The sequence below is a fragment of the Sorghum bicolor genome, chromosome 3 (genome assembly GCF_000003195.3).
Source record: "Sorghum bicolor cultivar BTx623 chromosome 3, Sorghum_bicolor_NCBIv3, whole genome shotgun sequence".
Classification (NCBI taxonomy): domain Eukaryota; kingdom Viridiplantae; phylum Streptophyta; class Magnoliopsida; order Poales; family Poaceae; genus Sorghum; species Sorghum bicolor.
In genome coordinates this window covers 71533221-71602891 of record NC_012872.2, presented here as the reverse complement: position 1 = coordinate 71602891, position 69671 = coordinate 71533221, and the positions used below count along the sequence as shown (strand labels likewise).

The window sequence follows — 69671 nt, the reverse complement described above, 5'->3', positions numbered from 1 at the left end:
CGTATTCCACCACGTTCGGATCGGTGTTTGTAGGACCGTAGTCAGACCTTCCTAGCCCCCTTCTCATCTCTTTCTGTGGTTAGTGCTCTGATGTCCCGATATAGATAATCTTGAAGTAATTCTTGATTCTTAGATCAACTAGAGAACTCTCAGGAAACTTCCTCTCTTCCCACCAAAAACAATTATATAGTTATCCTTGGGCGATTTTGGATCTTAATTAGTACACTCACGTTCCCTGTGGAAAATCGATACTCTGGAATACTCCCGGGTGAAGGCTACATCGGTATCCGTGCGCTTGCGGATTTTTCTGTTTGCGTTTAAAATACCCAACAAGCTTTCTGGCGCCGTTGCCGGGGAACGGTAGCTGTGCTAGTTTCGAACCAAGTCGTCCGTGTATCCTTTTTCTTTTCCTTTTTTACCACACTCACCTTATCATTTTCACCATACCACATGGATTTCACTCTAAGCATTAATGAGCATGGAATTTATTTCATAGCCACTTCATTTACTCCATGCTCATATGCAACATCTTCACAATCCATTGGTCTCTCCAATATCACCACATTCGAGATCTCCAACCCTCTCTTCCTTTCTATTTATAAAAACTTTAAAAGGGCGGTTGTCGATGCATATGTCTATAATAAATTTTGCAGATCTCGTTGAGTTGATCTTGATATAAGTCAGCGTTGGAGGGGAAACCACTTCACTGACATAAATTGATGGTTTCCCAAGGACAAGCTTAGTGTCCTAAAACAAGCACTGATCAGATTGTAACATGAGCTTTTAATTATTTGCAACATTAACTTGTGTATTGAGCATATAAGGATAATTGTAAAAATATTCCTTCGGGTATTCTTGTCACTAATCTTTCCAGGATTGGAGCAAGAAGATCGGATGAATGACAAGCACAAGGTATGTACAACCAATCATCATACAACATTGAATTAAATTCATCCAAACTTGAATTTTGCAAAATTCAAGCTTGGGGGAGTACTTTATATAAAAACATCCTTTGCCATGTTGCTATGTTGGTTGTCCCTACCTTTGAGACATGCTCAATTAAATACTAATCACACTACTTCATCTCCACTTGAGTAGATCTCTATAAATGCTCTCATGCTACCTTTATTTGCTTTAGTATATGACTAGGTTTGGAGTAGTTTTATTTATCTCTTAATTAAGCATGGTGCTTAGTTTAGGAATGATGATCTTACTTCCAAGGAAGTTTAAATTAAGCATGATGCTTAGGTTAAAGTGTCCTCCTAAATCAAATTAGACATGGTGTCTAGGTTGATTTTTGAGCCAATAGTATGCTATAGTAGATATTGGATATTTTGTTGGACTAACCCCTGCAGGAAAACTTTCAATATCAATCTGGGAAGTCTTGAGATAAACTCACATTGGAGACAAAGAGAGAGACACATGAAGTTTAACAATTTACACAAGGAAGGCATAGCTCACAAGAGATGATCCATGGAGGGTGCCACAAACACAATGCACAACCGCTAAGAGAGGAAAGCTTCCACAAGGTGATATTGTACCATCACTCTTCAAGTAAGGTAACATCTTAAGGCACTTGACTATCACTTCTATAAGCTTCTCCTTGATTCTGGCGTTCACATGAATAAAAGAGACAAACATGTATGATTTACAACTCTAGATTAACCAACCCAATCGATTCAACATGTTTAGTCCTTTCATCTTTGTGATCCCACACTCCTAATCATATGAACTAAAATGTTGCACACTTAATCTTTGGAAAATGATAGTCATGTAAAGAAAAAATATTTACTTAGATAGATTATCTTTCCATAAGGTTGAGTGATCTGATCTGACAAATGTTTTAAATGTTACACTCATGGTCTTATTATCCATCAACTTTGTCTTTCTCACTATGCTTAATGTTAGAGAGAACAAATACACTTTTGGTTCTGTTGGTGTTTTCCACCAACAGGGCCCATGCACTTGATCTCTGCCTTGTCTCTATGAGCAGGTACACTTTAAGCAAACTATGAAGGACTTTTACAACTCCCAGACTACACCAAGTGAAGAACCTAGATCTACGAGTACAAACACAATGGAGATACTGCACACTCAGGCAATCACTGCCTTGAGATGCTTGAGGACGTAACTATGAGAGTAACCCCGTTGTGGAAGTAATTACTGACTTTCTTCTGGTTAAGAGAGGCGATCCAGGACGCACCGTCATCCCGATCTCCATCGGCATGGTGGACTTCCTAGAAGCACTCTACAACTTTGGCTCCAGCGTCAACATTATGCCCAAGGGAATATTGAAGAACCTCTACGTCCGAGTTGGTACCTTGGAGGCCATTCCTAAACACTTCGGGAGCTGTCATCTACGCTAGTGCTACCAAGATCAGTTTCTACATCAAGGGGAAGAAGGAGACGTTTTCCTTCAAGAAACAAGACTACACAAAATCCCAGAGCAATCCCGACATGAACCAAGGAAGAGGACCAACAGGAGGAATAGGAACAAGCAAATGTGTACCGAGTCAGCTAAGATGGTCACTGCAGCTCAAGGAGGTCAAGATCGTCAACTTAAGTCACCTTTCTTGATCAAGAAGGACGACCCTGGTGTTCCAAGCATCGAGTGCACAATCAACGGATATTCTTTTCAGAAGACACTCTACAACACCGGATCTAACGTCAACATAATGGCCGCAGTCACTTATCAGCTCCTGCATGGAACCATGTCCCTACAACCAACATACATTCAGCTCCAGATGGCAGATCAGACATTCTGAAAGATTGAAGATTATTGACATGGGAGAAGACGAGTACGATCCACCCATCATCCTTGGAAGACCATTCCTTAGCACCGTTAAAGCAATCATCTATATTGGAACCGGCGGAGTCCACATGCATTTCCCCTCTAAGAAGGTACGCCGCTATTTTACTGACTCTAACTATATAGTTAAAGATTCTAAGCAGGTCAGGACAAGAAGAAGACGATGGAACCGCAACCAGAGGAGGCAAATCATCAAGGACGGATGGGTAGACTATGAAGGAGAAGTTGTAAGGTCAGAAGACATACAACTTGAACAGAACTGTCCTGAGGAGACCGTAGCACCGAGTCAGGTGTGGAAAGAGAAGATAGTTATACATGAAGAGGAGGCACTGCCGGAACCACCGACTACGCCATCCAGCGAATCCCAGGACAACTGAGAGTCCCGTTCGGAGGACTTGAAAACGCCGAACGCCTTGCCAAGAGGTAAACTTGGTAGTTATCTTTCTTTTTCCCTTTCAATTATTTAAAATAGTTTGCTTAGTTAATCAGGTTCATATCATCTTAAAAAGAAAATAAAAATGTTTAAAATAGTAAGCCCTATGTGAGTATGCTCATGGCATAAAACCCATAAGTACATTCACTGTGGTGGCATAAAAATAAAATAAATATATTTCTGTCCTATAAAAATAAAAATATAAAAATAAATTTATGATCCTACTAAAGAGAGTAATATTTATTGAGGAGGCTCAACATGATAAAGGCTAGATTTTATGCTAACACTTAACCAGTTCCACAAAGCTTTGTTGTCTATTTGAGCTCCACAGAATTCAAGGATGAAAGAAGACTAGCAGACGGAGGACATCCTAATCGCTATCAGAGTGCTGCTGACATTCAAATACACCTCCACCACTTGCTAGCTACATCAGAAGGAATTATGTCAAAATCCAGCTTGAGGGAGAGCACCCCCATTTATCCAGCTAAGTGTTCTACTCATGTTTATATTTCACTCAAATAATAAAAAGATGCATAATCATAAAAACCAAATAAAGATTTTGTGCTTATATATATATATATATATATATATATATATATATATATATATATCTTTGCTTAGTTTGCTAAATAAATAAATAAATAAAGTTTGCCATGAACCCTCATGATAAGCTCTCATATGGAAATGATGAATAGTTGCTCTGCCAATGACTAGTTCTAATTGTAATCTCTCTCAAGTTTAGGCATGACTGGTATTAATTAAGATTTGCTCAAAACCTGAACTTGTGGGGAGAGTACTTGATCTAAAGTCTAAGTCGTTAACAGATATGATATGGGAAGGTTGAGCTACTGTTTATCTATTCCTAGAGATGCTAGAATTCTGGAGAATTTTATCTTTGTAAATCTTTAAAATATCACATGATGAGTTCCTGTATGATGAGAGTTTAAATTCCTACCACAGCCATATATACATGCTTGCTAGACTATGAGCCACACATTTACTTTTTACTGCTTATGAGCATTGAGTGTGGTCAAGCTGTGTAGACCCTTAGGAGCTTGTCATGTGGTTAAGTCAAGATTCACTTGCACGTTCACTCATACATGCTACTTCTACTCTGGAAGTACCATCCACATATACCCATTTCCATCTCCAGAACCACCCAAAAATATAGATAATCTTGAAGTAATTCTTGATTCTTAGATCAACTAGAGAACTCTCAGGAAACTTCCTCTCTTCCCACCAAAAACAATTATATAGTTATCCTTGGGCGATTTTGGATCTTAATTAGTACACTCACGTTCCCTGTGGAAAATCGATACTCTGGAATACTCCCGGGTGAAGGCTACATCGGTATCCGTGCGCTTGCGGATTTTTCTGTTTGCGTTTAAAATACCTAACAGAAGCATGTCGGCGGCCATGTGCAAATCTGGTCGACGTGCGGGGATCACGGTCGGTGCTCTGATGGAGGACCACGCTCCAATGGAGAAGCCGGCATAAGAAGCGACTATGGCGATGCTCGACAGTCATGCCTATATGTTTTATAGTATGTCTATGTCGACTCATGTATGTTGATATGTATTTTTGATCTGCTAATAACTATCTCTTTCGGATCAAAATAGATGTAGCTAATAAAGTAGCTAATTGTTAGCTGCATTTTTAGATATAATTATCTCACTAGTTGAACCAAATCGGATAATAGTAGCTAATGCTTATCTTAGTAGCATTTTTTCATTAGTTGTGTATCCAAATACTCTCCAACCAATATAGGTAGCTAGTAGTTAGCTAGTTATAATTAGATATGAACTACTCCATTATCATTTGTTAGGCGCGAAGGCCAGTATTACAGATACTAAGGAAACTTAAGCATCAAGGATAAGCAGTAGTAATACAATCAGTCTAGGTCTAGGCGCGTGTGTTACACATAAGTAGTAATATTTCAATTAGCTGGTGAAACAAACCATTGAAAAAAAACAAGTCTACTCAGTAAATGCTCACATGCAAAAAAACATGCTTTGGTTTCCTTAAGTACTGAGGCCTTGTTTAGTTTATCCTAAAAACTAAAAACTTTTCAAAATTTTTTGTCACATCGAATATTGAGGCACATGCATAGAGAATTAAATATAGTACAAAACAAAAACTAGTTGTACAGTTTGTCTGTAAATTATGAGATGAATCTTTTGAGTCTAGTTAATTCATAATTAGATAATAATTGCTAAATAAAAATAAAAGTTCTACAGTAACCGAAACCAAAAAAAAGTTTTAGAACTAAACAAGCCCTGAGTAAATGCCGCGGCCGCTCTCCACTTCTCACTTCGAAGGAAACCCACACCTAAGAAATGATCAAAAACGAAAAATCGTTGTACACCCTATAAATGATAATTGAGCGAGTAGCACATAATGAATCCAAATAGGACTTGAATCAAGTTTAAGACAGATTAACTTTAATGTGATGAAGAATTGTGTGTGTGTGTGTTTTGAACGGAGGTCGAAGCAATGAGTAGTTTTGATGGAGAGGGTGAATTTCCGCTTGTGACGGTTTGATTGAGATTCCAGTTCGCGGTGAGCTGGTTGCAGGTTGGTCAGGATCAGTGATGTGTTTTGGCATCTCCCGTCAATAGTCTTTGCTCGTGTTTGTGGGAGGAGGGCCGAGTCTTCCGGGACACTTGAGTTTGAGCAGACCGCTCGATTGGACTGCTAGCTATGGCGTCCTCGGGCCCGTGCGGGATGTGCCATGAAACTTGGTCTCCAAAATTTATGGTCCTAAAATTTATTAAGTGTCTTAAGTATATATTTAGCAATTATAGCCTTATTTTAATTAGTAAATCAATCATAGTCTCAATAAACATGGTCTGCTATCTTTTTTAGAAGACAAACACCACACATTGAGTCTACGATCGTGAGTTAGAAAAGTCCGTGACCGGCAAGTGAGTTTGTGGCTTTATCTCTTAGACTTGTTTCTCCGTTACCATTGTTTGTCGCTCCAGAGTCGAGATCTAATCACAATTCTAATCGGCTAGACCCAAATTGGAATGCCAAATGAAGATCATTGTCTAGTATAAATTTTATACCCAACACCTATTTTATTTAGTTAATATTTTAGAAATTATCTTTATATTATATTGATATTTGTTATTATTATTTGTACTTTGACAACAGATATTAGGTCTTTGTTTGTTGTTTTAAAATGGGCCTCATTTTTTTTAGATGCGCCTGCTAGCTAGTGCTCCATCCAAGATTCCTGATTGGCTGCTGCTGATGACTGCAGTGTGGGATGATTCGCCGGAGATATTTCTGACTGTTAGCGGTGGTCGTGGATGGACTGGTTGGTGGTGGCGGCGGTGCGGACGTCCGCGTCGCCTGTTTGACGTCTGATTTGATGGCACGGATGGAAAACTCTAACGGATAAGGGCCTGTTTAGATTGGTAACGAAAATTTTTTGGGTGTCACATCGGATGTGTTGGAAGGATGTCGGGAGAGGTTTTTAAAAACTAATAAAAAAACAAATCGTCAGGAAACTGCAAGACAAATTTATTAAGCATAATTAATCTGTTATTAGCATATGTGGGTTACTGTAGCACTTAAGGCTAATCATGGAGTAACTAGGCTTAAAAGATTCGTCTCGCGATTGTAATTAGTTTATTTTTTTATCTACATTTAATATTCCATGCATGTGTCTAAAGATTCGATGGGATGGATGAAAAAATTTTGGGTGGGGAACTAAACAGGGCCTAAGGCCTTGTTTTTAGTTTGAATTTTTATTTGTAAAATATACATTGTAGCAACTTTTATTTATAATTTCGTCCAATCATAAACTAACTAGATAAAAAAAATATCTCGCAAATTATAGATAAACCATACAACTATGTGTTTTTAATTTATATTTAATACGTCATGTATGTTTCATAAGATTCGATATGACGAAACATTTTTTAAAAAATTACAATTTTTTTTAACTAAATAAGGCCTAAATACGGCGCGAGGCTAGAAGCTAGCCCTCCCAAGGATGAGAAATCCAGCCGGACCCTCCCCGGCTGGCTGGCCTTGTTTAGTTTGTGAAAATTTTTGGATTTCGTTACTGTAGCACATTCGTTTGTTTGTGGCAAATATTATCCAATCATAGACTAACTAGGATCAAAAGATTCGTCTCGCGATTTATAGGTACACTGTGTAATTAGTTTTTGTTTTCGTCTATATTTAATGCTTCATACGTGCCGCAAGATTCGATGTGACTCACCCGACAGCCGCGAATTCGGAACTGACAGCGGGAAAAACGCCGATTGTCTGATTGGGTGTGACAAGTGTACGTGCGCAGGAGTAAACAGTAGCCTAGTAGTACTCGTACTAGTACGACTACGCAACAGCAATGCAAGGGCGTGGTTGCCTTCATGCCTTGCCACATGAGCTGGGACAAGAGGGCATCCAAGTCAAGTCACCGGTTTGGTAGGCGGGCGCGCGCCCGTGCTGGCTGCCGGCTACCTCGCTCGGACCCACTAAATTACGAACGTTCACTCATAACAAAACAAACGGTTAATTTCAGACATACCTTATTTAGAAAAAAAATCTCACTCATTTCTCTTTTTGGTAACCGGTCAGCAAAGCTCACTGTGCATGCACAACGCTTCTTCCCCACAGCGCCTCTATATTCGACGTCATTAAAAAAGAGAAATATTTATTTCAAAATACTATAACTTCTGAACGGTGTATCTTTTTTTAATTTCGTCTGCACTGATGTGTTCTACGCGACGAGACGAACAAAACTAGATCCCACTTGCACATGTTTCAAAGATTTATTTTTCCTGCTACCAATTTATGTATATTAACTTACATCATATAACTTATGCCATGAAAGTTATAAATTATAACTTATGCGAAAAACTTAAAATCTTAAGAGCTATAAAACACCTTTTATGTATAAAAGTTATTAAACACAAAGAAACGAATTAACTAACTTGTGCCAAAACTACAAACACAAAAGTCATTAACAGACAAATGAATAAACCAAAATTTAGAAATACAAAAATTATAAAACACAACTTATGTAAAGTTAGACATATAGGTTATATTTAAAACTTATAAGTTATATAACTTAATGAATGGTTTAGATGTAAAGTTAGGTGTATAAGTTATATTCAAAACTTAAATATACAAATTAGTAGAAATATGCTAAGTTATATGTTATAAGTTATTCTTATAAGTTATAGCCTATAAATTATATATTATTCTATGATATAGATAAATTACTAATAAAATAAAATTTTTCGAAACATATGTAAGTGGGGTCTAGTTTTGTTCGTCTCGTCACATAGAACACAGTGATGAAGACGAAAATAAAAATAGATATACTATTCAGAAGTTATAACATTTTGAAATAAATGTTTTGCTTTTTTCAACCTGACATCATCAATGACTTCAACGCACGGGAGGGGGTTAAGCCTTATCGTTTGTTGTTAGATCGTTCGCTCGGAATGAATGTGCTGAACGACCGTATAAGTGGATTTGGGCTCTATACTGCCGTGTACCGTGCACTTGTCGTTGCTGCAATCTACTTCCGCTACTGATCCATATATATATCTCATCAATCAACCGCTGCTTATCATCACATGCATGCATATCAACATAGATTCCCGCCAAACTAAACTTGCATTGTCGGGGACTCCTATGCACCCCGTGACTACTCATCTATTCCCAAGCGATAGATATTACATGACATACTAGTAAGAATATATTGCAAACCAGAACATAAAACCTCCATCAAAACTGACCTAAGTATAATATAATATCGTATCATGCATTATATGCAAGTATTATTGTTGATAAATAAATAAGTAAATTAAATAAAGGGATAACGACGACGATCGACACGGCATCTTACCGTACCTAATTAAAGCTCATCCACAGTTCGGTGTGGGCTGAGCTAGCTGATCGATACGGTGAAAGGACGCCGTGCGTTGCATGTTGGCATGTTGCCTCAGGTACGTACGTAGTTGATGTTTTCGATTTCGCTACCACTAGCTGATGCATCAGGTATATATAGTACGTATATGGCCACCTAATTCTCTGCTAGGGTTTTTGGTTCCACGCAACACAACACCGTCCCGATCCTTTGGGTGGATGGGAACTTATCAACGGAGGAACAGGAATCAATAAAGCTGCGCACTTAAGCTTGTCTCCCAAATGCGCGATAGACGATCATCATCACAAACACTCAATTGCCTCGTGGTCGACACGGCCCATCAATTTGCTTCTTGCGACGATTGCGATTGCGATTGTCATAAGTGACACTTGTACATGCTGCATATCAGATTGTTGCACGTTTTTGCATGCGTTGTATAGCTATAAGCTAAACCTAGCTAACCTAGCACACAGTTATTCTCTGATCCTCCTGTGTTTAATTTCCTTCTGTCCATCCAGATTTAGGCTGCATGGAGCGAGAACATGCGTGTACACAACCGGTCAACGGTGTCTGCTGGCCTGGTCACGCACCAAGGAAATATAGATGCATGATTGGAGCGGCGGACATGCATGCCGGCCGTGATGGGTTCAGTGTCACACATGTAGGTACATGACTTTGACTTCTAATTAATTCGTAGAACATTATCCGCTTACCCAAAGACCCAGTCATCCTCAGGCCTGATTCAGTTCGAGAAATTTTTTAGATTTCGCTACTGTAGCACTTTCGTTTGTTTGTAGCAAATATTATTTAATTATAGACTAACTAGTATCAAAGGATTCGTCTCACGATTTACAGTCAAACTGTGTAATTAGTTTTTTTTTTGTCTATATTTAATACTTCATGCATATGCCGTAAGATTCGATATGACATGAAATCTTAAAAAATTTTGGAAACTAAATAAGGCCTCATTCCTCATCCATATGTTACGTACACGGCATGTATACTGTACGTCCTTGTCTTTGTCGAGGGTATATAACGTGTGCGGATTTAGGGGAATGAACGTACATGTTATCCCCTTGAATAATTGCCATTGTCTGGTTTGTCTTCTCCAACTTTGAAACCACACATCTTATTCTTCCCGACTCTCAAAACCATTTAAAGTACCTCCCTGCTCAGATTAGAAAAGGTTTTGAAGATGATTTCATTATTTTAAATTCATTTTAAAAAATAATAAATACCTAATGAATTTTTTAAACCATGAAAAATGACTCTAAGATTATAAAATTATGAGAAAAATCATGGGATCTGTGGACCTAAGAGCTCATAAAAATATCTCTAGAGGTCAATAAAATGGGAAATTATATAAAAATAATTATGAAAAATTTCAAAAAACATTCTAATTAATTATGTTATAATGTTACTAGAAAATATCAGATGCAACCAACAAGAATGCTACACACATATTTAGCGTCAAACACATTCTTGCCGGTTTGTTACATCTGATGTTTGTTATGCAAAGTTTTTAAAACTTGTTTTGACATCAATTATAATGTTTTGGGAAGTTCCTAGAATTTTCAAGCTATCCCCCCCCCGTCTTCCTATATCTAATCTCTAGAATTTAATAAGGAGAAAAATATTATCATCCATGAGGTAATAGGACTTTTTTTTTTAAAAAAAAACTACCTAAGTGCGCGAAAATTACATGGAACCCTTCTAGCAAGCCCAAAGACAGCCGGCCCATCTAGCGACAATACGTGTCAGCCGGTCAGCCCAATTTCGAACCGCGTTCCTTCCTTCTTTCTCTTGCTGCGCTGCAGACGCGACGCGTCCGAACGCACGGCCCAGGCCAACCCACTCATCTAAACCCTAGCCCCCCACCGCTCTTCCTTGGTCGGCACAGCCACCACCTCCTCTCCAATACTCTCTCTCTTTCTCCCTCGCCGCCGGCCTCCTCCGCTTCCCGCCACGCGCCACTTCCGCGACAAAACCATCAGAGAAGAGAGAGGACTCGCTCATCTCATCCGATGGAGGAGGACTCGCTCACGGGGATGATCTCCGCCATATCCTGGGTGCCCAGGGGCGCCGCCAAGAGCATGCCCGTCGTCGCCGACCCGCCCACGCAGGAGGAGATCGCCGAGGCCATGAAGACCTTCGCCCTGAGCGGAGGGTGAGCACCGCCTTCCTCCCCCCCTACCTCTCTCTCTCTCCTTGCATCGCCCGCTCTACTTCCAGCAATAGTGTCGATTTTTTGTTTTATATGTAACCTGTTTGTCTCCAGCATTGCGCGCCCTGACTTGGTTTCATTTTTCTTGCCGTGTAACTTGTCTCCAGCTCCGGGAGCGACGCTGACGAGGACGATGATGCTGGCACCATGGAACTCGACGGTGCGGCAGAGGTGGAGGAGGTGGATGAGGCTGCCCGGGCCAAGGCCGTAGCCAAGGCGCTTGGCAAGGGCTCCAGTAAGGTGGACGATGTTGCTGATGGGCTCCGCGAGCTCAACATGGATGCTTACGATGATGAGGACGAAGGTGGGCGTCTTCTCTTCCATTCATCCTCCTGCTTATTAATTCAGTCAGACCAGGTGAGCTGAGGCGATGGATGAATTCTTAACCTATGATTATGTTAGAGATTGATGTTATCGGCTCCGGTTTGGGGGACTTGTACTATCCGGACAACGGAATGGACCCCTATCTCAAGAAGAACAATGTGAGTTCACTAACTCTGCTGTTTTACTTTCGTTGTTTGTGTACTGATGATAGAAACAAATGAATGCAAATTGATACATTTTCCGTACCTTATTAGGAGGAGGAGGAGGATGACGACGACGACGATGATTCGGACATTGAAGATAAGATGATCATGCCTACCGATTTTGTTATTGTCTGCGCACACAGTGAGGATGATATCTTCTCTCTTCAGGCAAGCACAGTTAGCATATTTTCTGATTTTGCTAAAAAAACAGCCATGTTTTTTCTTGTAAGAGTTGGCCTGTTTGGATCCCCTAGAGCTAACAATTAACTGCTAAAAATTAATTTAGGTCCCGTTTGGATCCCCAGCTAATAGTCTGGCTAGTGTCTTGCCTACCACCTAGCTAACAAAAGCTGATTCCCTCCAGCTAACACTTACACTGCTAATAGTTACTCCCTCCATACCCGAAATTCCTGATGTTCTGGGCAACGTTGCCGTTTTTACAAAGGTTGACGTTCTGGGCCGCAGAGAAGGAAACTTGACGCAATTGCCCCTGGCCAAAACTAAGCGCTGGATGAAAAAAGGGCGTCCGCGAGGTATCGAACCAACGACCTCAGGGCCAACACCCCCACGCACTAGCCATCTGAACTGCGAAACTTTGTTGCCTTTTTTACAAAGGTTGATTTTCTGGGCCATGGAGAAGGAAACTTGACGCAATTGCCCCTGGCCAAAACTAAGTGCTGCACGAAAAAAGGGCGTCTGCGAGGTATCGAACCGACGACCTCAGGGCCAACACCCCCGCGCACTAGCCATCTGGACTGCGAAACTTTCTTGGAAAGAATGCACCCGCAGACCTATTTAAGGGCAAAGGAGGAAAAATACCCCCAAATTAATCACTCCTTGGTTACCACAATCATGTCCTAAACGTCAAGAGTTTCGGGTATGGATGGAGTATCTCAGAGGATCCAAACAGGGTCTTAAGTATTTTCCTGTAGTAATAGAACATGGTTTGTTAGTTTGTTACTAAAATCTCTTCTAGGTGCCCACTGATGTAGCAATACTGGTTGTAGTTAGTAAATTTGTGTTTGGAAATTGATCCCAGCACGTGCTCTTAGTGTCTGTCCATGTAAAAATACAGTCAGGTCACATTACTTTCCATTTCTTGCCCTGCCTGAATGACTTGCCAGACTGTCTTATGCTATTAGTTTTTGTACTTGTTAAATTATTTGGATGACAGGTCAACATTCTTGAAGAAACAGATGATGGTGAACAAAATATCTTTGTGCATCATGATGTTCCTCTTGCTGATTTTCCGCTCTGCACTGCTTGGATGGATTTTAATCTCAAAGGTGGCGAAAAAGGTAAAACTGCGTGTTAAAATAAGGGGTACCAATTTATTTCTTTGGAGGAAGGAACTTATCTGATTCTGTGATTCTGTTGCTTTCTCTGCACGTCAATATCACAGGGAATTTTGTAGCTGTTGGAACCATGGATCCTGCCATTGAAATATGGGACTTAGATATGGTATGGCTAGGGCTATAACCATGAGGTGCCTCATTGCGAAACAGTTGCTATGTTATTTGATGGACCTTTGATATTTGTCAACAGGTTGATGAATTGCAGCCGCACATGGTGCTAGGAGGACTTTCAAAAAAGAAGAAGGCAAAGGGCAAAAAGGTTTGCACCTATCTCTAATCTTGAATGAGATTTGGGCTATCATACTTCTGTAGGTTATTTTTCTGGATGTTATGCTAAACATCTTGCTCTCCTGACTTACAGCTTTACCAAACTCCCAAAGTAACACTGGCAGTTTATCTCATTACTCTGTTGATTTTTGTTGATGACACTATTTACTATTAATTTTTTCTGTTGTGAAATGTGTTTAGCTTACCATGTGGTGCTGGTGCATTATCTTTCTGGTTAATTGTCTGCTAAACTTTTGGCCAGATTCACGAATATTTTTTACTATGGTCTTTCCTTAGATGCAAGCGACATCACTGGGGGTTCTTCTTAGGTTCAGTTTGCTTGCGTATCAGAGTGATTAATGCAGCTAATGGTTCTCATGTGAATGCCTAACAGCATGATGCTGATTGGATGAATGTACTTACCCAGAACAAAGATTGTTAGCACATTTTTCTTTCATGATAGTATGATGTGCATTTCAATCTATGCAAGTGAACATTCATTTATATTTTTTCTCCAGTCTTTGTGAGCTACACTTTTCTCTCTTGCAGGGGAAAAAGTATAAGAAAGGAAGTCACAGAAGTTCTGTGCTTGGTCTTGCATGGAACAAGGAAGTGAGGTGAGTTTTCATTTCAACCCAAGTGATGGTGTGTCTCTTCACTTATTAAGCACCTGATGTTTGATTTATTTTACGAACTCCAGGAATGTTCTAGCTAGTGCAAGTGCTGACACAACTGTGAAAATCTGGGACGTAGCTGTTGGTAAATGTGCAGTCACACTAGAACACCATGATGACAAGGCAAGGATTGATAACTATCTTTTTTTTGTCATTTTGGACTGATTCTGATAAATGATGTTGATGTACAATTTTTATTTCCTTTATTTACTGGACTTGCAGGTTCAAGCAGTTGCATGGAGCCCACAGTCACCTGAAGTTCTTCTTAGCGGATCCTTTGACAAAACAGTTGCCGTGGTAATGCATCTACCAGTTATCATGTTTATTACCTATTGAATTATTCTTTATTGATATAGGCCCAACATTTTAATTTACAGAATGATATGAAAGATGGTGGACAGAGTTGCCATAAATGGTCTGTTGAAGCAGATGTGGAAAGTTTAGCTTGGAATCCACACAATGAACACTCATTTGTGGTGAGTAAATGAAACTTACAGTTGTTTTCTGCATATCTAAACTCTTTTATCTGTGTAGTCTAAAGAATGTGAGAAGTTGCTGAAAAACAAGAACCAGTTGAAATCTAGATGGATATAGTTAGTGACTCCCTCTTTGAAGGCAAACGACATGAGTATTGTGTGGGAAAAAGTTTATGATGTTAGTTGGTGGACCATGTTCAACCACCATGATTTAGTGAAAATTTGTTCAGATTCATCTCCAGTGCTTGCAATACACGACACTCTTTTTTTCTTTTGGACCCTAGACATGAAGTAGTTGGTTAGACTGATCTGCAGTTTTCTTATTATGTATATCTCTTTGATGTTATGACATGCAACAGTGTACTTGTATTTTCTGAATGTTCTGTATGATCTCCCAGGTCAGTCTTGAAAATGGGATGGTTCAAGCCTTCGATAAGCGAACAGCTTCATCAAGTTCTTCTGGCCAGCCTATGTATACCCTTCATGCACACGATAAGGCTGTGTCTTCCATCTCCTTCAACCCGTCTGCCCCCAACGTATGTTTTTCTTTTTGGTATATAGTTCTGTGCTAAACAGGGAGAGAAATGCATCCACAAGTCCAGATTACTGATGCTAGTTTCTTTTCTTGCAGTTTCTTGCAACAGGCTCGGTTGATAAAATGGTAAGGACATTACAATAGTTTGGTTGCATATAGATATGGTTAAACATGTTTGCTAACATATCTGCAAATGTAGGTGAAACTATGGGATCTATCAAACGACAAACCATCATGCATTGCCTCCCAAAATCCAAAGCTTGTATGTTTTCAAATGAACTAGATGTTTACTTTTGAAAGAATTTGTTTTATTTGTATCGCTTATACACTTGATTTTTCCAGGGAGCTATTTTTTCGGTATCATTTTCAAATGACAGCCCCTTCCTATTAGCATGTGGAGGTTCAAAAGGCAAACTAAAAGTAATCACCTCGCTCATCTCTGTATGGTGTTGAAGCAATGCCTTTGTTGTACGACTTATCTTTGATGGACATTGTTTTGCATCTTTGACAGGTTTGGGACACGCTAAGGGAGCCTGCCGTAGCACACAAGTTCAGCAAATAGATCTGCCGCTACAAGTTATTTCCGGCATACACATGTTTGGGTAGATTGTTGAAGAGTTGTAGTGTAAGTCTTGCCCTTGTGAGTTTCGAGAGCCCAGTTGTATAATGAATCCAAGCATATGTATTAGTGGTTTGTACAACAAAAAATTACACTGGGCCAAGGTTTTGGAGTGGAGTTATCAAGTTATGACACTGCGTGTTATGGGCTGTGAACCCGTGGCTGCATTTCCGATTTTGTGAAAGAAAGTTAGCAGTCTAAACAGCAGAGCACTTTAACTCGAATCTAGTTTGAAGCTTTGGACTCAATAGTTACACATGGAACAGCTCCATTTCGTATAGGTAAAGAAAGGCCTCATGTCGTCGTGTAAAAACATTGTTCTTGCCGATTCTTGGACACAAATGTAAATGAGATTTGAGTTCACTGGAAGATAAGCTGCTACAACTAACTCTGTTCAAGTAAAAAACAACTACCTCTCATGTTACTAACTACTATTGTCACTTTAGAAATTCCAAATGTTACTTTTCCCCCTGAAAATACTGGTGCACGTTTACTTTCTAGTTTCTACCTTTTGATTTTTTTTTTGCGCAATGCGAATAATTTCCACGGTTGTAAAGAAGTCAACTTGAATTATTCTATGAGCGTACAGTACAGCAATCCGATCATCTCACCGTGGCCATGCATCCGTGCAGACCCTTTTTTGCCACCTTTTTTTTTTTCTCTCTCCTTATTTTTTTTCTCTCCTTTTCGCATCAGCTGCGGTGCTCGTACTCCTAGTATAGTGCGCCTTTTCCGTGTCATGTCGTGTGTGCGTGTGGTGCGGCTCAGATAAGAATATGTGATCTCATCTCGAAACGGCATGCATGCAACCCTGACGCCGATCCGATTCAGCAGCCGCAAAAGCTAGCCGAGGCCGGGCAGCACAACACAAGTGGCTCCGGATAATCCATCCTTTCGGTTAGTTTATGTCGTGATTAAACTAAATTAAATTTGATCTGCAGTACGTATCATTTCTAAAATATTGGTGTGGGTGTATAAGTGTTTGTGCTTGTATGATATCGTTGGACAAGTCTGAATAAGCACGGCGTATGCATCTGTTGCCTTTTTTCTTTCCGTGCCTGAACATTCAGCATTGCGTGTGTAAGCCCCTATTTTATTTGATCCAACACATGCGCCGTTTTTCAGCATATATGCGAACGTAACGTACCTCTGCACAGGTGCGTTGGCAGTTGAGCAAAAGCATATTTTTTTATAAGAAAATGGTCCATATACGAGAAATCTTACTCCTATGAGTATACACACGTACCGGTTCTGAGCACTATAAACTCAATAAGCATCTGCGAGAGATAATTTATGCCGATAGATCTTGAAATTGATGAGGTTATGATAGGCACCTCATTATTAATCACGCATTGTTATTTTACCACTAAAAATGTAATGCCAGATGGATAGGTTCCACTATGACATTGCTATGCTCAGTTCGCGAGAGCCTGTTCGCTGAAAAGTCATGGCTGAAAATACCGTTCGCTGATTTATTATGAGAGAAAAAACTGATGACTGGTAAAAAAAAAGTACGACTGCCTGGCCTCATCGGTAAGTGTGCAATATAATTTAATGGTAATTTAGAGATTGAAAATATAATTTTGAGTGAACTATGACATGGGTTTTTTAAACTTTCCCCATATTTTCATTTGAGTTCAAAAATTCTCAAAGTGATAATCTAGATTCCATAACTTTTCAAGTAGTTTGGATGAACCGTTTGAAAAGTTGAAGGATCCATAATTAATCAGGGAGTTTATTGACCTAATTAAATGAGAATGCAAAAAAAGTTTAAGGGCCCACAGTGCATGTCACCAATTTTTTTATAGGAAACACTCGACTTAGTTTGTTTTACTAGGGCTCAAAAGGTTTTTGTAGCTCCGATCCACCACTGATTTCAGGATTTAACATTTACAGTTTCTCTTGGGTTACTGAAACAAGTGTAAATTTTGAATAAGTCACCGCTTCAAATAACTATTAGTCAGTCCTCACTGTTATTGTTCAAAAAAAAGTCAGTCCTCACTGTTAGTCTGAGAGTTCATGAACCTAGATGAGAATGCAAAAAAAATAAAAATAAAAATAAGGACCTATTTTTTTAAGGACTAGTTTCACTATAATTTTTATAGGAAACACTCGGACTTAGTTTGTTTTACCAGCTGCAAAACTTTTCTGCCACTGATTTCAGGAGTTAGTTTTTATAATCTCTCTTGGGTTACTGAAACAAGTGTCAATTTAGAATCTCTCTTGGGTTCGTCAGTCCTCACTGTTATCCCGACAACTTTGTAGCATCAGGTTGAGAGTACAGGATCTCTTTGTTCCCCAGTACACAAGTGCTATCATCATCATCATGGTTTCATGCCAATTGAGCTTTGACATAAAGCAAGATAAGAAACACACCATGCATCACCTTTCTTCCTTTTTTTTTTACCCTTTTTCAGAGATCACACACATCCATTGCCTCCTTTTTCCTAATATACTCTACTTGCCATGGCTCCACCTCAGTTACACTGCAATTCCTACAGTGGAATGGGTTCATCTCCAGATCTCCTCCTCGTTTTACCTCTGACATTTTAACCTAACAAGTGATAGAATCAAGGATAGCTAGCAGCACAAAGCATTACAGATCCTTTTTAGGGCGAGCGAATCTTGCAGCAATTTGCACCTGCCATATCATAGTCGTCATCGATCGACATCGAAGAAGCTCTTGAGCTCCAGCTTCCTTTGCTTCTTGACCCTTGCAATGAAGTCCTCCACTCTCTTGTGCAGCTCCTCCTCTTCTCCTTCCTCTTCCTTCACCTCCATCACCTCCTCCTCCACTACGGCGGCTCCGACGAAGGCGCTGTGGTCAGCCGCCACCACCGCCACTGCTGCTGCGGTAGTCTCCTTTGTGGCCATCGCTGTGTTCTTCTTCACGTGCTCCTCGTGTATCTCGTTCACCAAGGAAGGCTGCTGGTGGTCGTCGTCCCTCTTCGGAGCCAGCCTAGACTCCCCGACGAGGAAGGCGACGATGAGGTTGCCGACGACGAAGAGGCACTTGGGGCTGAGCAAGAAGGCTTTGACCATGTCAGGGAGGGTGGTGAGGAAGAAAAAGCCAAGGGCCGAGCACAGCCTAGGGAACCAGGCAGGGCTAGTGAGCAGCAGGCAGAGGACAAAGGTGGCAGCCATGTAGACTGAGAGAGTAGGAAGCTGCAGCTGCCTCCTGCTCTTGTTGTACTTGTTCATGGCCCTGATCTTCTCCATGCTAATGGGATCCATTTGGACTGAGAGAGAGAGAGAGTAGGAACGGCAGTAGCTGCTGGGATCTTTACAAGAGTGTGTGTATGTACAGGGAAAGACCTTGAGGGGGCTCAGCTGGAGGCCACAAAACAATGCATGAGATGGGATGGAGGGGGTGAGAGGGTTTTATATGTGGAGGAGGGGATGGTAGGCCATGGAAAGTCAGGAGAGGAAGAAGAAGAAGACGAGGTGTGAGTGTGAGGGGTCATATGCAAGAGCGGTCAGTGAAAGGAACAAGACATGGATCTGCTAATGCTATTGGTGGTAGACAAGAGATGCAATGCAGACACATGCTGCTTTTTGCAAGGGGGCATCTGGGATTTGATAATGCTGTGTGTGTTGTGTTGTGGGTGGGGGCAGCTGGTTGTCAGAAAAGATACAGTGGTTGGCTGCTTTTTACCTCAAAAAAAAAAAAAACCTTTGTTGCTTTGGGTCCCTCTGCTCTTATTATGAACCTGATCCTTGACCTGACGCATGGTCTCCATTTTGGAATTTGGATGACAGTAGCCAATTGGATTCCATTCGGAGGCCTCAGCAACTTATAGAGTGTTTGGTTTTAGGAATCAAAACCAATCTAGACGAGGTAGTGTATCATGGTCCATTTTTTAAATTGGGTAGAATGGCTCCATTTTTCTCATACTAGTACTAATTATTGGCTTGTGAGGAATGAAGTATGATGCATCAACCATTCTATTCCATGAACCAAATAAAAAGTAAGGAGTCAAGAGATGATTGACTAACCTATTCCTCGAACCGAAAACCCTGTTACTGTTTGGGCGGCTGCATACTTATTATAAGCAAATATAACTCATCTTCAAACCTATAGCTACAAATTGTGTCCAAACCAAATCAATGCTATTGCCATGTCATGGCTTTATATATGTTCTTCAAAGAAAACGACAAGCGTATCAATGTCAGTGTGACACCTAAAATATTTGGGCATATGGTGGATTCACTATGAGAATCAACTGTGGTATACATATTTACTCGCCATTTCTGCTCATGTAATAATATGTATCCTAATGGTACAGTCAGTGCAAGTGCACCTGAAATCAGTTTGGATCCTGTTGAACACGTTTCTGTGTCAGAAGCTGCAGTGAACATGAGCAAATGATCAACAGTGCAGTGGGCTGACACATCTGTGTCCTGTTAATTAGAATGGTGTAGCGATCTAGAAAACTTGAATCCAGCAAGTTGGTACTTACCCCTTCAGGCAATTTGCAACAAAAGAAATTTCAGTACTGGCAATGCCTAGATAGTAGATACCACCTTTGACAGAGAAGTTCAACAAAAAGGTATTACCCTTTAATTGAGTAACAGACTGGGAGATTAAGTCAAGATTAACACAAAACAGTCAACATGTTAGAAGTTTCCACTAGAATATATGTATGCACTGGGTGTATCTGAACCATAGATTTTCAGTCACAATGTTCAATTTCTCCACTGACTAATGTAGCACTGGAAATAAGTTTCATCCTGAAATCTATACATTCTCTGAATTTTAAGAGTATCTGTTAAGTTTTCACTGCATCAGCAAATGATACCAGAATTCAGCATAGATTCATCTTCTGCTCGCCCACTGTTCAACTGTTGCAACATGCAATAGCCAAAGACTTAAGGACTAAGGAACGATGGTGTTAAACTCGGCCCAGTATGTCCAATCCAACAAGACCTAGTGCAGTAGTGGCAATTATCGCCTCCCAAGGTCCCATTTCCTCCCTTTTGCAAATCTACTGAGGAGCCTACCAGTTGAGTGCAGTGTAGAACTTGTCCATCTTGAATACGGCAAGCACAAAGGTTTCTGTTTGTTTCTGCAATTTGCCTGTCACAAGTCACAACATGCATTGCGCGCGAGACATGTAAGGTTTGTGGAATTATGGCTCAGACCAACAGAATATGCTTTAGGATAATAATTGAGCAGAGAAAAGGGATCGCAATTGTTGATAGAAAAAGGGTTTCATTACCAGTTGGTGGTTGCATCATAGCTTTACTACTATTATGAGGTGTGGACTGTGAAGTCTGCAGGCAAAGGCATAACTTGTGATAAGCATTGCTGCATGGATGATGATTCTATTAGTCCACCTTTCTTCGTCATAAACACAAATTTTCTAACTGCCCATTCATTCACAATCATAAACACAAATTCTATAACTGCCCATTCATTTACACTTTGGTGTGTGCCTGTTGCTCCAACACGGCATCAGCCCACTGGCTATAGGGATGCAGATGCAGGCCAAGTTATCCCTGAACACGCAAAATATTTGCGTGTTCGCGGACAAGCCGCTTTGCATCTCTACCGGACCGCTGCCACATGCTACCAAGGCACTAGTTCTCTGAATTTCTCAAGGTTCATGGAGTCATGGTCTGCGAAAAAAGAAGATAATGAGCATTGCAGCATGCCGGAGCAAAACTTACATTGGTCACACTAGAGCAACTCCAGAAATTTCCCAAATGAACTCCCTATTTGGATTTTTTTTTGGTAAAAAGGGAAAATATCCTTTCAACAATTTGGTAAAACTCAAAATTATCGCCAAAAAAATCTACTCCAAAATATAAGGACTTGGCAAATCTCCCCTCCAACTCGCAAGTTTCCAACCCATAGGAACTCCGTATGTAATTGATAGGAACCATGTAGTCCCTGCAAAATCATCTAGGAAGCTAGTAAACTATTGAAGAGGAAGATAAAATGAAGTTGCTATTTATTTTGTTAATCCATAAGCCATGCCATCGGGGATCAGTACATCACCAAATCCTGTAATAATCAACCATGAACCATGTAGCAACACTCCGACAGAAGTAGATTTCATTTGACCTTAAATGACAAATTATAACATAAATACAACTTAAATTAATTAACCAAACAAGATCCACTCCAGTTGGCCCCCTCTGCTGTTTGTGGCAGACCTGCCAGTAACCCAACTGTAGAGGAACCGTTGCCAGATTTAAAAGGTGGTCTGAGGCCGCACAAGTCACATTTCAGATAGGCACCGAGGTCAGCTATGTGCCTATATGAATTTCAAGCAATCTCATGAAAAATTAAGCAAGGCATAACCATGCAAACGGGCAAGAATTCAATAACCCATTAGATAGCTGAGTTCGCAAACAAGTACAAGGTATCAAACAGTAGGACACCAAAATGTTTGTCTGGTCTCTATTTCCAGTACCCAAAAAAAACTTAGAACAAGCACTTGATGGTAGTAGCATCCACTAATGGCTGAATAGAACAAAACAGGTACTATGTTCGGCCACTTCACTTCTTATCTTCCTTCTCCGCCTCAGCTGCCTTCTTCTGGCGGGCACCGAGGTGTTTCTTGTTCATCCGCTCAAGGCGGAGCTTGCCATAGGCTGCAAACTCCTTCATCTCATCTGTAACCTTCACAACCTCAACTGAGCGCTTCTCACCACGAGTAATTGGCATGTAGTCACCCTGGACCTGGGTTGCGGTGGCAAGCTCCTCTGGAGTAGAGTCACCAGCCTGTGATGAAAGTAGATGAAAGGCATTAGAGATTGAAGAAGCTAGGACAATTCCTTCAAAAGGTACCTTGTTAAGGAAAAGATCACTGCCCATACCTTGACCTTGCGAGCACGCCTTGGGAAGATAACCAGCTTGGCCTTGTATGTCTTAAGCCTCTGGACATTGGCCTGCAGTCCCTCGAGGGATTTGTTCTTGCGGCGGTGATCCACAGAAATGCCAATGGTTGGAGCAAGCTTCTTTGGAATGCCCGCAGCCTGCAATCAACATAATAACTTTTAGTGATTCACCAGAAGGTAATTCAAGAAGGAAAAATGAAAGCCTGATGCCATGTCTGAAACAAAATCTAAACACCATACAACTATGACTTACAATGAGACAAAAATTTCCAAGCTACTGATTAAAAACATCAAGATGTGCCATCATGCAAACATACTACAGCATTTGAGAAAGCCACATGGCTCAAGGGCAACTGATATGGAAGGGCAATAACAGAGCAATGCATCACCTTCAGCTCCTCAAGGGTAAAGCCTCTCCCGGCCCTTGACTTCATGTTGTACTTGAGAGTCTGGCATTGAACAATGGGGCGAAGAGGGCCAGCAGTTGGGCGTGGGAATATCTTCACAGCCTTCTTTTGACGAGCTGCATCAAGAACATTTGTTTTGGTAAATGAGTGTAATTGTTGAGTAAAGCAAGGGAACTTTTATTTTGGGTTACTTCATCAATAGCATAATAGTTGTATAGCAAGGGAATACAATGCAATGCAAATCAGATACATGCAGAACAAACCCTATTAGCATCTCATGGTCATCTCGATTGGTGCTAGTAAATTCAATCAGTAGAAGACTAGTCAAGTAACATAACATTAACATAACGGGTCTGTTTAGTTAGGGTGGCTTGGGAGCCATCCAGACTTTGGCTAGTGCAGGTCTCATTACTAGGAGGAAGGTACGAACAAGGAACAGCACAGCTAACAGGTGTTAAAGTTTGACCAATGAAAAAACTATATTACATTCAATCAGGGATTCCTTCTTGTGTGAATAAGACTAGCAAACAGTATAGTATGCTCTTAAAACTAACTTAGCAACCCAATACGTCAAACTAAACCTTGCACAGGTTCATTATCGACAACAATGAGCTATTGCAATGCACATGGCAGGACGAACTGTTTATTAGCCAAACACTAGTTGAAATTGAAGCACGCGAAATATTATAAGTAGGCTGAAAGAGGTGAGGGGGCGATGAGCTCACCGATGCGGCGCCTCTGCTTGCGGGCGGGCTGGTTGAACCATGTCTTGACATAGTTCTGCCAGTGCTTCTTGAAGTGCCCGTTGGGGATGACGTTGTTGTGCTTCACCATTTTGCCTTCTCCCTCTCCTTCTTACCTGCACATAAAAAAACGCAACAGCGACGGAGTCAGCAGAGACGAACAACAAATACCACGGGAACAAGAATCAACGCTCCCGCCCTCGTTAGCAGCACAGTCTGGAGCAAGCCGCGACATCAACGCACGCATCGACAGCATCCCACAGCCTACGTTCAGTGCTAGGCAACCGATCAAGACACCGGCAAGATCCGCGCGCGCATCGCACAGCCTATGGCTAAGCAGTCGACCAAGAACCCGGAACAGACAAGCAAGCAATCGACCGGCGGCACGGAACGGAGGTAGGAAGCCGGCGAGCAAAGGGCAAAGGTCTACCTGTAGAAGAGGAGACGCGGCGGCGGCGCGAGGAGCTGAGGCGGAGGGGTGTGAAGTGGAGGCGGGGTTTTGGACTAGGGTTGGGTGCTTATAGGGGTCGGGGGCACGCCGCGAGCCCTAGCTTGGACGGCCGAGATCTCACCGTTCCTGTCACGGAAATGATGGGCCGTTGAGTAGGCCTCAACGGGCCTTCTTGGGAGGAAAACTTCCGTTAGGTGGGCCTCTTCGTCCCCGTTCAGGCCGGCTTCGAAAGTCTGCATGGTAGATTTTTGGGCCGTAGAGACGGAGCATGCACGGTTTCAGATTTTGGGCAAATGGTCATATTTTTTTCTGATTTATTTAAATTGAAATAAATATAAAATTCTATGATTTTTTTATAAAAGAAAATTAGTCCCTATTGTTTTCAGAAAATATAAACCGTCTTAAAATCAATTAGGTTACCAAATTTGGCCAGTATTGATAGTTTGAATCATAAAAGATACGTATCTGGTTTTAGAATCACGCGATCAAAAATAGATTGGGACAATGGTTGGATGGTCTCAAATAAAGTAGGACAATTGTCAGGAACTTACTTTTACACCACAAGCAAGTGCTGCATTTCATGAGAACATGGTTTTGCCAGGAAACAGGTTAGAATAATAGCTCAAAGCATGCCCGGTCAATTATGTACCTTTTGAAGATATTATTCTCTGAGAACGCGTTAGCAATATTCTACCCAGCTAACAGGGTTAACATTAGTTAAACTAAACTGAAGGTACCTGATGGCTATGACTTACAGCAATCAAAATCCACATGAAAACAGCAATGGGTTCCTGGAAATGTGAGAAGGGAAGAGATGCACCGAAGGAAGGGCTTCAATATCCGATGGAACATACATATCTGAATCCAGAGATTCAGTATCCATATCCGAGTACTCAAATTCAGACATATTCATCTAATATAATGTCATCATCCATTCATATCTTCTCCAAACCATTTGACTGAATTCGAAAAAAAAATGATAGCTATTTTTTTCATATCTGTAGGTATATGTCCGTTTCCTCACAAACTCGCAAAGTGCTAAGTGAAACTGTGGTACAGAACATTATGCACATGCTTAATCACCTACAGGCTACAGATACTGGTCTCTTATAAGATTAATGGGCAAATGTATGGTCTCAGCTCTTGCCTCTTGAAGATGCATTTGTTAGTAAGGTGAGAGCAACAATATTATATCCTGCAAGCAGCATCAACATCGCTGGTATAAAGAAACAAGAGAGTGAATCCTCGAGAAGGAATTCCTAAAATGTTTCAAGACACCAAAAGTCTGAAAATAAATTTTGTAGGCATGGAAAATACTCCATGTCAAAAAACAACCATGACACATGAATTTCCACTTATTGTAGTATGAGATGAGATGCCAGTTTCGATCTTTTTCAAACAATTCCACATGCACGAAAGAAAGATTCTGCCTTTTGGGAACATTGAAAGAGAGAGCGGGGAAAAAGATTCCACATGTACAAAGCTTGAGGAAAAACAAGGTGTGCCTTCAATAATGCTTGATTTGGCGCCATCACTGACCAGTGATACCGGCTCCTGCACCACGGGATGTCTTCGTATTGTGTTTCTTGACTTGTTTCACTAGAGTTGAGGGACCAGGAAAAGGTCTTAAATACCCTCTGGCAGGCCAATTTTATTGGAGAAAGCCCAACCTGAGGCTCATGCCCCTCTTTGCTTTGCTTCAGCAAAAGCAAGCCACCAGAAATCACAAGAAAGTTTTTAAAAAAAGGGGGAGCAAAACACTATAAAAATAGCCCTTTAGGATTTCTTTTCTGAATGTGAGATCAATGCCTAATCTACAAGGTTCTTTAAGAAAAGGCCTAAACTTTGTTGTAGCTCTAATAATTAAGGATATTGTTCTCCTTGTTCAAACTGAATTGGTACTCGCTACTACTTTTATATTATTCTAGAGCAGTGTTATCAGAAATCAATAGTATCGTTTCTTGGTAAAATAAATATGAGAAAGTAGTAGTGATATTTTTTTATTTGCAAAAAAAATGTACTGGCTATAAGAACACTAGTGGGTGATTAGGTCCCTAAGGAATATAAAACATAAAAGCAGGAAATTAAATTGTCTGGTAGCAATTAAACCTAAACCCCTTCACTCCCTCCATGTCAAAAGTGTTTTTTATTTTTGGCGAAGAAAGTTGCTTCTAGTAAGACCTGAACCACATATCATGCCCCAGCGATATGTCGCTGTCTTGATGCATTGTAACAGGTGGGATCTATCAGGCACCACTATTTTCAAGATTCAGGGCAGCTAAGGAATATAAACACTACTAAGGAAGATTCAGTTAACAATGTCCTTAAGGAATATAAAAAAGGAAACGGAACAGTTTGGTTGCATGCCTGTGCCCCACAATTAAACTTAAACCACTTTATTGGCCTCCATCTCAAAAGGACATTTTCACAAAGGAGAAGGTTGCTCCTAATAAGATCTGAACCACATAGCCCCCCCCCCCCCCCCCTTTCCCAGCGATGATGATGTTGTTTATGAGTTGATGACTTGGTGCATTGCAACATAGGCTATCTCTTAGTATCACTATTTTCAAGATTCAGGTCAGCTCTGACAAACATCCATCACATGGTCACACCATTACGTGGAGTTTGTGGTCTAGGAAGTTGGAATAACCCCCACTGTGACTCTAAAGCATAACTACCACACAAAGGGCACAAGATGTAGAACATATCTAAACAACATGTAAATATAACCTTATATAGATCATGTGTCTTACAATTCAGGGAAAAAATATGTAACAAGGGCTGTGAAAAAGAGAAATACTACACAGGAAACTTATCAGCAGTCGGCGCTGGCCTCAGAGTTTTTGTCAACAGCAGCTAGTACCAATTGAGGCTCAGTAGCTCCCTCCGCTCTTGCCTTCTTCCGTTCACGCCGCATGCGGAAGTACTCTCTCTTCCTTGCTCTGTAACTGTTTGGGTTTTCAGGCTCTTTCTCATATGGGTAAACACTTACCTATTAAAGGAAAGGTAGTCAGATGAGCATATATCTGGTATGCCACCAGATCTCATTCAGATGCAAGTAAAAGCAGATTTCAGTAAGTAATAACTAGTAAGATACAGCTACCTTTTTCTTGTCTGGACCATACTTCTCAAACTTGACTAGTCCATCAATCAAAGAAAAGAGTGTATGATCCTTGCCCATTCCAACGTTATTTCCAGGATAGACCTGAAATGTCCAAAAGATCTATTTAAGAAAAATAAAAGCGGCAAGGAACAGAAATGTGGACCAAAATGAACTCTATGCAAAGGACACAATGGTATACACCATACAGTAACCATAATATACAGATATGTTGAATATTGGAGGCGTGGCGGTAAGTAAGCTCTTAAAGATGGACCTACCAAACATAAGACATGTTAGCTATGTTAGTTCATGAATTTTCTTTTGCAAGGCACGCACATTTGACCATCTTACAGTACGCGTAGTATTGAGCAACTATGTCTGACCAAGTGTGCAGAGTAAGTTCATCACCAGTTGGCTCTACAGTGCATTGAGGTTAGAAGGTTACATTGCTAGCAATTCTGAAACACCTGGGAAGCGCAGTTGAACACATTTGTGTCCTGTTATCTGAGAAATGCAAGAAACTGCAATATTTCCTCATTTGCAGAGTGTTAGATTAGAGTTGGGAAATGCAGTAATGCACAATGGTAGCATCCAATGCGTGAAGTGACGCCCCACTGACAAGCATTCTATGTACATCATAAGATTCTAACATTTCTCAATCCGTCATCCTTATGAAGGCACAAGTTAGGGTTAATTCAAGTTTCTTTTTTTAAGAACAGCCTTAGAGTCTATCTAATAATCTTAACCTGCAGCAGCAGCAGTTGATCAGCAATCAAACGCTAGTCAGATGAGCTATGTCACCCAGCAGAGCCAGTCAACAAGTTAGTATCCAGTATCCACGCAGACAAGAGCCTAGGTTGTGTTACTAATCCAAACAGTAAAGGAAGCAAAGCAGTAACGGGGAAGGGAATCGACGGGAGCAAGAGAAGAGGGCAGGACCCTGGTGCCGCGCTGCCGGATGATGATGGCCCCGGGCTTGGCGACCTGGTCGCCGTATATCTTGACCCCGAGGCGCTGTCCCTTGGAGTCTCGTCCGTTCTTGGTGCTCCCGGCCCCCTTCTTGTGCGCCATCTGGATGGTGAGCCGCCGCGCCGGCACCGACACGCCCACGGCGCCGCTGCCGCCGCCGACGGAGAGCGAGACGCGGTCGCCGCGCAGGAAGGAGGTGGTGGTGGGCGCCAGGGAGAGGCCCTTGAAGGCCCCCGCCAGAGCGAACGCCATGGAGGCCATGCGCGGAGGAAGCTGGAGCCTGGAGGGAGGCAACGGCAGTTTGGGAAGGAGGGGGAAGAGAGCAGATGAGGCGGTGAAGCGAGGTGATAACGAAGCTGTGGAAGGGGAGGACCGGGAGGCGTGGGCTCGTGGTTGGCCCAAATGTTTATGGGCCATGAGATTTTGGGCCTTACACACAGATGGGCCTTATGATGCTTGCAGTTACTGGCTGAATTGAAAGAAGGGAAATGCTGCTGCTTCTGGCCCATTTTGGTCCTTCTAGTCTTGTAGTTTTATTAGGCAAGGCAAGGCAAGGCACCACAGCAAAATGGTGGTGGTATCAGATTCAAAAAAAAAAAAAAAAAAAGTGGTGGTGGTATCAGGAAGGATTCAGTGAGGTATATCGTCTTCTTCCTCCCTTGGCAGTTGCAGAGAGGCAGACAGAGCTGAAGGGCCACAGCGTCGGCATGTGGGAGATGATGGCCGGGGAAGGTAGCTACTAGAGTGACAGGCAGGCTAAACACCGTGGGAGCAGGAGCAAAGAGCAGTAGGCAATAGAAGAGCATGATGATGAGCTTGACCGGCAAAGGCAAAGCTGGAGATGGAGAACAGGACCGATTCCTTGCATGGACACACGGCATGATTGGGATCCTTGACCAAAGCGCGGCATTTTGGGGGGTCCAAGTTAATCATGGCCCAAACCACACAACAGAGACCCCACCACTACCCACTAATCTTCCCCCCTGCCTGCTGTGCAGCTGCCCGGCCCGGGGCTTCAATTCTTCCCCTACTACTGTTTGCTTCTCGATCGATTTGCAGTCACTGGCATTCCGATCTGATCTCATGACATCTTGTTTTTTTCAGAAATTCAGACGCTCTGATCACTCACTGCTGTTTAATTTACGTACTCTGCCGTGTGCTCGATCGTTTGATTTCCCTATGGATATTTTGAACGAGGAAGGAAGCCGGAAAATTTCAGCGCCATCAGTGATCGGCATCGTCGAGATCTCTCGCGGAGCACGCCGGCGGCGTCCCGTCAGTCGAATCAGCCAATCGCGTCCGCGCACCTGTTGCGTCGGCGGTCGTGCCGGGCCGTCGACGTCCGTCGTATCAGCTTTGCGGGTACACCCGACCGACGCTGCCTGTTGTTGACGGCGGTGCCTGCTGCCGGCGGTGGGTCGCACGCCCACAGCTCAGTCACGGCATGCACCATCAGCACGTACGGGAGGGAGACATTGACCGGAGGGGGAGGGCGATGCGACGCCGGCGATCATTGCCTCGTCTGACGATTCGCCGGCGACACCCACACCCTGACCCCGACCGACACAATCCGGCAGACCTCAGGTCCTTGCTGGGCCACGCGGTCTCGCCACCGACGCGTCTCGCTACTCTCGGTAAATAACTCTTCCGCAGGCTGAGGGAGCACTTTTTTTTAACTGTTGTTTGTAAGAAACTTTAATTTACCTGCGGACTGCGGTTGTAAATATAATTGAGCTTCAGCAAGACAAGAGTTAAAAAGAACTGTTGGTAAGAAAATGAAGAAAAGAAAAGATAGTACAGGTAGTGATCGATCTTGCACGGTGAATAATTTGGACACAGTGATTGTCAAGACTGGAAAAGGCAATCAAAGGACGTGGAAGGGAAAAGGGGGAATGCTTGCTGCCCGGGTCTCGACGAGAATGATGGGGAATCAGATAAACCGAAGCCGTGACTGTAAAAAAAGCTAAGGTTTTGAATTTGTGATGCCTTTATTTGGTCTCACAGCGACATTAGTCTCCGGGCATGATGGTGGATGTGAATGTGATCCCTTTCCCCCTCCCGCTCTCCCATCTTAACCACTCAGGTCTGATAGCCTCCAGGTTTGGTGTGTCGGCAATGGTGCGTCAGTTACCGTCCAGTATAATAGTGTAATACATGCATGTCTTCTCGTTCGGTTCTGTACACAAAAATACTACCTCCGTTCTAAATTATATAGTTTACTTTATTCTAACTTTATCTTAAGTTAAAGTTTCAAGTTTAGATCATGGTATGTTTAAAAAACATATACAACTTCTGTTTAGAATAAATGTAATTAAATGTGATTCGTTTTCTTTTCTTTTTAAGCTCGTGAGATCCTAGCTCAACTACATCACGTGTTGGGACGTCTCCCGTGGTACGACAAAATCACTAGCTGACATAGTGACAAAGACGGTCATCACAAGTGAGTAAGGCCTTGTTTAGTTCACCCAAAAAACCAAAAACTTTTCAAGATTATCCATCACATCGAATTTTGCGGCACATGCATGAAGCATTGAATATAGATGAAAACAAAAACTAATTGTATAATTTATCAGTAAATCACGAGACAGATCTTTTAAGCCTAGTTACTCTATAATTAGATAATGTTTGCAAATAAAAACAAAAGTGCTACAGTGCATAAAAAAATTTGTTGTAGGAACTAAATAAGGCCTAAAGAAAGAGAGAAAAGAAGAGGATGCACATGACATTATGGCAATGAAAGTGGAGTGTACATGTCACACACAGTTGGTTTCTCGATGAACGTGTGAGCCTATTGCTTAAGGGCGTCTTCAATAAAAATCCAGCAACGACGGCTGATGTGGATGAGTGAGAGATAAAATGAAGTTTATCTGTAATCTCTCTCCTATTTGCCCCCACCTGCTCCTCTCTCTTATTCTCAAACAACGTGAAATTGCTCAGCGATTTACTTGATGCTAGCGAGGCCTCTCTTTTCTGTTTTTTTTCCTTCCATGTCGGATGCAACCAGCAGCGTAGCTACCATGGCTAACGAGTTTCTTTTTTTTTTTATCTTCTCTCCCTTATCCAGGTGGGTTAAAATATAATAATACCTGCTATCTATATTCAAAAGCTTGTTGTTGGGGACGCCCTTGTACGTGCACCAGAAAGAAAAGAAAAAAGACATTCATGCTTTGACCACGCACACGTGGAGTTAGAGAGCTAGACGTCTGAATTCTGAAACAGTATCAGCAGTTGGCTGCAGTTGCAAAGGATCCTGCCTAGTAACACCCTAAATTTTGCTTTTTTAAAAATAGAGCTAAAATAATTTATTTTGTATTTCTATACTCATGAAAATATAGTAAAATGAAACTTTTCCTTAAATTAAAATTCATCCTAGGGTTTAGCAACGTTGTTGTACATACATACATACTGATACATATGTTTTATGTGATGTTTGTTTGTTGCTCCTTCGTGAGTTGAGACTAAGCAAAGTTTTTAAAATTGCGTTTACTAGAACGATCTTCCTTGGTCAGTACGTCTTTATCTTTATCTACAACCAAATTCCTTGTTTCTAAGCTCAAGTTGTTATTAGGAGCTTCCTAAAATCTTTTCTTTGTCACTCAAAGCACTTCTTTTAGTTCCTCGTCCATCAAGCAATCTCTACAAACTTTTCGAGAATTTTTCCAGCATCTGTTCTCACTTTTCTGTGAGCATTATCTAATTTTTAGATGCTCTAAACAATCTTATCATGAGCTCTAAAAACTTTATTTGGGTTCCTCATATTCTAAAATATCTCTAAGAATTTTCTCCAAATTTTTGAAGCCTTCGAAGTATTTTTTCAGGCCTTAAATATCAATTCTGGACTTTTTTGGAAGTATTTTAATCTTAAAATTCATTAATTCCGAAAATAATAAACCCTAATCCTCTTTCAAGTCGTCTCAACTCTCAAGCCTTATTATATGTAAATCACGTCATCCAAGGCACCGTCATCAAGTCTTTGATCCACGCCGCCGTCTCGTCTTGCATCCTGGCCACCAAAGATTTGTGTCATCTTCCTCCAAGTCTGATCACCTTCGACTCAGAGTCACCGATGACGATCCAGCATGCCTACCTTCAAGCGCTGCTACTTCGTTTCCTCGCTGCAATCGAGACCGAGTCTGGAGCCAGCCCCTGCTTGTCTCCTACCGAGCAGCCGCCGACGCCTGCAGCTTGAACGCCGTCCGTACAGGCCGTTGTGACCCGTGCCGCGGCTTGAGCGCCACCGCGCGGTTGCCTGGTCCTGCTGCTGGCTTGGTCAGATGGCCGTCTGCTGCCTGTTCCCTGATGTCTCAGCTCTCCAAAGCACGAGCGCCTGTGCCTGTTCCCTGATGGCCAAGGTTACCCACGCAAGGAGAAAGAAGATGACCGTATTCACAATTTCGCCGCTGGTTCGTTTATTCGCTTTACGCCCGATTCGAGTGGTCTAGTTGCATTAGATTCATGTTTTATGAATATAGTTAACTTGATTAATGATTAGTTAATGTCCTTTTAAGTTAAAAGCGACTTAGGTTTATAATTTCAATCATAGTAAACAAAATAAATGCTGACATGATTAATATTAGCTTAAATGTCTCTTAGTTATAATTTATTTAGTTAAAAATGAGCATGTAATTAATTTGATTAATATTTCCCTGATGTTTTTTTTATTAAGAACAAGTTAAGATTTATATATCGGTCTTTCATAAAATAACTATAATATGGTTAATATCAACATTAATGTCCTTTCCACAATGATCTACTTAGATCTATCTCGAAACATAAAATTGGTCAATTAGTTGATTTCATATTTATTTATATCTCATAAATAAATTATAAGTGTTTAAACGACTTAAATAATATGAGACATGTTTGTAAATAAAACATGGCTAGCTTAACTCGGCACTTAAAATAATATATGATTTTATCTAATATAAATTAACAACTTTCTCATGGTTTTATTTAACTAAAATAAATCAAGCTTGTAATCATCTCTTTTCATTTATATAAATATAAAACTTCGATAGTCATTTCTTTATAACGATAGTTCCGTTATGAGCGTTTCTTGTGACCTTCTAGCATTAGCTATCTATTAGTACGCTCTTTTATCTTGTATGGTGTATTATTCTTAGTTGTTCTAATTGTTGTTTGTATGTTTGCCTATGTGTGGTGCTTGATACGAATAGACAAGAACTGTTTGTGGACGCTGAAGATCAGAAGATGATGACCAAAAACCGATGGTGTGAGAATTGATCGAGTGTAAAAGGCAAGTATAGCATTTGGATTTTATTTCTGTGGCCATGATCCTGTGACTAGATTAATGTTAAGTAATAAATGATAAAAATGACTTTTAGCCACTTGATGATTTATCTGTAAGTGATAACCGGGACAACAATACAACCATGAGGGCTATAATGGCTCTGGCTTTAGCTCAGTATGAAGACCTTTTCTAGCTTGTTAGAGGTTACCCGAAACGGCGGAGGGGCTGAACCGTTTTGGGTATAGTGCGAGCCCATGTCCTTATGTCTATAGGCTGCGCGTCATTGTGCCATTTGGAAGAGGGGTATCTATATCTGCGCGCAAAGGAAACCTTGTGACCCTAACATGTTAGACGAACTTTTGAAAGGCTTCATAGTGATCCCTGCCGACCTTCCTTGGTAGTGGGTTAAGAGGCTGATCACCTCGGGCGAAAGGGTAAATCATGACTCATGGGTAAAGATGTACAACCTCTGCAGAGTGTTAAAAACTGGTATACTAGCCGTGCTCACGGTCAAGAGCGGCCTTGGGGATTCTTGCATCGACGGTGATGATTCCTGTGTGTTAAATATGCTCATTATTTATTATTTAATACTCTACATTATTTATGTCACATTGATCATGAGATTGTGGGATATATACAATGCTATACTTGTTGAGTTCGACATGGACTCACTCTTGCTATTTCTCCCAAACTTTAGGAGATTTTAGGCTTGTGATCAACCAGTCAGTTGGATCCTGGAGAGAGAAGTTAATACCCGGAGTTTGGAGTTGTCTATCCGCTGTTTGCTATCAAAGGTTATCTCTTTTATACTAAGTACATTATATATTTATGCATTGTCTTTTGATATTACCTCTTATTTGTAGCTATATGTAAGATTTGGCTTCTAAGACTCATATATGGTGCATATCCGGCGGGTATTACATGCCTTCGTTGGATTGGCCGGATCACGCCTCCGATTTTGTCCAGAGTCAGGTTCAACGCTACTCCAGCAGCGATTCTCTATGACCACCAAAGGATGATGGCGCTAGCTGTGCACCAAATGCGGTGCGGTTCCGTGTCCATATGACAAAATTACCTACCGAGACCACAGCTCCACCATGTGTTTTTTTTCTCCCTTTATTTATTTTAGGCTTGGATGGGTTTATGGAGAGTACTAGCGTGTCTAGCGGAGGATATAGTGGAGTGCTTTTGTTGGCATGGCATTCGGGCATTGGCAATCATGATGATTCTTCATCATATCTGATCGATACACACACGGCTACCTACAAACTAGAAGGAGAATGGGTTGCAACAACCGCCGCCGCAGCTGCGTGCGGGCATTGCTATTTGCTTTAATTTGCCACACGATCGACGACTCTACTAGCCTTGTGTTTTCGTGGTTGGGTTTCGCCCAACCCAACTTTTTTCTGGCCGGTCTCAACCCACCGCCGGTTAGGAAGCTACATAAATGAGGAGACTACATATGCATATGGTAGAAGGGCTTTGATATATGTTTGGTGAAACACGTGAATGTAAAGAAAAGGGGAGCGGGGAAGAGGTAGTTGCTATACTCTAGACGGATGTTTTTATTTCAAAGATTTTATTTTAGTTGCGAATTAGAAGTGTTCGATTAGACAGTCAGATATGTCGTGGTCATCGTCTACCTCTCCGTGTTTTCTTCTTTCTTGACTCAAAATACTATCTTCTTTCTTGACTCAAAATACTAAATGAATTCTTTATCCTATATAACATGCCAACGACCATTGCTCCTTTGCCTGCCTTCTTGCACCTATTAGTCGACCACTCCCATGTTCACCTATATCACCACTACCTTTGCCATAACTCGTTTACCATTTGGATATCTTTTGTCACCTATAGCCAGTGGCGTTCTTGGATGACTTGAAACAATTACGGTGACTTGAAACCATATGAAAATAGTCTAAATGATCCTCAAGATGAAAATTATGAAAAGCAAACTTGCCTACTTCGCTCAAATGTAAAAATTGTCATTTCATCCCCCACTAAAACCATAAGTGGACAAATATGACAAAGAGCCATATAAGGAAGGAAAGTTGGATTTGAGGCTAATATAAGTAGGTAACTTCGAATCTAAAAGGGCTAAGGAAAGATTTTTCTTCATCTTTCTTGAGTCCAAATAGTCAATTAACTCTTCATCGTCCCTTCACATTTGGATGTTCTCCACCAATCATGTCCAATGGCATTCCTAACAACCCATGCGATGTCGATGCTCACCCCTTCACTGTTAGGTTGCTTGGTAGCCTTAGACTCCCCTGCTTATCCTAACAATTTTGGATTTGCATTGGGAAGCTAATCTCGTATGCTGGCGGTCAAAACATCTATGTTTTCTAGTCGAATGACCAGTGCTCTTAGTTTCGTGGTAAGAGCTTCAAGCAGTAGATGAAGTTATTTCTCTTCCCCTATGTTCGATTATTTGACTTATGCCAGCATTACGGAACAAAAACCATGAGAGGAGGATTACTTAAGCCGCAACTTGAAGATATTGATTTATTCCTTTCCTTCGTATTGTTGTTTTTATTTTGTATATCATAGTTTTATGTCTTAGCTACGTGTTTCATTGTCGGGAGGTGTGTGCTACCTCTTTATAATAATTATGATCTGATACGTATTCACTAGAAGATTTATGAAACCAAAAACCCTCTATTATATATAAAAAAAGTTAGACGCCATGAGATAAAAAATGTACCAGCCAACTTCTTTTCAAGGAAGGAAGTAAAACTCCGGTCATAACATGATAAAAATAATCCCTATGGCTTTAGTAACCGTCTTTCCAATGGCAATAATGCGTCATGAAGACTTATTATGCCCTGTGTGAAAGAAGTGCTTTAGTAAAAGCAGTAGGGGTGAGGAGAATAATTATCATTGCTAATTATTACCACGGGGAGACCAAGCCAAACCCTTCAAGAATGCAATGATCCAAGGAGCTGGAGACGGCATGCATGGTAGATCATCAAAGGGGGAAAGAAAAGGGGAGGGAAGAAACAACTGTTGAATGAAGAGGAAATAAAGGTGGGTAAAGAAAATGATAGCTGGCCATGAGAGTGAGTGAGAGCTAAGAGCTAACCGTTCAACAATGCAATGATCCCTGCCATCCAAAGCTACCACCTCCCCTCAGCTGTTAGATCTATCTACCGGAGCAAGAAAAAAGAAAAAGAAAGAAAAAGATGGAGAGAAAGAAAAGAAAAAAAAAAGAAAATGAAAAGGCATGCATTGAGGAACGAAAAGAAGAAGGCTTTGGGGAAAGTAATCTTTGGGTGATTACTGATTAGTAGTACTAGTAGCAGTAATAGTAATTGGCTAGGTGGCAATGCATATGCATGCACGGTGAAAGAAAGGAAAGGAAGAAATCATGTTACCTGATGATTCAACCGCCATGCATGGTGGGGCGTGTGAGTGTCGAATTGAAATTTTTGAAGAGAATAAAGCGAGCTAGGAAATTAAAGGTCTCTCTCGTACTGAGGCTCAGTGTCAGGCAGGCAGCTCACAGTCACAGAGCTAGCTGATGCTGATGGCTCGTGCGCTCCCCGTCCTCGTCGCGTCGTCGGGCCTCCACACGTGTGAGGGCCACCGTGCGGAACCACCACGCCCTTTTTGCTTTGCGATCGATGCCTCCTCGTCCTAAATTCTGCCTTTTAATTTCCACGAATAATCTGTCGAGGACTCTAAAAAAGAGATCATAGGCCGGTTGGAGCTAATAAGTAATAACTGACCCTGTTCGCGGCAGCTTCGTCTTTAGGTTGCGGCTACGGCTGTGTGGCGGTAAAAAAAAAAACTGACCCTCTTTGTGCCACCTGTCTAGGCTGCCCAGCAGTGGCGGATCCAAAAACAAAGTACAGGGAGGCTAAATAATAACAGATACTAATGGGCTGATGGGTCTGATAGCCTTTTTATGTGTTTTTTATGAAACAATTCTCCACTGCTATTGAGCTTCGCCCAGTGCAATAGCCCGGGCAGCACGGGCCGTACATCCACCCCTGCTGTCCAGCGACTTGTTCTTAGACGTTCTTCAGTTTTATTCTTTCCATAGATTCCACCATAAATAGATTATAACACTGTTTTCAGTGTATAAGGATCCTGTCATTCCAACTGTTTCAATCCCTAAAAGGCCAGGATTGGGTCGAAATATTTAGAAAATTTTGGATATCGCTTGCTCGTCACATTTTTGCTAGTTACTCCTATTTTCCGTTCGGTGGTAGATAGTGAGCCGAGATCCGTGGGAGCGTCATTATTATGTTTTTATTAGAAAACAATATAGATTATGATGACAATGACATGTATATATGTGTATCTTGGAAACCACTACAGCTGCCGCAACTATATGTATCGAGTGCATGTATGGAGTGTTTGTTGCAGGTGCATATTTGTTTGTGCTACGTAGGAGTATGTACGTACGCAAAAACTAGTGCATGTCGCATATATACATAGACCTTGTTTAGTTTCCAAAAAAATTTACAAGGAAATTCAGATTTCTTCTTGTCACATTAAATCAAATCTTGCGGCGCATACATATAAATAAAAATAATAACTAATTACATAGTTTAGTTGTAATTTGCGAGAAGAGCCTTTTGAGCCTTGTTAATCCATATTTGGATAATATTTATCAAATACGAACGAAAGTACTACAATATTCATTTTGCAAAAAAAAAACTAAACTAAACAAGGCCATACTTATCGTGGTTGCGTGACGGATGGTATATGCATGCATGAATGGATGGGCAGATCGAAGGAGGAGGGGGTTGATGATTACTTTGAGGTAGAGGGAAGTTACCACTGCGGGTTCTTTCCATTCCAACCGCCCATGATGGCGAATAATGAGTAAACCCGGCCGATCCTTCCCCAACCACGGCAGGCTGATGACTGATGACTGCCGCTCTCGATCGCTTTCCCTCATCATGGAAAGCTCACTTGCAAGCCAGCTACAAATAAACTGATCATCAACCACCTCGATCGCTCCTCGTTCCTGCCTGCAGTTATTTATTATTAGCATTAGCAAGTGAAAAAACAATCGACGAAGTCTTTGGTGTAGTAATAAGTGCGTGTTTTTGTATGACTGTATTTTTTTGTTTTATTTTTTTTTGGCGAAAGTAAAGTCTGATAAATTTGACTTAGGACAAAGATGAAACGATTTGTGATTTGAAACGGGGACGCTAGCTACTACTTGCATTGGCTTTACGCGATCATTGCATCCAATGCAATTTGATTCGCTGATGGTCCTGAATATACATGATGGTGATTAGGCGCGGCCGGGCAGATTATCAAGAATTCAAGATCAACGAATCCGGGTGGATGGAGACAATTCGATCGCCACGGGGATCGAATCTGCTCATCAGCTCAGTCGATCCAAAGCACCTAAAGCTACGCAACCAAAGATTTGGCAGGCATGGGCCGCCCGGGTTGCCACCTTCCATAATGCTGTCCACCGGTCCATCCGGGCATCAACATTCTTAATCATGTCATCTGACCATTTCTTTTCTTTTCTCTTTTTGCAAGCACATTTTTTTTCATTTCTTGGTTAGTAACTATGCATACCCTGAATTTTATATCCCTCTAATGGACAATGGCGAGGGCCATGCTGGCGGGTATGGGGTCTAGCTTCTTGGCCCGAAGTTCGTGCTAGAGAGTTCCTTGGACGAAAGCTTGATGATGACGACGACGTCAGTGGGCGCCGCTTTCCCTGTTGGGGGTGTTGTGTCTTTCCATCTAGCATTGTCATCCAAGGGTGAAAACCCGGTCTACTATGGACGTGCAACAGTGGCGCAGTTGGCATTGCTCCCTCCCTGAAGGCGTTGCATTTGGACCCCATCAATGCTACTTTGATGTCTCATTCGCCGTTTGCGCTTCTCGGCGCCCGGTGGAGGTGGTTCTTGCAACATGAAGTCAAAGTTGTTGAAGCGGGGGGATATGGCTTGACAACGCTGACATGTGGCGGGCCCCTTTTCATCGTTGTCTAGGGCTCTACGAAGGGTCTGCATTCGCTAAGAGGGCAAGGTGCGGGTTCGTGACAAGAAGTCAGAGCCACTCTTGTTTGAGCTTAGCAACGATGGCTGGTTGCGGTCTCATGCTTTGGACACATTAGTAAGTTGCTTGTGGGTGGCCTGCCACTAGAAGTCGGAGCTGCGCGTAGCTTTGTTTTCATGCTCGACAACGATGACCCATGGTAGTGTGTCGTATTAGTGCTCAATCGCGTCGTGTGGGGTGGTTAGCTACTCTAGTGCTCCGTGGGCATCTCCTTTGTCTCACTTTCTTCTACATAAATTCATTCGTCGTAATTGAATGACAGAGCTCTTGCATTTATTTTTTTAAAAAATATATCCCTCTAATATATTATATATGTTTTTATTTCACTATACCTTTGGTTATACTTGGATGGGCAACAAGAAGATTCCGTACCAATTAGTATTGTGTTTTTTATACTGTTTTGAGGTTTTGGTATAACATTTTTCTTCCTCAAACATGCAAGAGCGTATCATTGTTTTAAGAGGAGAAAAAAAACATTTTACAAGTGATTGACCTGAGGCTGGCTGTTTTGGCATAACTGTTGTTACCTTTTTATGATACTATTTTTGATAGAAAAGGAAAACATCGTATTAATCGTTCTCAGATTTTGTGTTATAGCATGTCTCTACCTATGTTGAATCCTCGAGAGTTTTGACACTAGAATATATTAATCCTATCTTGTAACACATTGCCACACTACACCTATCATCAACCATATGTATTTTATTATCTATATAAACCATGGTACCATAACACCCTAAAGAATGGCATTGTCTATAATTATTATAAACCTATATGGCCAACACACACACTCAACCACGCACATCTCTTCCAACACTACTCCTCTCTGACCCTCCACACAATCCAATCCAATCCAATCCCATTCCATAAGCCATAAACAAGAGGCATCATTGATGCTTACTTAAACCGCACCACACCCAACCAAGCAACCGCCAACCGATGACACTACCTATAAACCCCAGCCAGCAAGCAAAAGCAAACCGCACCAACACGCCTGCGACTGCGAGCGCGCGAAGCCAAGGAGCGCACGCACACGGCACGCGCGATGCACGCGGCGCCCTCACGCCGTCACCTGCTCCGCTCCGCTCCGCTGCCGTTCGGGTCCATTTAGCCGAGCGCGGAAAGGGAGGAGGCGCGAGCCGAGCCGAGGGGAACCCCCGACCCGACCCGACCCGGAACAGCAGCAGGAGGAGAGGAGGAGAGAGAGAGAGAGAGAGAGAGAGACACAGAGGGGCGCTGCGAGGAGGAGGCCGGCGGCGGCGCGCGCTCGCGGCGCCGGCGGCCCGGCGATGGGGGAGGTGGCCGCGCTGCGCCAGCTCGTCGGCCAGGTCCAGGAGCTCTGGGACCTCTACGGCGCCAACGCCCACCCCATCCCCAGGCAAGGCCAACCAGCGAAAGCCTCCTCTTCCTCTCGCCCCCTTTGTTTGTTTACTCCGCTCTCCCACCTCGCGCTCTCGTGCGCGCCGCCATCCCTGCCCCCCGCCTCGCGCGGATCTGCTCGCTGCGGTGAGGGGGGTTTACAATCGCATCGCGAATTTGCTGGCCTCGCTAGCTGCTTGTTTGTTTTGTACTTTTGTTTGTCGGTTGGTTGATTCATCTGCCGCGCGTGCTTGTTTCACCTACCCAAGCAGATTAGGTCGCTCGCGCAGATCTTCGGCATGCTTCTCTGCGCGACACAGGATTTCCGTTCACGATCCACTATCCCTGTCTCCGCGAATTGGTGGTACCTGTGCGCCCCCTACTTCGCGCTAGATTTGGGCCGTAGCGGCAGGGTTGAACGGAGGACCAGGGCGTGCGCCGTAGAAATGGAACAATCCCGTGACCCCCACCCTTTACTTTTACATTTTTGCTGACTTTGCTGTTGCTGGTTTATGTGCCCCATGCCATGGTCACAGGTTTTTGGCATTGCTCCATGCATAGGACGAGATTATTTACGCAGCCCCATGGAATTGAGCCCGGGAAAGTCCTCCACCCTAGGTTAGTTTAGCTTACATGACAGCCGATGATAATCTTAACATATCCCGGTCAGTTTGACTTTGGGGCCGCGTCGTGGAGCTTTGTTGGCGAGGGGACCAAAGCAAAGGGGAACGAGGAAATCAACTTACCTCACGACTCACGTGCTTTACTAGTTTTTAATGGAGGCAGACTTGGTAAACATGCTCCGGGGGCTTAGCTGGACATGCGGTGGAAACACGAGATGCCATTCTAATATGCAATATGCCCTTCCTGCGGCTGCGACTAATTCTAGCACTTATGTCACTGCTATTGTTCTTATGCGTGCTTCACTAAGCGTTGTGCTTGCAGTTCTTTTCTTTGCTAAAATTTTTCCGGGGTGGTTCTATGGAAAGTTATGTGTCATCTTGTAGCATGTAAATCGAGTTTTGGCAATAAGCAGCGCATGCTCCCTTGGAGTTCCAGGTTTTGGTTCAATGCCTGCTTAGGTCATGAGGGTGTGTTTGCTTGAAGTCCCCAACCAGGCAAGTGGATGATCCGAACCCATTTGGACGCCTGGGAAAGCTTCTCGCGTCTTGTCTGGATGTAATCCAAACAGGCCCACACTGCATTGCCTGTCAGACCATAAGGAATGTCCTCTCAGCCTCAATTTACCTCACATTCACATAGAATCCAGTCATTTGTGCTTCTGTTTCCCTTCACAAGAATATAATAGATTATCCTCTGTATACCAACTCTAATCTGCTGAGAAACATGTGATTGACATTGTTATTGATATGGTTCACTTGGTCGATCAGGGCACTTCTGATTGGCTGGCTAGTAATATCTAGGCTTCAGAGAGGATCGATCAATATTGATGGGAAAATAGATGACACGGTTGATACTTGTGCATTACAGAAAGCCAACTAGTTGATAAATTCTTATTTCCCATTGGACAAGCCAGAAAAAAAAACAGTTTCAAAGTACTCATTTTTTAGCGTAATTGTGTAGCTGCATTCAGCCAAGTGATTCTGTCAAATTGTTTACATGATGCTTTCATACTTCTGTATGCATTTTTGTCCAAAAAATGCTTTGAATGGTAAACAGCTAAACTGGGGGTTAGGCCTTGTTTAGTTCCCAAAAATTTTCAAGATTCCCCGTCACATCAAATCTTGCGTCACATGCATGGTGCATTAAATATATATATAAAAAAAACTAATTGCACAGTTTATCTGTAAATCGCGAGACGAATCTTTTAAGTCTAGTTACTCCAAGATTGGACAATGTTTGTCAAATAAAATAAAAACGAAAATGCTACAGTGTCGAAAACCAAATTTTTTTGCAAACTGAACAAGGCCTTATAGTTTGTATTATGCCTTTTCTTTTTCAGTAAAAAATCCATACCCTCTCTCGACTAGTTTTCCCTTATATAAGATGGACTAACTGGGTTTATCAATATCTTACAGGTGGTATTTACTTGACTTCGAACATGGTTCAATCAAGGATGATTATTGTGGGGGAAGGCCTGGATACAACTCAGAATTACTGAAGATCATGGAAACTAACCAATCTCCCCCTCGCAAACGACCGCGGAGAGATCGAAACCGTGAAAAGGCACCCTCAAACAAAACTGAAGTAATGCAACAAGAGATCTGGAGAGATTTCCCCGAAGATCTTTTTGAAACTGTCATTGCAAGGCTTCCAGTTGCTGCAATCTTTCGATTCCGCACCGTCTGCCGAAAGTGGTCTTCTCTTTTGGGCTCAGACAGTTTTTCTCATCAGTACTCTGAAGCTCCACGTGGACTGCCATGGTTCTATACAATCACCCATGAGAATGCAAACAACAATGTTGCAATGTATGATCCTTCGCTGAAGAAATGGCACCACCCATCCGTTCCTCTCACTCCTACAAAGATAGTTATTCCAGTGGCATCCGTGGGTGGTCTTGTATGTTTATTGGATCTGAGCCACAGGAATTTCTACATTTGCAACCCTCTTATGCAATCACTCAAGGAGATCCCACCAAGATCAGTTCAGGGATGGTCAAGAGTCGCTGTAGGGATGGTGTTGAACGGAAGAAGTTCTAGTGATGGCTACAAAGTAATGTGGTTAGGAAATGATGGGACTTATGAAGTCTATGACTCTACAAAGAACATGTGGTCTTGCCCTGGATCTTTTCCTCCGGGCATCAAACTTCCACTTGCTCTAAATTTCAGGTCACAGCCTGTGGCGGTTGGCAGCACGGTATACTTCATGTGCGCAGAACCAGATGGTGTTTTGTCATATGATGTAAGCACCGGGATTTGGAGGCAATTTGCCATCCCACTGCCACTGCATCTGACTGACCACACACTTGCCGAGTTCCAGGGAAGGGTTATGCTAGTGGGTCTGCTGTGCAAAAATGCAGCGACCTGCGTCTGCATATGGGAGTTGCAGAAGATGACTCTCCTCTGGAAGGAGGTGGACAGAATGCCAAATATCTGGTGCTTAGAGTTCTACGGTAAGCACATGAAGATGACATGCCTGGGCAACAGTGGTTTGCTCATGCTCTCCTTGAAGGCGAAGCGTATGAACCGCCTTGTTACTTACAACCTTTTCAAAAGGGAGTGGCAGAAGGTTCCTGATTGCATGCTACCATGCAGCCGCAAAAAGCAATGGATAGCATGTGGCACAGCGTTTGATCCGGTCCCCTGTGCCTTGGCCTGACATGGAGTGTACCTTCTTTGGCCGAGCATGCTAATATTTTAGTCATTTCATATAATTGGTCTATTATCTTTAGATATTTCTATGTTGTTGTGACAAGTTCTGCAAAACCGCATCACTGTGGTTTGTTTTGTATCACGCTGAAGCAATCAAACTGTTTCCTTCTATTACCTGCTGCTACTTGGGTCAGTGCTACATCAATTGGGCAAGCCGACCTGAATATGTTTCATGGAAGTCAAAAATGGAACGCCAGGTATCTGTATGGTCTTGGTTTTGGTATGTTTTGTCTGTGTCCCGTTTAAGCTTGTAATCTTTCTGAACTTGCAGTTACCTGCCCAGAACTGAGTTTATTATACAATAAAAAGAACGGGATGTTAATGTTTTGATTCTGGTGCATAGAGATGAGTGGTGCTTGTTATTACCATGAAAATATCCGTACTTCTGTTTCAGTCTGCTTACTATTTCTGTGTTACTTGAAGTTGTTTTGATGCCTGAATTGTTTGCTGCACACTTCGTAGATTCCAGTCATTCTGAAATCTACATTCTACACTAGCTCCCGTGTCAGAAGTTTAGGTTTCTTATGTACAATACAGTAGATGCAAGGATATTTGGAGGAGCATCTTGATCCTCGTATCTTATTGTGTTCTGAAATCTCTCGCTACAAAGCGTAAAACGTATACGATTCCAGTTCAGAAACAAAAGCTCACACATATGCTGCTCAAACGATGTAAAAAAATGGGAGTGGCTAATGTTCAGATCTTTTGTTTCACGCAGAAAAACAGATATCATCAGGGATCTTAGATTCTTGGAACACAATTACAAGCGGAAAATCAGATATCTCCTCAAGTCGTGAGGCTGTTGCTACAAATCGGCAAACACGCTTGCTGTTTCCATCACTAACGCATGACTTTCAAATCGACACAACCTTGGGGTTAAATTGTTTTGTTGGGTTTTAGTACTACACTACACAAGCTCTACTCTACTCTAAGTTGCGATGTCTCACGAACACAAGGTCGTCTGATGAAGGACCAGATCAACTATAACAAGAATGCTGGCGAATTACTGTCATGAAGTAGCAGGAGCCGTGAGGCTGAGGGATGCCAGGCAATAGAGAATTTGCATGTTGCCTCCATAGCATTATACTACCAACACGTTCAGGTCGCCAACAGCACAGTTACCATGAGCAATCATCATAATTTATTTATGAGATCGCAGCAGCAAAATTTAAATCCATCAATCCAGAAAGTGTAAGTACTTGAATACAACCCAGGTCGAAAAAAAGGGAAACTAAACTCAACATGGTTTCTAACCCTGTGATACCATTTTCCGGACAGCCCTCACTCATCATCAGCATGCCTTTTCTTCTTTTTCTTCTTATCTTTCTTAGCAGACGCTTCAGTTTGCATTGCAACATTCTCACCATCCGCATCAGATATCTTCTTCTTTTTCTTCTTCTCACCTTCCAAGGCAGCCACAGGCTCCCCGTCCTCCTTGGACTTCTTTTTCTTTTTCTTCTCACCATCAGCTTCAACAGCAGGAGTCTCCTCGGTTTCCTTGTTCTTCTTCTTCTTCTTCTTCCGACCCTCCTGGTCACCATCCTCCTGGATTGCCTCCTCTTCAGGCTCTGCTGATGGTGCAGTTTCAGCCTCATGATGTTTCCTCTTCTTTGAAGCCAGTTCTGACTTCTTTGGCGTTTCTTCGGTAGAATGTCCAAGCACCAGATCAGCTGCAGGGTTGTATGTCTAAAACAAAAGCAAAGCATCAAGTCAAAACTCCTTAGTACTTTTAGAGCAAAATAAAAGACAAACCTACTGCAATAGGAGTGTTTGCCTGAGGGTACTTTCGCAAAATGAATGGGGGGACCTTTTATAGTAACTAGTTAAAACAATCCAATACTAAAACAGCACAAGGTTGTGGACTATATATTTCTTCAAATATTGGCCAATACCAAAAGCCTTTTCAAAATTTTCCCCTTGGAGAGCAAGATGTCATAAGACAGCTTACCTTAGCAGGAGTCGTTAAAGCCCCAGCACCCTTTTTCCGGTCCTTTTCATACACTTCTATCTTGGGCTTTCCTTTTGTAGAACCAGCAGATTTCCCAAGTTCTCTACCTTCAAGAACTTGAAGCCGTGTCTCAAGCTGTTCAATTGTAACATGTCAGAAGGCTGGGTATATCATACAAGTTATGACAAGCCAAATTATTTCTACAGTTCATATACCTTGAGTCGACTCTCAGTGCCAATGGAGTTGTCCTCGCCATCACCAAGGGCATCATAGCGGATAGCAAGAGCAGTTTTTGCAGCAAGAGAACGAGAGATTTTTCCCTTGTGCTTTTGAGAAGCTTTACCAATTAAGGATGCATGGTAGATGAGCCCATACTTAGGTGTAGAATGCTTCGTCTTTAGAGCTCTGAATAAAGCCTGTAGAGAAACAGGCAATCTTTATTTCTTACTGGAGAAAGCAAATTCTAGCAGACAGCATAAGCAAATAAAGTTAACACATGCCCATCAATTGAAATCTCTACAACATTATTAGTGAACAAAAAATTAAAAAAAAGAAGACACGGACAAGAAATTCACATGATTTGCAAGATGTTAGACGATTTTAGCAGACAACATAAGCAAATACTGTTTGTGTATGCCATACTAAGCATTGATACACATAAGGTTCAGAACTTCAGATAGACAGATACACACAAAAGAGAGCTGGAAATTAAAACAATGTTCCAGAACCATCCATAAGCAGTACACATACCTTCTCTGCACCAAGTATCTGAATTGTGCTACCAGGTTGCTTGGCCAAGTTTAGCAAACTTCCACCATGCGCAATAAGGCGAGCACCAACTAATTCACCCACCAGTGCTGTCAGATTTGGCGCGATAGTGTTCATCCTGCTTCTTAAATACTCATACAGCTGGGCTCTGTACTCAGAAAGGGCCAACACTTGATCACATAGCTCTTTGATATTTAACAAGTCAAGGTCACTAACTTCTGTTCCCATGGATATTACTGCAGCCTCCTTTAGCTGTGTTTCTAGCTCTTCATCTGACAATATCTGAAAACAACAGAGCTTCTTACTAAACAGTTTCCTTAATAACCATGGAGACCATATTTAGGTGTCAATAATTACCTCAGAGAAGTCAAGGTTGACTGCATTAGCTCTGTCGCCCATCATCTTCACAACTTTAGCATACTGTATATTATCTGTAACTATTTTGGTGAGCTCTGGAAAGTGCCAACCATACCATTCACGAACTCTCATGGCATAAGTGTTAAGCTCCTTGTCAAGATCATCCAATAAGCCAATGGCCTGAATAATCATTGTATCAACCTGTGGAACAGAAACAGTACAAAATAACATAAACAGGTCAAAATGGAATCTTTAATAACAATGGTCAAGAAGAACCTTCAAAAATCAAAACTTGCAAGATGTTACATATTATGAGAATTGCAAAGGTAAGTTAGATAACATAACAACAGCAAAGGGCAATCAAACAATAAATATGCACGAGTACAATATGGAAAATGATAAATAATTCATGCCAAACACAAATGCTGACACAATAAAAGACAGAACCAGAGTCTAGCAACGTGACAAATAAGATGGCAAGTAGCACTGATATAAGACTCACCTTCTCGGGACTGAACTTGAGCTTATATCTTGACAAGCTGTGCGACAATCCCAAGCTCATTGGACCAAGGTCTTGTGCACCCAACCCAGTTATAAGCTCAGTGAGCTGATTTCTCAGCCCTCTCATCAGCTCCATCACAGCACTATTGTGAAGGCAGTCGATTTTCTGCAATAGTGCAATAAAAATGTTATAAGGAGGGCTCGTCATTCTACAAAAGGTAACAACTTGACAAACACTACTGACCAGCTTTTCTTTGATAGAATTTCCAAGCTTGGAATCGGCAACAGCTAATGTTTCACCCTCACAATGTTTCTGCAAAAACTTGCGCAGACCCTTGCTAGGCTTGCTGTCAATAATCAGGGTTGCCGCAGATAGGGCGTCAGATGTGTTCTCAAACTTGTTGAAAGCCTTCAGCTCAACCACCTACATGAAAGTTCAGTGTATTAGAACAGAAAACTAAGGTGCAGAAGCAAAGAACATAACTACAACAAGTCATCAAGTTTTATTTTATTTTATTTTTATTTTTTTTCTATATTTTGCATTTTTTGAACAAAACCAGCAAGTCTGTTAGGGGTCACACTATGCATGATTTGGGATTTCCAAATGCCTTCATCCATTATTTGCATATACAACTGGCGTCAGCATGAAATAGCAGCACAAATCTCTAGGCATTTGGCTTGAAAGGTGAAATATCTGAAATAGCTTTCAAAAAACGCATTCTGAAACATATTCAGTTAAGCCACACTAAGGTAAGTAAAGTTAATATTCTACCGGATAAATCCAGTGTTCCACCGAAATAAAAGAGTCAAATTGATAACATCTGCTCAAAAAGAGACACGCAGAACGTCACAAGTCATAACGTGACAGTGTTCCACCGAAATCACAAACCTTTCTCGCTGAGTCCGACGTCGTGAACTCCTTCCATAGATCCTGCAAACAGAAACAGAAAGACATAGCACTGATACTTCAATAAACAAGCACGGAACAGACCAAATTTAACAAACCCAAACCAAAACCAGACTCAGAAATCGCAGCGGCGGTCACTGACCTCGACCTTGTCGAGCTTCCCCTCGTCGAGCACCTTGAATAGGGCGAAACCCGCGGGGGTCTCGAAGAGCACCAACATCTCCTCCCAGAACGAGTCCCCCGCTCAAAACAAATACCACCTCCCTTAGGCGACACGTGCGTCCTACGCAGCACGGCGCGTAGGCTCGTCGCCGGCGGCCGGAAAGCGGGTGCGCTCGCTCCTCGCGCTGGCCGCTGCTGCGCCTGCGGCTCGGCGGCGTTGCGCGAGTGGGGAGGCGGCGCGGCGCGAAGCGGTCTGGGGCTGGGAGGGGTTTTAGGGCACCGGGGTGGGCAGGTTACTGCCGTTCCGGCTGCCGCTTCTTGGGCTGGCTGGGCCGTATCCTAGATACGTATCGGCCCACGTTAATATTTTAGTCATTTCAAGTATCATTGATGATCAGATGAATATATGGCCTGAACCGTTTCCTGTGAATTCGTATAATTTCAGGCATTCTGAAAACTATACTAGCTCCCGTGTCAAAGTTTAGGTTTCTTATGTACAAAAATCCTATTTATAATGTTGATGCAACAAAATGCAGGGATATACTTACTGTATATAAGATAAGATTCCGATTCAGAGGTACAAAGCTGACCCATAAGCTCAAACGGCGTAAAAAAAAATTGTATGATTTCAGCTCCTGCAGGACAGCACCAACAATGCACCGTACTAATTTCCAAGACAAGAACCTGCCCGGTCCCTGAAGCAATTGACTCGAGCTGTCCATACCGAATCGCAGATTTGGAAAAACGAACACGACATCAACTATAGTTAGGCATTGCGTACTAGGAAGAAAAAAACAATGCCAAATCAACTTTGACAAGCATCAATAAGCAAAAGCATACTAACAGAATAATTAACAGTTAAAAAGGTATATGGTGGAAATAAAAATCACACAGAGGGGCAATTGTGTTGGGAAGGCATAGCCACGGATTTCTACAGCTCTCGATGCAAGCATCGAGAACAAGAACTGAGCACATTGTACATGACAATTTAAGTCTGCAAAATCCTGATAGCAAGCTGCTACATCAGCACAACATCAGGTATATAATTTACAGTTCAAAAGGAAACAGTTTACCCCAACTGCTGCTAGGTCAAAGGATTAAAAAGTTTCAAACACAAAACTTAAGTACAGTACAGAGTAAGCTCCAGCTTCTAGTGCAAACTTATTTAGCATCGCCAGATGGTGAAACTACATGAAGAAGCTCCTGTGGAGTTGAGCCTGGATCCAATTCGTAGCACCCCTTGGGAGCATTATGAGATTCTTCTCCAGTGAGGACATGGAATGGCACTTGGTGTGAAAACCGCATCATCTCTCCCCTTGGTATCCTCCAGCTTTTCGTTGTGTTGTGGAGGGGCTTAAACACTGACACAAACCCAGGAACTTTCACAATAGGCATCACAGAAATGCCTTTGGCAGGGTTGTAGCTATCAAGAACCTCAACCAGTTCATACTTGTAAATCATATCATCAGGTGTATATTGATCCCAGTCAGGAGACCAGTTCTGGTACAGAGCCCAGATATCACCTTTCTTAGGAAAAATTCTAATGATGCCTCCTGGACCTTTGTCACAATTGACCTTATGTGAGAAGGTATTCACTTGGTCAGTATGTCTCGACACATCAACCTTGAACTCACCGCAGATCTTGGAGTATCCATATGAGATCCAATTGGAGGCTCCGAATTCACTGCAGTCGTTTGCTTTGAGGTGGGCTAGTCTGACTTTAAATGGGCAGGTGGAAATGACTTTTCTGATCAAAGCATAGTAGCGAGGCATACCATCTTCTTCATCATACATGGCCCATACTTGATCATTTTGAAATGAACTTTCAGAATGATCACCGAAACTGTTGAAATCTGCATCAGGGACACTGTACAAATCTGCATCAGGGATAGGCATTTTGTCAGAGCCTTCATGATGAGACGGCTCTGGGTTCAAACAGCCATATTTGGCAGGCATATGGTGCTCTGTTGCCGGATTAGCACCAGTTACTTCATCTCCTAGTTCCTTCTTGTGTTGCTTGCGGTTTCTCCTCGTGTATACTATGCGTACTTCAGGTACCCTCCATTGCCATGACTTCAGCTTTTCTTCTAACCCAACCTGTTTACTGCACTTCTCCCTCTCCTTTTCTTTTGAATCAACCCTTTTGCTAACTAACTCCAGTACATCTTTTTTTGGATCAACTGAACTGCTGCTTTGTTTTGTCTCGATTTTATTGACGCCATTTTCTATGTTGCATGCACCTTTTGCACTGCTTTTCCTTTTCTTACTATTCTGCATCTTTTCTTTGTTTTTCACATTGGCTTTCTTGCTACTGAGCTCCTGCAATTTCTGAGCTTGAAGTTTCCCCTTTTCAATTAGGATGCTACGGACATCTAACTTCATGAGCTCCCTGCTAAAGCTGGTCCTTCCAGCATTACTAGAAGATTCAGTGTTAAAATCACCAGAAGACACTTTGCGTTTCTTGGCACCTGATGTTTCAGAGGTTGAGCGAGGCTTTCTTTTGGCTGGGCAAACTGGTTTGCATCCATCACCATCAGGGAAGGAGGTTGCCGACTGCCAGATTCCTTGTTTGCCAGCAACGGCGTGTTTTCTCTTTGCAGCTTCATGCTCCCTTGTTGCTGCATTTGCTCGTCTGACAGAAGAGACTGCATGTGCATGTTTCCTTGCAGCTTGCTTCAGAACTTCTCTGGAATGTGCTTCTTCATTTGCGGGAATACTTGCTCCAGCTGCCTCCTCTTTTCTAATACTGCAACATGTTTGTTGGACTGTATGTCTAGTACTTTGTGCACATGTTGCAGATTTGAGCACTGTTGGATCGCAATTCTGATTCCCCTGTGACACTCCTGCCTGTACTCCTGGTCTGGCCATGCCAGGAACTGTACTGCCACCAATGTTATTATTAGGAGCCATAGGCATTAGCTCACTAGGGTAAAACTGAACGCTTGAAGGTGGTGGTCGAACTTCAATAGCAACAAACGCTTCATCACATTTTTGACACTTCAGCATGTGCTTGAGGTATTCCCTGGAGTACTCAAAGTTCATAAGACATGAAGGGCAGAGTGTCCAGAATGTTTCTGTTGCTACATGGGCGAGGTGGGGTGCCACTTTTCTCTGTCTGTCGCAAAATCTATTCACACCTGACATAGAGGAGTTTGAAGTCTTACGGGCAGTTGCTTTCAAGTTATCCTGATGCACTGCTAGGGCATGCATACGCCTCTTTTGGTCATGCACCATCCTCTTGGCAGTATCAGACAACACATTCCAAGCATCTGAGATGAGGTTAAATGCGGCTTTAGCACAAACAGAGCTATTCTTGTCAGGATGAGTTTGGAAGGCCAACTTCTTGTATTTCTTCTTGATTGCCTCCTCATCAGCCATTGGTGGCACTTCTAAGATCCCATACCAATCATTCTCCCCTGCAATCTTTGTCTGTGCCCTTACATGGACATCTAAGGCTACAATCATCTGATCAATGCCCTCAAGCGGCTCAAAAAGTGCCTTTGCTTTGACGGCAAACTTTTTCGCACCCGCAATATCATTCTCCATGAACTTTGCTTCAGCAATATCCTTTGATCGCACCGCGTCATCTCTGTTGCACTCCATATCTGCAGGTAAGTTTTATGAGTCTTGTTTCATCATAAAACAAGAATATAAATAACTCTGAAACTTTGACATGGCATGGACAGAACTGAGGTCTCGATCAAAATGAAGAAATAAGGGGATTCAGAGCTGGATTTAGCTACTGTATTTTCATTCAAGCACTTAATGGAAGAGGACTCATCAAATGTTCAGAACAATACATATAAATAGTACTCAATAATGTCGAATACAATATTCACAAAAAACTCCACATTTAAGGAATGTAACTAGGCTTTCACACTTCTCACTGAATATGATATTCATCTTTCCATTAAAAACAGATTATGTTTCCATTAAAATCAGCAGCGATTGGATTAGAACTGTAGTATTCATGTTTGGATACCATAAGGATTTGCAGGAAGAGAATCGATTCCTGGAATGCACGACAGAATGAACAGAACAGTAATCTATTGTATTAGAAGGGGGAAAAATGGACTTGCAAACAAGATCAATGTCCAAACAGACAACATAATCATAAACAATAGTTGGATAAAGCAGTTTGGATTGCGACGAACCGAATCTGGGAGGAACCGAATCGGCTGCGCGGAGGATTCCTAGCATCCGACGACGGGGAGGTCCTCGGCCTGCGCGACGGCGCGACGGCGCTCGTGGATAATGCGGACGTCACGGCGAGGGCGGCGGCAATGAACGACCATGGAGTCGCCGAAGGCAAGAGGGAGGAGGCGTGCAGCTCACCTCGTCGGCGATGAGGAGGACCTCATCGTCCGAGCCGAGAGGAGCACGCTAGGGCGGTGGCGGCCCGCGTCGCGGGGCGAGAGCGTCGAAGGAGATCGATTACGGGGGTTGTGGGAAGATACGGTAATGTGGGCTAAAACTGAGATCTCCTCCCAACTGTACTAAGGCCAGTCTCAATAGAGTTTCATTAGAGTTTCATGCACATTAAATATGCTGATGTGGCGCTATATTAATGAAGAGAGAGATGATAAGAGTTTCATGGGAGTAGAGAGAGTTTCATCCCATGAAACTCATATGCACTGTTTCCAAAATATTGATGTGTTGGAAACTGTGTCATGAAACTCCCATTGAGGATGGCCTAATATACTTAGGGAAAAAAAAGGTTTTACCAACAAAGAGACAGTTAATTAATTATAACATGATTTAGTAATTAGAGAAAAAAAATATCAGGCGGATCGAATTCCCACTCTAGAAAAAAAACTTCAATCTTCCATAGGGTTGGTTACACCTGAACACTTTCCAGCCTTTTACTAAAAGAAAACACTTTCCAGTCTTTCGAAACCAAAATATATATCTCGTAAACAAGACAATAACTACTATACTATATATATATATATATATAACCTTGGTCTTGTAAAATTCGACAACAACATGAGACCAAGATATCATAGACTTACAATTTAAAAATTCAAAAATAAATCAAGTTTCTTAAAACTTACCACGAAACGCTCAAGCCAGCGCGCGAAAGCTCGGTACGTTGACACGTGGTATAGGCTTTTTTTAGAAATGACCTTTAAATCTCAAAAATCAACCTGTAGTCCTATTCTATCGAGATATACATCGCGAAAGCTTGGTGCGTTGACGCGTGGCATCGGTTGTTTTGCATAAATAACCTCTAAGTTTTAAAAATCAACCCGCAATCCTATTCTATCGGGATATACAGAACACAAGTTCATCTATTTTACACATACACATTTCATGTTGAAAAGTTAAATGATCTTGACAATCACTTTGGAAGTTCATGAATCCATATGAGAATGTATAAAAGGTTTAAAGACCGACGGTGCATTTCAATCTTTGAGTAATAAAATTGGTTATCTAGACTCTTTGTCATGCAAAAAAGTTTGTATTGCCTAGTGTCTCATATGTAGCATTGAAAATTTGATATAGTGTGCCACATTATTGCATAAATTGTATTAACTCAAAATCACTTCATAGTAACTATGCCACAACACATGGATTTATGAACCAATTTACATGATTTTCTTTGTGTGTGTGTGTGTTTGTGTCAGTGAGTTTAATATCACTAACATTTGAGAAAGTATGTGGCAATCTTGGTACAAATGGTGAGATAGCTTGCATAAATTCAACCTGCAATCAATCATCATTTGTCTGAAAAAAACATGGCTAAATGTACTATTCGTGATTTGTTGTGAGAGAAAAAAATATTGTTAAATGGCTAATAGATTCGGCAGATAACCTCAAGCGAACAGGCTTTATAGTGACACGTCATATGTTCATGGGCCACATCATAAATGTAGGATCATGTATGTTCCCATTACAATATCATATCATGTCATATATGGTATGGCTCAAACATATTGCATCATGTTGTGTAACACTTTTGCTTGTTAATACATTTGTTCATATTGTCATTATTAGTATAAATGTTTGTTCTGTTATTTTTTCTAGAGCATAATATGCGCCTTAGATAACTAGTCATTTTTAGTGGTGCCATCTCGTTTAATCAGTTAATGCCAAGCTTTGCGATACAATTGAATTGTGAGGGTTCATACGATGAAGTAGGTGTACACCCGACGTATTTGCGCTTGTTGTAACTAGTGGTGGCCGCCCATTTGTGTGCATCACATTTGTTGTGAGCGTCACCACTAGTGTAGGTGTTGACAATCTCTGGATAGTATAGATAGTGGTGTGCTCTAATAATCTAATTTGTGCTTGCGTTGCAATTACGTCCTCTTCATAAACCATGTGACGCCTATTGTAGATTACACAGTGATAATTTCTCAATGTTGTCCTTAATTTGGTCAATGGTATGAGTGAAAATGATATCATGCATGGCTAGCCTGATCTTATAGTGTGATGTCATAGTCTTGCAAACAACTAAGGCTTGTTTGTCGAGATGACGTGGATGACTATAGTAGCATAAAGTAGGAATTCATATGTTGTTAGGAATTTAGATGTTGTCGTCATGCTAACCACAAGATTTTTTTCATTGAGGTAGGTGAAAGGTCCTTGTTTGGTTTTGGTAATTGAGTGACAACTTAGGTGGACTAATAGTGTTTATGTGAGATACACAGGAGATTAGTCCACAGGTGATGATGTGATGATGGAGGAGCTCATTGCATATGAGACATGACATGGAGTCATGTGACCAAGGTGGAGAAGATCAAGATGAGGCTTGGCTCGATGGACCGGTTGCAAGAGTGAAGGGCAAGTCGGAGGCTTTGAAGCGAGGGACCGCGTGTGACGGTGAAGCTTGAGCAAGACTTGGCGCCGATGGACCGAGGCAACGGTGAAGAGCAAGTGAGGTCAAGATCAATGAACCAATACGGTCGCGTGATGATATGAAGTGGATCATATCATTTGGTGATTGGTTGGTGCATGTGTTGCATCAACATTGGAGGAGATGGAATGGAAAGCGCAAGGCAAAGGTATAACCTAGGGCTTTTCCATTTCACCGGTCATAGGTGTGTAGAGAAGTTTATGACCGGATTTAGGATAGATGGCCGTACTATCAAGAGGGGCAAACTTGTTTGCATATCGGTCATCTAGTGCCACTTGAGCGATCTAACTTTGCATACGTGTTAGGATCGAGTGGCATGGCAAGTTTGAGAGGCTAACTCCTTTGGGAAAATGATTGTGAAAATGCTAACACACATGCACATGGTGGTGTACACTTGTTGGTGTTGGCACACTTTACAAAGGAGGTGGAGTTCCTAGGGTTGAGAGGGGTGTGGGTTCCTCTCGCTGAGAAACACTCACCGGACGCTGGTGCTGGCAGCACCGGACGCTGGTCCAGAGCGTCCGGTGTGGTGTCTGTGGCGCAGGTTTGCACCGGACGCACCGGAGTGAGTCCGGTGCTCAGCGTCCGGTGTGAAGACGTTTTGCAACCCTCTCTGCGCACGAGTCCGGTGAGCACCGGACCGTCCGGTGCCTAGCGTCCGGTGAGGTCGTGAGTTTGACACCCTCTCTGCGCTCGAGTCCGGTGAGCACCGGACCGTCCGGTGTGGACTAGTTGAGCGTCCGGTGGTGCTGTGCAGGCGCGCGAGCGCGTGGTAGCCGTTGGCGGCAACGGTCGTTTTCAAACGGCTAGTGACACGTGGCCGACGCCTGAGCACCGGACGCTAGGAGTTGAGCGTCCGGTGGCTCCCTGTGAGCGTCCGGTGCCCACGTGTTTTGCCCAGTGAAGGGGCAACGGCTAGTTTAGCCCTTGGGGCTATAAATAGAAGTGGTGGTCGGCCTTGGCTGGGGTTGAGCACCCCTGGGACTTAGTGTCCATGCTTGGGGAGTGCTAGTAAAGCCTCTAACTCACATATGTTTGATAGTGATCATCCGATTGTGTGAGTGAGCGATTCTAGTGCGTTGCATTGAGAGAGTGCATCGAGTGGCACTAGGTGTTCGTGTTGCAAGCCGGTGGTGCTTGTTACTCTTGGAGGTTGCCACATCCTAGACGGCTTGGTGGCTTGTGACTCCGTCGAAGCACGCAAGGAGATTGTGCGGTGCTCCGGAGAAGAGATTGTGAGGGGTACGGTGCTCACCCCGCGGGGATTGCGAAGAGCAACTCTATTGGATCGTGCGTGTCATTGAGCTACCTCACTTGTGGGTAGGTTCTTGCGGTGTCCTAGTGGGGACGAGGTTCGTGTAACACCTCTTAGCCGCCGAACCACCAAGTGTTGGTCGACACAACGGGGACGTAGCTTGGTGGCAACCAAGTGAACCTCGGGAGAAAATCATCGTGTCAACATTTGTTCTTCCCGTTGGTTTGCAAGTCCCTAACACAAGCTTGTTCTTACATTCATATAATTGTGCTTGTGTAGTTGCTCTTGTAATTAGTTAGCTTGTGTAGCTTTCTAGTTACCTTCTTGCTTGTGTAGCTAGAAGTAGTTCCCCTTGTGTGACTAATTTGGTTTGTGTAACCTTGTTAGTCACATTGCTTGGTTTGTGTAGCTAAGTAAGTTGCGCTCTCTAATTTGGCATTAGTTGCCTTGTTATTGAGCTTGCTAGTGAGCTTAGGCTTTGTGCGCTTTGCCTCACTAGTTTGTGTAGGAGCTCCCCCGGTTTGCAAAGTACTAGTTGCATAGGTTTGTGTGACCTTGCTCCTAGAATTGATTAGGTGAGCTCTTGCTAAGGTAGCACCTTGCTTGCTTGTTTAGGATCTTTTCAAGGTGCTAGAGAACTTAGATAGAGGGGTGTAGTCTTGGCTAGACCGATAGTTTTAATTCCGCATTTGTTTCGGTTAGCCGGCGCGATAAGTTTTAGAAAGGACTATTCACCCCCCTCTAGTCCGCCATCTCGACCCTTCAGTAGGGGATGCCATACAAAAGACACCAATTGAACTTGGTAATGTTTTTGCCCTAAATGGCATTGGTTCTATTATGATGGCAAGTTATATTTTTTTATAGTGATGCCATTTGATTGATACACTCAAGGTGTAACTCTACTGCAAGAACCATGTTTGCAATGCAATCACTCTTCTCCATATATTGTTATTGTTTGTAGTTGGTATCACACGATAGATTCTGATAAACACAGTTGATAGCACTAACTTGGATGAAATCTAGGAGGCATGGATTTAAATAACGAATATAATATATTTTTCTTCAAAATGGTTTCTTTGAGAGGTAAAAGTGAATGCTTATTTTCTTTTGAGGCCCATACATTACAAGGGAAGGGTATGAGTTATATCGATACTCATTACCTCCTTATGTTACCTTAAGTAGAGTGTTGTGTGAGGGGTATAATAAATAAGATCTTGGTTGAGTGGCTTGAGCGTAATAAGAGCCTTGCCTCTTTAATGAGGCAACTTGTTCCTCAAGGCCTCATTGCTGCAAGTGATGTTTCACATCATCCTACCATCCATTTTGCTCTTACATTGGCTCATTGATGATCTTTTATTGCTTTTGTAATTATGAATAAGTCAATCAGTCACTCTCACCTCCTTGGCATGTCAGTTATCATCTTCTCATTAGTGTATCTCCCACATAGTTGCCCCTTCACCTAGCACCCACCATTGCTCTTTGCGTTACCATAGGGTGGGTGTGAAAGGTCCTAATTGACTAGAGGGAGATGAATAGCCTAATTTAAAATCTACAAAATATTAGACAAACTTGTTAGACAATGAATTGTCTATAAAGCTTTTTGCACTAGCTCTAACAAGTGTTGCAAGACACCTATTTCAACAATTCTAGTTTCTATGATCTTTATAACAAACAATGGCTAAGTCACTAAGAGCTCTCACAACTAACTTCACTAAAGAGCTCAACTAGGTGGAAACTAAACTAGCATAGGTAAGGCCAGCTCCCAAAACTAGTTACACTAAAGAGCTTATTACAACTAGTTTGCAGGAAATAGATGAGAGGAGTGTGGATTTTATACCGCCGCGTCGAGGAATAAACTAGTCACAATGAGATGAATACCAATCGTCAGGAGAAATCTAATGAATCAATCACAAAGGAGACACATGATTTTTCTCCTGAGATTCACGTGCTTGTCGGCACGCTAGTCCCTATTGTGTTGACCAACACTTGGTGGTTTGGTGGCTAAGAGATATTACACAAACCTCATCCACAAAATTAGACACCATAAGAACCTACCTATAAGTGAGATAACACAATGACACGAGCAATCCACTAAAGTTACATTTTGGCACTCCACTGGGAAAGGCACAAAACCCTCACAAGATCATCGGAGCCACCCACGAATAATCACCAACACGTACCTGACCTCTAATGTTGCTCCAAGCCGTCTAGGTGGTGGCAACCACCAAGAGTAACAAGAACTCCATAGCCACAATAATCTCCAAGTGTCACTAGATGCAATCACTCAAGCAAATGCACTTAGAATCACTCCCAATCTCGTTATGATGATGAATCAATAATGAAGATGAGTGAAAGATGTTTGCTTAGGCTCACATGGATATCAAAGTGCCAAGAGAGTGAGCCCTAAGTTGGTGCCTTTCTACTTATAGAGCCCTCAAGCTCAAAGAGCCATTGGCACTGTGTAGACGTGACCGGACGCACCAACCATACGTAGCCCCACCATCCAGTCACCCAATTTTGGTCAAATGATGAACGCCATGTGGCCCTCTTTGAAACCCGAGAGTTCAATCTTCAACAACTTTAATGGTCAGTGCTTAAGCCAAACAGACGACCGGACATGCTGCTCCAAGCACCTAACACAGACCACCATGGCGTCTAACCATTTATAGTGAGCATCTAGTCTGGTCATAGGTGACTTGACGCAGAACCCTGCTGACATCACCGTACGTCAGCGCAAACCTGACGCACTCCTACGCATTTGGTCACGTGTTATTGCTTGTGTCTGTTCCACCAAAGGTATGACATGACACGTAGGTAGGCCTAGGCCAGCGTCTGGTAACTCCTCGGCCCTCTCGACCATAGAGCACCACATGCTAATAAATGACCGGACTCTGAGCCAGCATCTTGTTAGGACTTACTCAGCATCCGGTTAGCGTGCAACTCCTCCCTTTTCTTTTTCTAAGTCCACAACCACTTCACCCTTGCTTCCAACTTGCTAATCACAAAGTGTATAACTTGTGTGCACGTATGTTAGCATTTTTCAAAGCATTTTACATGGTCAAAATTAGCACACTAGGTTCATAAATGCATGCAAGAATCATATCACCTAGTGGCACTCGATAACCGTTTAGCCAAATAATTCTCCTCTTTATAATACAACTATCTATCTTAAGTCACTCACACCCTCTATGGTGTCTTGATTGCAAACCAAAAATGGCTCCTGGTTATACCTTTGCCTTGAGCCCATTTTTATCTTTCTCTTCAAAATGATGAGCACTTGATCATCTAAGTCCATCATTACCTTCATGGACCATCATCTAGCTTCACCACTTGGATTGGACTACCTTATCTATTTCACACACTTAGATCAAAGGTTAGTCCTAGGTTTCATCGATTATCTAAATTCAAACTAGGGCTTTTAGGGTGCTGCATTGGGAACTTGGGGTTGGGTACAACATAAGTGCGTTGGCCACCACCATGTACAAGGCACTTGACTATGTTGTCTAAGAATTTCAAGGCAAGAAAGACAGAGTGAATCCAACGATGGGATGGGGCTCAAGCCCCCTAACCCCTAGCCTCACAAGTAACATTTAGGGATGGATGAACAAGTGAAACAAGAAAGTACACATGATGAAAAAGAGGAGAAAGAGAAAGAAGACAAAGAGCGAGGAAGATGAGTTGCCATATATAAATTCACCACTAGTTGATGTATTGTGTTGAAGTCGGTTAGGTCTAAGTACGTTGCTTTGTTCTTTTTGTGTATATGTTATATGTCGCATATGCAATTTTTATATACTCCTCCTATTTTGCCACTAGTGGGCCCTCCTATTGTGTTGTTGTTGTCAGGTGCTATTGGGTTTGATTTATTCTCTAGGTTTAACGGGAACTCCTTGGACTGGTGGTTAGCGCTAGAGTGATGCCCTAGCATAGAAAAGTTAGCGTGGACATGGGCCACGATGACCCACTGCCACAGGCAGTGAACGATGGTGAAGCAAGGTGATGTAAGCAGAGAAAGCATTTAATTATAGAATATGAGGAACATGGAGGACAGCTTGTGGGTCTTGCCATCTTGGAGGGAGGGGAGCATTATCGACGCATCGAGAGATGGATCACTTCTGGTCTCTTATGGCCCTATGCTACATATAGAAGGTTCTTTCTTTTTACAAATCAGTTACAATCTTGTATGTCCCTAGGCTACATATATTAGCCTCATTCTTTTGAAGCATAATTAGAGGTTGCACGACTTTCCTGTTTTACATCCAAAGTTAATGCCTATCTTGCCTAGCTAGGGAGGGGCTACGTTGGGGAGTGTTATATTTATCCAAAATTTGCCATGAGGCCCACGATTCACAAACACAAACGAGCCCACAATTCATAGACCGTGGCAATTATAACCAAGGAGGCAACAATTTCAGTGACAAATTTCCAATTATTTCAATACCAAACATGGATCATATTCATTTTTACACCGAGGGTGGTTTCAATACAAGTTTTAGCCTATGTGACGCTATTAGGCCAGTCTCAGTGAGGGTTTCACCAGGATGTCATGCACATTTATTAGAGCGCCATGTCAGCAAAACTGCACTTTTTGCATGAAACGAAGAGGAGAGAGAAGGAAGTAGTTTCACCATGGTGAAACTCCGCTGGCGTTGTTTCTCACGCGGTGAAACAGGATGAAATCCCCACTGAGGACTAAATCGTTTCACCATCTTGCATGTGATCCAATCATTTTGCAGTAATTAAATGCTTTGCCCAGCCTAGGAAACATCAAGGTGAAACTCATGCATTGTGGAGGTTGTTTCATTGTTCGTTTCATTGATGCTCTGTCACCAGATTTGTTTTGGAAACAGTGTATTGAAACGGACCATTGAGACTGGCCTTATCGTCCATCCTATTTGGAGCCGCATAGCAGAGGGATGGTAAATTAGCCTACGTTAATATTTTAGAGAACAAATAAACTACTTTACAGAGAAAATAATCCTTTTTTAAAAAATCCTAATAACTTTGGTACGGACAAATTTTAGAATCTTTTTGTAAAATAATATTGAATATATTTAAAGAAAATAAAGAAAGAATTTTTTTCTATAAACTATTTAGTGCTGTGATGTATCATCTTACGGCGTGACATCACGTAGTCACATATGATGTATGACGTGGCATTATGTAGGCTAAAACCATTTTGGAAAGCAAAAACCACCTAGTGTGCAAAAATGGAGGTTTCAAAATATTTCAAAATGAATCAATAACTGTATTGCAAACAAGAACTCGAACTAATCATAGATGAGATGATTGGGTTTCTTGTGGTAGAATCTGTCCATCTGGGTTCAAATCCTCGACTTGAGACGAGTGCTAATATTTTTCTGGATTTATTTCATGATGATTTAATGGCGCTATGCTTTCAGTGATAGACGACGTGCGCGTCGACAACGAGGTGCCTGTGGTGACTTCGTCAATCTCGAGACTTGAGATTTATTTCAGGATTTAACAACATTAGCGAGGTGCATGTGGTGACTTCGTCAATCTCGAGACTTGGGATTTATTTCAAGATTTAATGACACTATGCTTTCATTGGTAGGCGACGTGCCCATCGACAGCGAGGCGTCTGTGGTGACTTCGTCAATCTCAAAACTTGCTGGTTCAACTCGGTTCTTCGGAGGTGCTCATAGGAGTAGGGGTGTGTACACGTGTGTTCATAGGGGTGTGTTCATGTTTGTGAGCGTCTGCATATGTGATTGAATCTCGCAAAAAAAAACAAAAACTCTCAATAGCTTTTTTTTTTCTATAAAAATATACGTCAATATAACATTATGTGACTTAAGGTCATGCCTTTTTTTTTGAATAAGTTGTGGGCCCGTCGATGAGGATGTGCCCGGTGATCAACCGAACAATGGGCCCTCAAAATTACAGCCATTCATAGTATATATCGCAAGGACTAAGGGCCTGTTTGGCATGGCTCCAACTCCACATAGAGCAGCTCCACTCCAGAAATCCAGCTAGAGCTGGCTCTAAGTGGAGTTGGAGCTGTTTGTTAGAGGTGTTTGGCTAGAATGGTACTCTGAGCTCCAGAGTTGTGCTGGGAAGGCCGCGCCCGCCCTTGCCGGTGCCGCGTAGGCCGCAGGCCATGGCTGACCGCAACACGAGCCGCCGGAGCCGTGCCGGCCGCCTGGCCGCGTGCCGTCGGGGCCGCGCCGACCACCTAGCCGCGAGCCACGCCGAGGCCGCGCCGCCGCACGCCCAAGCTGGGCAGGCCGCGCCCGCCCCTACCGGCGCCGCGTAGGCCGCAGGCCATGGTCGACCGCGACGCCTGCTCAGGCCACTGCTTGCACAGGACGTCGGGCGGGCCGCGTGCCGACGCCGGCCACCGGTGGGGGATGGGGGGTGAGGAAGATAGGCGGAGGGAGGGGCGGGGGAGAGAGGCGGAGAGATCGGGGCGGCGCTGCTCGACCGGCTCGCGTGAAGGGGAAGGGGAAGGGGTAGGGAGAATAGAAAAATAACGATTCACTTGTGTAACCAGTGGCAATTGCGGGTAATTTTACCCCAACTCCACGTCTTGGTCTGTTTTGGTCGGTTTCGGAGTAGGAGAAGAGGTACTCCAAAAATTTGTACTAGAGCTCAAAAACTCCATGGAGTTGGGCTGCTCCAGCATTTTCTAGAGTTGGGGTGTTTGGCTAGCTCCACTTGACTCTGGGGTGGAGTTCGGCTCTGGAGCCATGCCAAACAGGCCCTAAGTGTTAACCATACAAAGTAGTAGAGTACTGGCATGCAGATTTGATTTGTTTATGTTTTTCTGTTCTGATTAGAGTGTGGGGCCGAAGGCATTAGGCATCAATTTGCTGCGGTATTATATTATCAGTAATTCTAGTTTTAAGATTTAGACTTCTTTTATATAATTGGAGATTTTATTTGAAGGAATATTATTAGATGCATGATGCACGGGAGTCGCGGGAGAACTTTTTTCCCTGCGATGGCAATGCTTTTATATTGCTATATATATCTCGCAGTCACAACGGTTAGCTTAGCATAAGCCAAATCTTCAAGTCTTCCAAACTTTGGGAATACAAAAGACGTCACAAAATTCAGATATTTTGCATCAGGTTGCTTCGATACCAATGTGTAAATGTGTTCGTAAACGCAGGACTTTGGTTTTCCGCATAACAAAAACAAAACTTGACCAATGAATGAGTTACAAAATAGATACCTAAATTCGCCTCGGGAACTAGATGGTCTCCCACATCCTCAACTAAGCTAGAATCCGTTTTTTTCCTCGTAACATATAGCAATGTATAATGATGTAAACCACGACAAATTATTCGCCAACTTCTCAACAGGGACCACAGATGAATTCTCCACGTTACAGTATGATGAAGGCAAGTAGAATGATCTAACATACAACAAAAGTGGCTACCAGCATCTAACACCATAGAACTGGAGTTACATTTGCAGATTTCACATTCATGCCCTTCGCCTCTGCCTCGTATTTATCTCTTCGTCTTGTTCCACCTGTCACAGATGGACAACAAATGTTTAGTGCGATAAAGTTTACCGCCCATTACATCGAATGTTTGCACACATGCATGAAGTACTAAATATGGACTATTTACGAAACTAAAAACACAGTTAGAGAATAATTTGCGAGATGAATCTTTTGAGCCTAATTAGTCCATGATTGGATATTAATTGCCAAATAAAACGGAAATGCTACAGTACCTATTAAACTTTAACAAACCCAACCAAACAACCCCTTATAACCAAGAACTCAGCTAATCCAAACCAACTTTGACAACATTGACTTGGTTCCTCAAACAAAGGCAATTCAATAACAACAGCTTGCTTTCAACAAATTTCATCACAGATGATTCCATCCGTGAATTTTTGAACAGTGTTGTAATCAAGAATATTGGGCAGTATCCTACAAGCAATTCATTTTACTACTAACATAGATATGTGAAAGACTGCTAAGTAAACAATCGAATTTTCTGATGGCCTGATAGGCATTTGGGCAGAGTAGGTAACTATCGGGGCAACTACACGAATGAGAGAAGCAAGAGAATAAAAAAAAAACTAAGAAAATACTGATTAAATTGGTATCTTGCAATACTTACCTCAGTCATAACCTTCCTAGACCTTTTCCCGGCGTTTTGCTTCGAAGAAGATGATCCCTTGGGTTTCTTTGATACTGGATCATCCAAAACATCATCTTCATCTGTGCCTCCTGCAACCAATTTACACTTTTTTTAAAAAAAAGAAAACTACAGTAACAGTCCAGCACTATAATCCTTTACATGCAAGTGCTGCACCTTGCACATTCTAGCAGACCAAGAGCCCAAGACAGTTTATAATGAAGTATTCAAGGTCCATAAGACATGACATGGAAGGTTTCAGCAAAACATCTTTACCGTCACTGAGGCCTTCGAAGTCTTCCATATCTTCCATATCATCCATCTCTTCCATATCATCACCTTCGACATATTCTATCTCGCCTTCCTGTTTTATCAAGTGAACACATGTCAAAGCTGGTGAACACAAAGAACATAGAAATAAACCGTGCCTGCAGGTACCAAGTACAATGCTTACTTCTTCCTCCTCTTCTTCAGGAGCCACTTCACCTTTTTCCATATCAAGAACAACATCAAACGCTTTGAAGGGATAATTGTAGATGTCACCATAAACACCTTTAGTCAGGCGTTCCTTCAATTCATTTTCAATATTCTGCAAGGTAACAAGTATATGTTACTGTGTGACAATGGACAAAGAAAATGATAAAAGAGAAAGTACATAAGAAAAAAACCTTTTCTAGTTGAGCAGCCCTTTCAGCTTTGTCTAATCTCCGGAGATCACGCTGTGTTTGTTTCCTGGGCATTGTCATGACCTTCTCCCTAAAAGAATGGAGGCATATGTCAAACAACTCATCATGTTACAACAAAGTTAAAAATGCATCACAAGATGACTCATTTCCTGATGAAAATTAGCTACAGACAAATGGCACATCAGAGCAAAGAGCAATCTATCTAAAAGCAGAGCAAGGATCAGAACCGAATACACCTCAAGACAGCCACTTTAATAATCTAAATTACTGGCCATGATAAAGATTTGGAATTTCGCATTATAAAACTCATCTTAATTCAGAATTCCAATAATTACACTTAGTGTTAGTTTTGGTAGGCATGAACTAGGTTCAATCATTTGGCCGATAAGGACACTAAACACCCTGCCTATCATAAAGGATTTGGTCTAATCTTCATTTAACCAAACAAGCCCGTAACACAAAATTTGGTTGATGCAGCCTACAGCCCTACACGAATGCGAATCCAAAACAGAATAGAGATTTTAACATTCAAACAATCACAGAAACCTAAAACCTGGAAAACCAAACACAAAATCCTACTGTAGGTTATTGCTATTGTTTCAACAATCAACAGAACTGTACAAACTATGCACAAGGCATTTCTCATGCAATAGACCTCTCCTTCATGATCTGTAATGTAAATTTGTGACCTACACATTAACTACTTCCACATTGGAATATTTTTCTTTGCTATGCTTAAATGAATATTTTTTTAATGTATTAAATGAATATTGTTTCCATCCTGAAATTCAAAGGCTTTCCTAAAGTTAAAAGAAATTGATTAAAAATGTGCATATGGATCTATCTTCTTGTCTATAATTTTTTTAGTAATCAATATAAAGAACACGGTGATACCAACTGAACAGAATCAGACATGAATTAATTATTATGTTATCCTTAAACTATGTCCTATAACTGTGTACTTAAAATAGAAAAATGTTTTTAAAATAGAAAATAGAAGTTCCCACCTCACTTTCAGTTGAAGTTTCCTCATTCTTATACGATACTGAGTCATTTTTGTCAGCCGTTGTTTGATCTTGTGCACAAGTAACTTAGGCCAAAATTCCTTCATGACAAAAAAGCCAAGAAATTAGACCAAATACTATAAATTTTATGGAGTGACAGTATACGTTAGCTAGAGATGCATACAAGATGCTTGTTTATGACATCCATTGCTTTCTCGTAATTCTTTGGCAGTTTGACTCTCTCCCATAATTTGTTTGGCAGATGAGCTCTTTCAGCAGTTTTCATGTACAGATAGAAAACACCTGCATAACCATTTGGGGAGGAAAAATAACGTGACAGCATCAGAAAAAAATATTTTGGTGACCGATAAGCATATACTGCCCTCAAAATTAATAGTCCACAGCATGAAAAACAAGGTGCATAGGGAACTGGCAGGTTTTGTTAACCAAAAGATCAAAATCTGCACCATTTTGGACAAAAATTATGTTGCAACTCCTCATAGTTTGTGTGTCATTGAATCCAAATAGCACCACATCCCAGCATAATTTGTTCTCACAGAAAGAAAAAGCAAACTTGCAGTACTCTAGTATTCTTAACTCCATCAAAGCAGTCTTCTTAAATTGTGATTAATCACAACCAGAGTCACAACTAACGAATTCCATGAAAAAGATCATTCATCTCGTCTCCAGAAAGAACAGCTACAAAGCTAACTTAATGTTTTTTTTTCAATCTAATAATAGAAGGAAAAGTACAGCATCCAAATTTGATTGGTTTGCTAAAACTAAAGAGGCTTTGAATTTGATTGGTTTGCTAGTTGCTATGCCATGTCTGTTATTGCATACTGAGTTGAGTGTTTGGGTGACCTTGGAGGCAAAAGGGAGCTAAATAACATGTTCGACAGCTGATTGAAAACGGTGGTATCGCTATCCATGGACAACATCATTATTAATTAACACAAAAAGGGGAAGCATCGCATTGCAGTGATCACCGTCATGATCCCGGATAGTAGCATAGCGACTGTTGGCAAGCGGACAGGAGCTCCGGTTGCAGATACCCGTCGCGTTGTAGGGGTTGCGGCAGAATATCCCTGTCGTGATCCTGCACAACCCAACCCACCCACGGGGCCGCCGTCAGATGAGATTCATCATCGGAAACAGTCGCACAAGAAACCGAAATCGAGACAAGAGCCGAGAAGAAAAAGAAGGCTACTTACTTGGCCATGAAGCTGCAGTGGTTGTGGCGGATGCAGTGCCATATCACGTCGTCGCTCATTTTGGACCCCGCCGCTCGGGCCGCCGGTTCCTCTCCTGCTTAATTACCGCGCCGCCGCTGGGCTCGTCGGCGCGAGCGGGTCTCCCTGCCGCCTGTGATCGCCTAGCGAGGCCTGAGCGAGGGAGCGCGAAGGGTAGTCCTCGCCGTCGACAGGGAAGAGGAAGCTGAGCCGGCAATCGGGGAGGAGAGGAGAGGAGGCGGGGTATAGGGTTTGGGGGGCTGGTTTTGCGGCGCGGGCGGCGGCGAGTGGGCTTGCAGTGACCGCATTGGCGAGTGCTGCGGGCTGATGCCAGCCGACCGATGAGATATGGACGTACATGATGTAACCCAGGTCGTGTGTGCGCGGGAAAGGATAGGTGGGCCTGGGCTAGCTACCGCATGCAGCCCAATACAGTAGGCTTACTTGCCTATCAGAAAGCCCAGCCCATCATGCACTCACTCGAGTGGGCCCGAGTCAAATACCGACGATGAGTCAGGCTGAAATGGATGGATCGTGGATCAAATGACAACGGAAATGCTGATGGTGAATGAGGCAACGAAGACTTAGAGTTTTAGATCAGGGACTAAACTTTAACCCGTTAAATTTTGTACATATAGGCCTTCTTTAGTTCAAAAAAAATTGCAAAATTTTTCAGATTCTCTGTCACATCGAATCTTACAACACATACATGAAGCATTAAATATAGATAAAAGAAATAATTAAATGCTCAGTTTATCTGTAATTTGCGTTTGCGAGACGAATCTTTTGAGTCTAGTTAGTTTATGATTGGATAATATTTGTCAAATATAAACGAAAGTGTTATAGTGTCTATTTTGTAAAAAAAAATTAAACTAAACATAGTTGTGACCTCGTCCTGTTCATGCGTGCCACCACTGTAGTATGTGTACCTCACGTGGCGCCTCGGCAACGCACGAGCCTAGGACAGGCAGCAGGTGTTGCTGTACATGCATGGGCAGCAGAACCAGAACACGTACATGCATGGGCATTGATGCATGCTGGCTGCTGGACCCCAATAAAACGTCCGTACGTATGATGTGTAGAGATTGTTGGGTTGATCTCCGAGTCAGGCCCAACGGTCGACTCGGTCCCTGATATGTGCTTTGATAGGAGACGTCTAATCCAACAAGGTTGATAAGGCCTTGTTTAGTTTGGAAAAAATTTCGAATTTCGCTAATGCAGCACTTTCGTTTTTATTTGACAAATATTGTCCAATCATAAACTAACTAGGATCAAAAGATTCGTCTCGCGATTTACAGCCAAACTGTGTACTGTAGCACTTTCGTTTTTATTTGACAAATATTGTCCAATCATAAACTAACTAGGATCAAAAGATTCGTCTCGCGATTTACAGACAAACTGTGCAATTAGTTTTTGTTTTTGACTATATTTAATATTTCATGTATATGCCGCAAGATTCGCAAGATTCGATGTGACGAAAAATCTTGAAATTTTTTTGGATTTTAGAGTGAACTAAACAAGACCTAAATCTCGTCGCATAGTGTCATAAGTAAGAGTGGGGGC

The 69671-nt window shown here is 42.2% G+C and overlaps 8 protein-coding genes across 8 annotated transcripts; 2 read left to right on the top strand and 6 right to left on the bottom strand.

Annotated features, from left to right (window-relative positions):
- LOC8079819 (uncharacterized WD repeat-containing protein C17D11.16) lies at positions 10970 to 16181 on the top strand. The gene is made up of 16 exons (XM_002458958.2): positions 10970 to 11302; positions 11467 to 11663; positions 11762 to 11841; positions 11938 to 12054; positions 13061 to 13184; positions 13289 to 13347; positions 13432 to 13500; positions 14058 to 14125; positions 14209 to 14305; positions 14405 to 14479; positions 14560 to 14658; positions 15057 to 15194; positions 15290 to 15319; positions 15393 to 15455; positions 15536 to 15613; positions 15705 to 16181. Exons 1-16 carry the CDS (start codon positions 11160 to 11162, stop codon positions 15753 to 15755), a joined length of 1488 nt encoding a protein of 495 aa, XP_002459003.1. The 5' UTR covers positions 10970 to 11159; the 3' UTR covers positions 15756 to 16181.
- LOC8079818 lies at positions 18126 to 19220 on the bottom strand. The gene has a single exon (XM_002456826.2). It carries the CDS (start codon positions 19044 to 19046, stop codon positions 18471 to 18473), a length of 576 nt encoding a protein of 191 aa, XP_002456871.1. The 5' UTR covers positions 19047 to 19220; the 3' UTR covers positions 18126 to 18470.
- On the bottom strand, positions 22116 to 24379 carry LOC8079817 (60S ribosomal protein L13-2). The gene is made up of 5 exons (XM_002456825.2): positions 24239 to 24379; positions 23791 to 23924; positions 23048 to 23181; positions 22638 to 22796; positions 22116 to 22542 (listed from the first exon to the last, which is right to left on the bottom strand). The coding sequence occupies exons 2-5, from the start codon at positions 23897 to 23899 to the stop codon at positions 22318 to 22320; spliced, it is 627 nt and encodes a 208-aa protein (XP_002456870.1). The 5' UTR covers positions 23900 to 23924; positions 24239 to 24379; the 3' UTR covers positions 22116 to 22317.
- LOC8059374 (50S ribosomal protein L27, chloroplastic) lies at positions 26958 to 28660 on the bottom strand. The gene is made up of 3 exons (XM_002456824.2): positions 28302 to 28660; positions 27363 to 27464; positions 26958 to 27251 (listed from the first exon to the last, which is right to left on the bottom strand). Exons 1-3 carry the CDS (start codon positions 28590 to 28592, stop codon positions 27075 to 27077), a joined length of 570 nt encoding a protein of 189 aa, XP_002456869.1. The 5' UTR covers positions 28593 to 28660; the 3' UTR covers positions 26958 to 27074.
- Positions 40591 to 44649, top strand: LOC8079816 (F-box only protein 6). The gene is made up of 2 exons (XM_002458957.2): positions 40591 to 40996; positions 43017 to 44649. The coding sequence occupies exons 1-2, from the start codon at positions 40908 to 40910 to the stop codon at positions 44254 to 44256; spliced, it is 1329 nt and encodes a 442-aa protein (XP_002459002.1). The 5' UTR covers positions 40591 to 40907; the 3' UTR covers positions 44257 to 44649.
- Positions 45362 to 49213, bottom strand: LOC8079815 (probable nucleolar protein 5-2). Its single transcript, XM_021455640.1, has 9 exons — positions 48933 to 49213; positions 48773 to 48814; positions 48128 to 48307; positions 47885 to 48049; positions 47383 to 47583; positions 47008 to 47307; positions 46473 to 46673; positions 46258 to 46392; positions 45362 to 45995 (listed from the first exon to the last, which is right to left on the bottom strand). The coding sequence occupies exons 1-9, from the start codon at positions 49008 to 49010 to the stop codon at positions 45591 to 45593; spliced, it is 1707 nt and encodes a 568-aa protein (XP_021311315.1). The 5' UTR covers positions 49011 to 49213; the 3' UTR covers positions 45362 to 45590.
- On the bottom strand, positions 49955 to 53399 carry LOC8079814. The gene is made up of 2 exons (XM_002456822.2): positions 53107 to 53399; positions 49955 to 52557 (listed from the first exon to the last, which is right to left on the bottom strand). The coding sequence occupies exons 1-2, from the start codon at positions 53150 to 53152 to the stop codon at positions 50114 to 50116; spliced, it is 2490 nt and encodes an 829-aa protein (XP_002456867.2). The 5' UTR covers positions 53153 to 53399; the 3' UTR covers positions 49955 to 50113.
- LOC8059373 (protein MAK16 homolog) lies at positions 64148 to 68402 on the bottom strand. The gene is made up of 9 exons (XM_002456821.2): positions 68091 to 68402; positions 67866 to 67975; positions 67061 to 67179; positions 66880 to 66977; positions 65855 to 65942; positions 65641 to 65775; positions 65463 to 65550; positions 65169 to 65278; positions 64148 to 64566 (listed from the first exon to the last, which is right to left on the bottom strand). Exons 1-9 carry the CDS (start codon positions 68147 to 68149, stop codon positions 64519 to 64521), a joined length of 855 nt encoding a protein of 284 aa, XP_002456866.1. The 5' UTR covers positions 68150 to 68402; the 3' UTR covers positions 64148 to 64518.

Bases quoted from the DNA above. Each gene is read 5' to 3' on its own strand.
- LOC8079816 (XM_002458957.2), top strand. From the start codon at position 40,908: ATGGGGGAGGTGGCCGCGCTGCGCCAGCTCGTCGGCCAGGTCCAGGAG. The intron at 40,997-43,016 runs GCAAGGCCAACC...AATATCTTACAG, and splicing joins AACGCCCACCCCATCCCCAG to GTGGTATTTACTTGACTTCG.
- LOC8079814 (XM_002456822.2), bottom strand. From the start codon at position 53,152: ATGCTAGGAATCCTCCGCGCAGCCGATTCGGTTCCTCCCAGATTCG. The intron at 52,558-53,106 runs GTTCGTCGCAAT...ACTTACCTGCAG, and splicing joins TTCGGTTCCTCCCAGATTCG to ATATGGAGTGCAACAGAGAT.
- LOC8079819 (XM_002458958.2), top strand. From the start codon at position 11,160: ATGGAGGAGGACTCGCTCACGGGGATGATCTCCGCCATATCCTGGGTG. The intron at 12,055-13,060 runs GCAAGCACAGTT...TTTGGATGACAG, and splicing joins ATGATATCTTCTCTCTTCAG to GTCAACATTCTTGAAGAAAC. The intron at 15,195-15,289 runs GTATGTTTTTCT...CTTTTCTTGCAG, and splicing joins TCAACCCGTCTGCCCCCAAC to TTTCTTGCAACAGGCTCGGT.
- LOC8079815 (XM_021455640.1), bottom strand. From the start codon at position 49,010: ATGTTGGTGCTCTTCGAGACCCCCGCGGGTTTCGCCCTATTCAAGGTG. The intron at 48,815-48,932 runs GTCAGTGACCGC...TTCTGTTTGCAG, and splicing joins GGAAGCTCGACAAGGTCGAG to GATCTATGGAAGGAGTTCAC. The intron at 48,308-48,772 runs GTTTGTGATTTC...ACTTTCATGTAG, and splicing joins CGTCGGACTCAGCGAGAAAG to GTGGTTGAGCTGAAGGCTTT.
- LOC8059374 (XM_002456824.2), bottom strand. From the start codon at position 28,592: ATGGCCTCCATGGCGTTCGCTCTGGCGGGGGCCTTCAAGGGCCTCTCC. The intron at 27,465-28,301 runs GTCCTGCCCTCT...TGGACATTTCAG, and splicing joins TCCGGCAGCGCGGCACCAGG to GTCTATCCTGGAAATAACGT. The intron at 27,252-27,362 runs GTAGCTGTATCT...TTCCTTTAATAG, and splicing joins ATGGTCCAGACAAGAAAAAG to GTAAGTGTTTACCCATATGA.
- LOC8059373 (XM_002456821.2), bottom strand. From the start codon at position 68,149: ATGAGCGACGACGTGATATGGCACTGCATCCGCCACAACCACTGCAGC. The intron at 66,978-67,060 runs GTATGCATCTCT...TTTGTCATGAAG, and splicing joins ATGTCATAAACAAGCATCTT to GAATTTTGGCCTAAGTTACT. The intron at 65,776-65,854 runs GTTTTTTTCTTA...GTTACCTTGCAG, and splicing joins GGGCTGCTCAACTAGAAAAG to AATATTGAAAATGAATTGAA.
- LOC8079818 (XM_002456826.2), bottom strand. From the start codon at position 19,046: ATGGATCCCATTAGCATGGAGAAGATCAGGGCCATGAACAAGTACAAC.
- LOC8079817 (XM_002456825.2), bottom strand. From the start codon at position 23,899: ATGGTGAAGCACAACAACGTCATCCCCAACGGGCACTTCAAGAAGCAC. The intron at 22,797-23,047 runs GTGATGCATTGC...TGTTGATTGCAG, and splicing joins TTACCCTTGAGGAGCTGAAG to GCTGCGGGCATTCCAAAGAA. The intron at 22,543-22,637 runs GTATGGGCAGTG...CTTTCATCACAG, and splicing joins GGCGTGCTCGCAAGGTCAAG to GCTGGTGACTCTACTCCAGA.